At 34.4% G+C, this 59,598-nt stretch overlaps 6 protein-coding genes and 2 long non-coding RNA genes across 9 annotated transcripts; 4 read left to right on the top strand and 4 right to left on the bottom strand.

Annotated features, from left to right (window-relative positions):
* Positions 1-6,742: 6,742 nt before the first annotated feature.
* On the top strand, positions 6,743-10,510 carry LOC122590002 (amino acid transporter AVT1I-like). Its single transcript, XM_043762338.1, has 3 exons — positions 6,743-6,901; positions 8,784-9,391; positions 9,811-10,510. Exons 1-3 carry the CDS (start codon positions 6,745-6,747, stop codon positions 10,336-10,338), a joined length of 1,293 nt encoding a protein of 430 aa, XP_043618273.1. The 5' UTR covers positions 6,743-6,744; the 3' UTR covers positions 10,339-10,510.
* Positions 10,511-21,152: 10,642 nt separating this feature from the next.
* LOC122590111 (amino acid transporter AVT1I-like) lies at positions 21,153-23,967 on the top strand. The gene is made up of 3 exons (XM_043762446.1): positions 21,153-21,422; positions 22,414-23,021; positions 23,284-23,967. Exons 1-3 carry the CDS (start codon positions 21,263-21,265, stop codon positions 23,803-23,805), a joined length of 1,290 nt encoding a protein of 429 aa, XP_043618381.1. The 5' UTR covers positions 21,153-21,262; the 3' UTR covers positions 23,806-23,967.
* Positions 23,968-29,317: 5,350 nt separating this feature from the next.
* On the bottom strand, positions 29,318-30,289 carry LOC122590298. The gene is made up of 2 exons (XR_006322453.1): positions 30,059-30,289; positions 29,318-29,667 (listed from the first exon to the last, which is right to left on the bottom strand). It is a non-coding gene; the product is annotated as an uncharacterized LOC122590298 (long non-coding RNA).
* A 1,775-nt stretch (positions 30,290-32,064) lies between these two features.
* On the bottom strand, positions 32,065-33,292 carry LOC122589172. Its single transcript, XR_006322228.1, has 2 exons — positions 33,024-33,292; positions 32,065-32,314 (listed from the first exon to the last, which is right to left on the bottom strand). It is a non-coding gene; the product is annotated as an uncharacterized LOC122589172 (long non-coding RNA).
* Positions 33,293-34,052: 760 nt separating this feature from the next.
* On the top strand, positions 34,053-36,180 carry LOC122586320 (amino acid transporter AVT1I-like). The gene is made up of 3 exons (XM_043758319.1): positions 34,053-34,206; positions 34,963-35,570; positions 35,662-36,180. The coding sequence occupies exons 1-3, from the start codon at positions 34,053-34,055 to the stop codon at positions 36,178-36,180; spliced, it is 1,281 nt and encodes a 426-aa protein (XP_043614254.1).
* Positions 36,181-38,248: 2,068 nt separating this feature from the next.
* LOC122589766 (amino acid transporter AVT1I-like) lies at positions 38,249-40,339 on the top strand. The gene is made up of 3 exons (XM_043762089.1): positions 38,249-38,408; positions 38,920-39,527; positions 39,725-40,339. The coding sequence occupies exons 1-3, from the start codon at positions 38,249-38,251 to the stop codon at positions 40,250-40,252; spliced, it is 1,296 nt and encodes a 431-aa protein (XP_043618024.1). The 3' UTR covers positions 40,253-40,339.
* A 614-nt stretch (positions 40,340-40,953) lies between these two features.
* On the bottom strand, positions 40,954-42,144 carry LOC122587562 (pentatricopeptide repeat-containing protein At2g36730). Its single transcript, XM_043759743.1, has one exon. It carries the CDS (start codon positions 42,142-42,144, stop codon positions 40,954-40,956), a length of 1,191 nt encoding a protein of 396 aa, XP_043615678.1.
* Positions 42,145-43,196: 1,052 nt separating this feature from the next.
* Positions 43,197-53,496, bottom strand: LOC122586868 (probable manganese-transporting ATPase PDR2). Of its 2 annotated transcripts, none has more exons than XM_043758880.1 (22): positions 53,338-53,496; positions 52,887-53,166; positions 52,701-52,790; positions 52,333-52,523; positions 51,032-51,104; positions 50,738-50,910; positions 50,461-50,632; positions 50,206-50,310; positions 50,010-50,120; positions 49,848-49,934; positions 49,571-49,753; positions 49,443-49,493; positions 49,235-49,360; positions 48,784-48,863; positions 47,256-47,364; positions 47,054-47,182; positions 46,882-46,947; positions 46,684-46,755; positions 45,252-45,400; positions 45,055-45,166; positions 44,848-44,964; positions 43,197-44,406 (listed from the first exon to the last, which is right to left on the bottom strand). In XM_043758880.1, exons 2-22 carry the CDS (start codon positions 53,133-53,135, stop codon positions 43,372-43,374), a joined length of 3,480 nt encoding a protein of 1,159 aa, XP_043614815.1. In that variant the 5' UTR covers positions 53,136-53,166; positions 53,338-53,496; the 3' UTR covers positions 43,197-43,371. The 2 variants fall into 2 exon arrangements, with proteins under 2 accessions (XP_043614815.1, XP_043614816.1); XM_043758881.1 differs by having other exon boundaries at positions 52,887-53,161.
* Positions 53,497-59,598: the final 6,102 nt, after the last annotated feature.

The following is a 59,598-nucleotide window of genomic DNA, read 5'->3' as shown; positions in this document are numbered from 1 at the left end:
CATCATATACCCCGCATCACTATTTAGATTCTGACATTACAGATCCGATTTTTAGTTTTTTCTTTCGTTTTTTTTGGCATGGTTATCAATAGTCATCATGCTTATTAAAACTTGACACGTCGCATCGGCTATAAAGTGACACATCGCACGTTTCCTATAGTTTGGGTTTTGCCACATTGCATCTTGTTCGGATTTTGTCACGTCTTTTTCTTTTTTAGTTTTGTTTTTCCTTTTCGGATTTTTTTATTACGGGTTACTTCTTTTGTTTTTTTTCACACTTTCTAATTGTCATTCAACCTTATTGTGATACACCCCGTACCATTACTTGCATTTTGCTATATCGCATCCACCTGATATCTGAATTAATATATTAATATTTTTGTCATATCACATCCCGTTCAGGTTTTTACTACGGGTTACGTTTTGTTTTCTTGCATACTTTTAAACAAACATATTAATGACAAAATTATTTCTATTAAGCTGTCGAAAATCACGACATATATACTAAAATAACGAACCGTTTCAACAAAGGAATTGAGACCCCGCAACGCGGGGTCCAAAATTTTCTAGTTGGGAAGTATGCGTAACATATTGGGTTTAATTAGATGAAACCTTAAAAGTTAAAGTATATCAAATAGTTGTACACTTATCATAAAAATTTAAAGGTAAACTTTTGATATAAAAAGTGCACATTTTCAATGCATATTAAGTACAACCCTAAAGACTAACATTTAGCCTTTTTCCAAATCTATACTCCATTAATAAGCAAACTACCCCACCCCCTTTTAACACCTCTACCTTTAAAATGTCTTTTATGCCCTCCTAATTTACACTACCCTATTTTTTCTCCATCACGCTCATTACACACACATACGTTCATCCGATTTTCTCTCCCTCCCCTCTTCTCTGATTTTCTCCCCCCATAAACACCATCCACCACCGCCCCAAATACCACCATCTACTGCCGCCGGCTTATTTTTTTTTTTCTTTTTCATCGCCGCCGCCCCACAAACCACCATCAAACCACCGGCATTTTTTTCTTATTCTCCGCTGCATCGCGCGGGTATAACGCTAGTGTATATATATATAGTTTGTTTTGATTTAAACTTGCTGGAGGCAATTTTAACCAGTGATTTGCTAGACCTCCAACCTCATCCTCATGGGAAATAACTTGAGATGAGAAACCCAAAACCCGAACCTCAGATTTTGAGAAAAATTCACCTCCAGAACTCACATAGTGAATTTAGAAGATACATCTGGCCGATTTAATTTTTTAGAAGTTGGATATATATATATATATATATGGTGACAATCAAACGAGAACGATATTAAAATGAGAACAAATGAGAACACTTAAAAACTACATTTTGATGCATTAAAAGTCCATAAAATTGACATAGTCCATAATATATATATATATATATTCAGAAATATGATGATGACGTACATATAGATTCCACTTATTTTATCGATTAATATTAAAAATGTTATCAATCATGTATATTTTTAGGCATGTTAGTAAATCTAGAAAGTAAAGTAACTCCAATGCCTACGGTGTATGGGGGAGGTTTTTCGGGTTGTACTAAAGGTAGAAAAGGACCTCCAGCCTTGCTGGGCATGGGGATCGAACCCATGATCTCTGTCTGCAAAGACAAGAGCTCCAACCACTGATTCAACCCAACTAGTCCCGCATGTTAGTAAGTCTGTTTATCATTATTTTTAAAAAAGTTTATAATAATTTAAGCAGTCAAAATTGTAAAGTTTAAATATTATGGATAAATGTGAACAAAATAAACGAACATTAGTGAGTGAACATTTATGGTCATAATGAATTAGAGGGTGTTTGAGATTGCGTTATAAAGTGATTATCTAATTATTACGTTTGTAAAACGCAAATAATCTAAATAAGTGTTTGTATGGAAAAGTGATTTTTGGCTATCAAAACGCAGTTTTGGAGAAACATGTGCCTACATGCTTTTTCAAAACGCAACACATAATCTATTTTGAAAACACAGATTTTGTTTTGTAATCGCAATACCAAACACCCCTTTAATGTGAATCCTATATCTACGGTCGTTCATTTAGTTAAATAGTTAAATGGGTTAAACCCCAGTGGCCAGGGGTGTTTCACTAAACCTGTTATGCGGGGCCCCGGGGAAGTTTACTCCAAGGTCTCGAGTTCGAGCCTTGGTAAGTTCTCCTCGACGGCATTTTCCAATAAAGGAGGTGGTATGGTGAAAAAGGCTATTTAAGATCTGCTTAGTGCGGGACCTTTTCGTTGTGCGATTAGCACACAACATATGCGTCTGAGATAAAATTCACTTGTCAAATAAAAAATAAATAAAAAAATACTTAAATGTATGGATTTTTTTTGTTGATGTTCATTCAATGCACTTCTCACCAAATGTTTTTGTTAAGGTTTGTTAGGCTGTGGAGAGTGGAGTGACTCTACCCTTGGTTCGCCGGGTGGATCACCCACTACATTACCCCAACTAGGTGAATTGGTAAAAAAATTTGTTTGGCCAAACTTATATATATCACCTGATATATTCTTTGACCATATTTATCAACTTTCTCTCTTTCTCTCTCTTACCTTTTCACTTCCCAACCAATCATTTAATATCATTTGTTGAAATTCTCCTTCCCCAACTAGATAGCTCCACTCCACATTTTTATAAGGCTACCCAATGTGTGGCTTGGCGCCACATGGCGCGAGTCTCCTCTACTTAGGATAGTTCCACTCCTCTTAGACTTAGTTTGTTTACTTAAAACAATCTTGAAACTCACCAACCCATTTGACATCAAAGCGTGCAATCTGCTAGTCAATTTGACAGGTTAACCCTTTAACCAATTCACTAACCTGACAACCTTGTTCTAATCAGGTTGGTAGGTTGTGGGTTAGTCTTGAATTTTTTTAACCGGGTCTATGTAAAAGGGGCGTACTATTGACACCAAGGAATTTGGCTATTGACACCATACCTCAAAAGGGGCGAAATTCGCCCCTTCTGACTTGAAAATTCGCCCCTTCTGCTAGTGACGGTCAACCTTTATTCAACGTCATTAATTAATTTTGACTTTACCTTGGGCAGAAGGGGCGAAATATCTTGGGCAGAAGGGGCGAAATTCGCCTCTTTTGTGTATATATTTAAATTCCTAATCCATACATACTAGAGGTGCGCAAAAACCGATCCGAAAAACCAAAAACAGAAATAAAGATAAAACCGAACCAAGAAACCGAAAACCAAATAAAGGATTGGTTTGGTTTTGGTCTTCTAGAAACCGAAAGGATCGGTTCGGGTTTCGGTTTCATATATAAAACCGAAACGAACGGAAATCATATATGACTTAACTTATTATATATCTGTGTTCTAGTGTTAATATTTAGTACATGGTCTTATGGTTCATTCAAACATTAAAGAAGAAGATGTGGAAGTATCAATATACTCACTGATGATATACCCACACGGAGCTTTAGCTCCGTACCCGAAGGAGAATACGAAGTCATCTTTGTACAGGTAAAAACACTTATACCCATAATGGAGCTCGATCTCCGCTTAACATGACTACCCCGAAAAAGGTAACGAATACCCAGCTCCGAGGAGATATACAAGAAAGATCGGATAAAGATCTTTCCCATGATAATCTTATTAAACATATATCGAAGCTCCGATATACTCGGACACAATTTGGTAACAAGATTACCACAAATCTCCTCAAGAAGGAAACAAGATATTCACAAAGGAGGAAAAGATTTACCCTAATTCTCTTACCATCTTCTCCAAGTTATTTACCCTCTATATAAATAGAGGACGAAGCCCACGGCAAAAATATAATCAACAATACATTCGATATACAAAACCCTACAAATCATTCATAGTTTATTGACCTTTGTATAAACCCTAAACAAAACCCACAAACCCTAAGTCGAACATAACGACTTAGGACCAATAAATCATAGGCGTAAAGCGGTCTCCAACCCTCTGACCGTAAGGGAATCGCCGATAAACACCAACAACCACACTCACACATCCGGTTGGACCATAGTGCGATTATTTGATCAAACACTCATTATGTTTGAAAACGAGAACATGATTATAATAATCTTATTCATGCAATCTTCTTTCACTGTTGTTAATATCTTTGAAAGTATATTCTGGTTCTTTAGATTAACGTAGCCATTATGGTTCTTTTATCATCAATACTCTTATTTATACTATCTGCGATTTCAAAACCAAAAACTGAATCCACAGATTGGTTTGGTTTTGGTCTTCTAGAAACCAAATGGATCGGTTCGGCTTCAATTTCATATATAAAAACCAATGGTAAAAACTGAACCGGCTTAAGTAATACTATGTCCTTACGTGTTCTTCTTCAGCCGGAGATAAACGTCTAGCAAACGCATGACCATACATATCATCCGTGTCATAATTATGTGTATGATATATCACATTTACTCTCCAATCATATGCCTTTGAATAATGACCATGCAACTTGAAAGGACAATTACAATAAAACTTTTTTTGATGCTCGTCCTCCTCTTACGGTATACTCTACCACCATCACACATGAATAATACCATAGAAATATCATCGGCTGCTTCTTTGTTTGATCTACCCTTGACTAGGAAATAAAACCACATTTTATATAGTTATGAGTTATGACACTATTACACAAATGTAAATAGGACACCCTAAATAAAATCCGTTATTCTTATTGACTGGAACATATTAAGGCCACCTAAATAAAGCACCCTAAATAGAACCCGTTTTTCTTATTAACCGGGACATATTAAAGGCACCCAAACAATAACCCTAAATAAAACCTTCTTTTTTCAACACCGGTCATATTAAAACCACTTTTAGGAATCCTAATGAAACCCCAAGTTAAATAGAATTTGATTTTTGGTGTAAGACCATGGCCAACGTCCCGCCCTATTTCTCCTTAAATTTTTTAAACATTGGTCTTTCCCCCCCTCAAATTAGATTTTCTCAAAATCAAAATCATACCCTTAAAAAAAATCAAAATCATACATACTAGCTATCTCTATCCTCCTTAACTCATTTTAATCCCATTGAATTAAAATGTCTCGTTGAGCATTCTCTTATAATCATGTATGTCTTTTTTATCTTTTTCAAATTAGCCTCCACTTACTATTAGGGCTGATATTGTCAGATAAAAGGGGCGAATCTGTGAATGTCTTTCGTCCGTTCTGCCTTTGCATTGTCGGATAAAAGTGACATACAGGTAATAGGGGTATGAGAAAAATTGTTGAAATTGTGTGAACTTTCGTTTTCCCGACTAACCATATGTCTTCGGATCTTTGAGCCTGTAGGGTCATAAACAATTGAACATATATAATATTTAACCATAAAGCTACAGAATGATATTTGATCATTTACGCATTTAATTAAATAGTTTTAATTAATTTATACGTTTATAAATTAACGCGAGTTAATTGAGGATAAACAGATAAAACGACAACCGTTATTTATAGTAGTCGATTAAAGTTAGTTTTAATTAATTGATAAATAACTTATTAATTAAATGAGTTTAATTAATTAATTGAGTTAACAGGTTGGATAATTAATAAATGTCCATATTTAATTAATAATTAATTAATTAAATAAGGAAAGTCCGGTCCGACCCACATATCCCCATGGGGAGGTTCTAGATCAATCCTAGGAGGGGAAGGATGAAATTTGCAAGGGAGTTTTAGGGTTTTTGGTTTCATAATTTGATTAGAAGACTTCCCTATAAATACCTTAAGAAATCCCTAATTAATTCATTTATTCATGAATCCCTAACACACACATAAAGGTGAAAATCTTATTTCTCCCTTTTGTGTGTGTCAAACAAAACATTCCAAAATAAGCAAAACCCCAAAATTGTTTTAGCTATAAAGGTTCGAATTCCACTAGGTGGAATTGTAAGGGTTTCGTTTGTTGCGGTCGTAAGCTTCAAGGTGTCTAGGAGATCTTTCGTTAAGACATTGTTCGTGTATGCACTTACGGAGGGTTCTACACTTGGAATCTCATTTCCGAAATCTTCCACATCATGAGGGATCTTGTCTACCGCAACGAGGTCAGTTTTGTATTTATTAAGTTACTTATATTGCATTGCATGGTGATCTTGGTCCGATATGTTAGAACTATTAAATGTCTCTTAAAATATTACCACACGTTTTTAATAGTTGCTAACACTTTATTAACACGCTTCCGCTTAGCAATTTGATTCGTATTTTAAAATTTGTTTTAAAACTGGGTCGTTACCCGACCCGTTTTATGTTAGCCGGTTAATGAAATCCCAACAAAAGTGTGGGGTCAGATGGGGCAAATTTCGCCCCTTTTGCTTATAAATTCGCCCCTTCTGCTCAAAATTTTGCCCATTCTGCTTTGACATATCGGGTTGAAGTGACATAAAGTTGACAACATTATAATAAAAAATATCAGGTCAGATAGGGCAAAATTCGCCCCTTTTGCTCTTAAAATTCGCCCCTTTTGAGGGATGTCAATAAAAAAAAAAAAAGGTGTCAATAAGAAGCCCATGTAAAATATTTCCAACATCTAAACTCGAACATGAAAGTAATTAATGGTTTTCTTAAAATGGTGGGAAGTTGTGAAGTTTGGAGTTTTATAGCACTAAAGTCAAGACTTGACAAATTTGAACACAAAAGCACTCAAACACACTTCCAAGTCAACATTATCAACCCCCTCTCTCTCTTTTTTTGTGAGAGCAAATTTTATCATGGCCAAAAAGCAGGAAAATTACTCTGTTACAGTACCATTACTGATTAGCTATGGAGATGTTGGAAAAAAGGCTGTAAAGGAGGAGGAGCAATACACAAACATAGGCACTGCTTCTTTCATCAGTACTTGTTTCAATTGTCTCAATGCTCTCTCAGGTTTTTCTTCTTTCAACTCCCTTGTTTTTATTACGTATAGACATATAGTCATATACATATTCGATATGATATAATATAATCTTTGCTGAAGCTCACCAGTAAACTAATCAAATTATTGCTTACTGCATTTATGGTTGGTCATAATACGAAATCAATCTCTAGAAATAAAATAAAACACGATTATAATAACATGATGATGTAAAAAGAAAATGAAAATGCATTCTCCTTTTCCGAATGGATTATTGCGTTTTGGTACACTAATTTACAATACACCGTTAAGCCTATAGTATGGTTTTTTAGGTTTGCTACATTTCAAGATAGTTACTTATGGTTGGATACAAGTGTAGCTAAAAAAACAAATCACCATCTTTTTTTTTGATGAATTGTAACATAACTGTTGTTAATACAAATTCAAGAGGTACTGCCCTCTTTTTCTTTCTTTTTTTTTTTTCTTTTTTAAAAAAAAAATGTAGATCATATCATCAGTGCTCTATCTTTACTAGATAGCTTGAACAAATATTGTATTCATTTTCACTATCTATCTTACTTGCATTTAAGTTTAACTTTGCATCTTTTTCAACAAAGAAAGAGTTTAGCTCTTTGGATCTCAAAACTCTCACCAAACAACTTGCCTAGTCAAAGTCAAATTAAAGCTTAATTGCCTCTTTTTCTGCAAGCTTGGATATAATTCTTAATTGTGCTTTAACTAAGGCATCTTGAAATCTGCAATCGATTCCGGTCATTGCACTCGTCAAAAAAATCTTTTCATTTATTACTAAATATAGTAAGATTTGCTGTTCCAAAAAAAAAAATAAAAAATACTCGTAGTACGAGCAGTAACATTTAGTATAATCTGAAATAATATATACTCCCTTATAAAAGAAAACTGACTCATCTCATTAAACTTTTAAGAACCTGATATGTTTAATTTAGCCTCCATATTAATACATCTCTATATTAATTATATACACTATGACTAAAATACTCTTACAAAAGTTTCACACTTTATTAAAATTGTCTTTGTTTGTCAAATATATATATATATATATATATTTTGTTATTGTCAAAAACTATCATACAAATAAAAATTCTGATTAAATATATGATTTGAAATTAACATTGTCACAACACCTCGAACATTGTCTATTTTTGCTGCTGCAACGCGCGGATACCCATCTACTATATTCATACACTGTTATATTAGTATTTCTTGCCATACTCTACCTTTAAATTCTTCTTTTATTTTTTATATTAATATAAGTTTTACTGATAACACGGAGATTATTAGTGAGCTAAAAGTAAGTAATGGTAATACCCACATGGTAACATATACAATTTATGTGTTATAAAAGTGTTTGACCCTCACAAACTCCATGGGCACATGGTTATTATTAAATTCGGACCCAATTCCCAAGGGTTTGATATATGATCGAGCTAATTAATTGTATCTCATCATGTGAAAAGTGAGAAAAAATCTTAGAAGTGTATGTCATGCGAGTCATGGATCAAGGTTTTATGTCATGCGTATGGACTATGTACCAAATTCCCAAAGGTTTTATGTCATGGGAAAAATTAGTTGTGATTTTAGAAATATAAAAAACTTTTAAAAAAAGGTTAATGATACTTCATTTACATTTTTACCTTTGGCCTTTGAGTATGGTTACTTACCTCTTACACTTTACTATTCTTTTCCTGTTTGGCCGGAGAATTTATGAAAGTAGTCTCTTTACCTTTGGGTAAAGACAAGACTGTCCTCATTTTACCTCCTCATACCCGTTTTGGCAGGGATTGGGTATTGTTGTTGTTGTTGTTGTATTTAGTGAATTGTTTACATACATGTAAAGAAATATAATATTATCGCTTTGGTGATTTTTAATCTTAGGAGTTGGAATACTTTCAATTCCATACGCATTGGCGTCAGGAGGATGGTTAAGCTTGATACTACTTTTTGTAATTGCTGGCTCAACCTTCTACACAGGATTGCTAATCAAAAGATGTATGCATCTTGATTCAACAATAAGAAGTTACACTGACTTGGGCGATCGTGCATTTGGGAAAACAGGGAGGATGATAGTATCTGTTGCTATGAATGTCGAACTCTACTTAGTTGCGGCCGGCTTCATGATCCTAGAAGGTGATAACTTGAGTAACTTATTCCCAAACATGGACTTTGATATTTATGGCACTCATATTGGTGCAAAAAGTGGATTTGTGGTTCTATTTGCTATCATTGTACTTCCAACTAGTTGGTTAAACAGCATGAGTCTTCTTTCCTACATATCAGCTAGTGGTGTTCTAGCGTCCGTGGTCATCCTATGCTCGATTTTTTGGGCTGGTGCATTTGATGGTATTGGGTTTCAAGTAACTGGTAAAGCCGTAAACTGGAATGGTATCCCATCAGCCATAAGCTTATATGCATTCTGCTACTGTGCTCATCCAGTTTTCCCTACCCTGTATACTTCCATGAGAAACAAACGGCAATTCTCAAAGGTATAGATAAGACATTTGTCCAAATTTTGGCTTATACACGGTCCGTGTCAATGATCATCAATATAAATAACGCACAATGACTTTAGTCTTTTAACATTTTGAAGAAAAATATACTGACTAAGGCTAGAAGGACTAGTTATGATAATGCAATGAGGCTTGGTTTCGTAACGAGGCCAAGGGCTCTGAACGGCTAGTATATCATTTGTCTCTATTAGTACTAAATCTATTTTGCCAATGGGGTTGGTGGCCCATTGGTAATGTTTTTGACATCCCATATTTGTGGGGTGGATAAATGGGGGTTTTCGAAAGTCTTGGGTTTCATTCAAGGCTTTGTGTAATTTAAAAGTATGAAACTATGAATAGGATAGTATGCCTTTCAGGAAAAAGTACTAAATCTATTTTGATTTTCTACATTGCAGGTCATGATAGTCTGTTTTGCCTTCTGTACATTTACTTACACATTGATGGCGGTTATTGGCTACCTTATGTTTGGTTCTGATGTACAGTCACAAATTACCTTAAACCTTCCTACCAACAATATAAGCTCAAAAGTGGCCATATGGACCACCCTTGTTACTCCAATAGCCAAATATGCGCTAATGCTCACACCAGTTGTCAACACCATTGAAGCTTGGTTTTTGCCTTCTTGCAACCACAGGTCTCGTAGTTTCTTAATAAGGACTATCTTGATGATAAGCACGGTCATCATAGCCCTGTCTGTCCCCTTTTTTGGTTATCTAATGTCACTCGTGGGAGCACTCTTAAGCGTCACAACTTCGTTAACAATACCATGCTTGTGCTACTTGAAAATTTCAGGGACTTATGGGAGAGTTGGAGTTGAGATGGTGATTGTTTGGTTGGTTGTGTTAATTGGCCTAATTGTGGCTGCCGTGGGTACTTACGTATCATTCATGGATATTATAATCAACCTAGGAGCAACAAGTTAACTTTCGAGCTATCTTTTAGCGAGTGTTAATTGCAAATAGTCAAGTTCCCAAGTATAACAATATGTAACAGATCACAGTTCTGCAATGAAGTACAAATCCATTAGGTAATCACTCGCTAACTTTTAGCTTAGCCCGTGTGTTATTGTTTTGCATTTTGTTTTTAAGTCATACAAGAGAACTGCATCTATCACTGGGAGTGATCACTTACTCTTCTTTTTAATTGTTTCTTTTCGATGCTTAAAAATGTTGATATGGTCGATTAGACTGTTGGAACTTGGAAGACTTGATGTCAAAAACAAAGTCGTATATATTTTAGTGGGTCACACATATTATTTTAGTGTTATTGGGTCATTAGTATAAGGCTATTCGGTTTGGGCCATAGGTTGACAAACTCTTTTTATATAAATAAAGCCTTGTGTTGGAGGGCCTTTTCTATCACTTAGGTAGAAAATGAAAACAACCATTTTCTTTTATGCCTATATCTCAACCTTCCTCGTACACCATCAAGGTATTGGGGCTCCAAACCTGCGAAAGGCGTTACTAAAGCAGTTTTTTTCTTTCTTTTAAAGCCTTGTGTTGTATATGAAAAGTTGCCACTGATTCATTATTTATCAGTTATACCGGATTACCGATTCAAAAGTAAACCGACATAACTACCCCTTCTAGGCAACGATTCGTTCTATATATATGTCAAAGTCTGTTTCAAACAAAACCATCAATTGTATCAAAATTCTCTGTTCAATATAATATATCATCAGTATTGTTATTATCCCTCTATTTTTCTGTTTCATTATCCATACAAAACCTGTGATGAAATTGACTAAGAAACCATTCAAGGTTGGAATGATCAGAAATCGTTTTAATCCTGACTTAAACAGACATCAAAGACACATTTCATTTCACAGAATTAACTGATTTTCATGCCTATAGGAAAGTTTGCACATAATGAAGAATAATCTTATATGGGAAAGTGCCAAGTGTTCCGCAAAATATATCTTTAGTAATCCACACTAGACTTCATGTAGTCGATCGACTTGGTCCGTGGGTGCTAATACCATTGATAACAGAGGCTGAGCTAGTAAAGGCTAATGGCCAGAAGATGCTCAGCCCGTTGCAACTTGCAACTAACACTACTTTTTATACTGTATAAGTTTTTATACCAAAAGTTAAATTAAATTTATTTTCTCCCATCCTCCCTACCAATCAAGCTATTGGACCCCATAATGTCCAATCATGGCTTCACCACTTATATATATATTATACGCTTCATTATAAAATGCAGTTTTAGGGGATGTATTCGCGGGAGAATTTCCATAGAGCGTGAATTTAGAATTAGTAGTCATTAGTCATTTATGTTATATAGATCAAGATTTCGTACTATGTTGTGGTTTATTGTAAGAAAGAGAAGAGGGTGACATAAATATCAACCTAAAACTAATTTTTTAGATGGAAAAATCATGCATTTCTATATGATTATTATAGATAAAGTTGTCTTCAAAGTTTATGAATCAATTATACGTAGGTGTGAGCAAAACCAAACCATAAACCACAAAAACCATAAAAAATCGAAAAAACCAAACCACAAAACCGCCCCATAATGAAAAACCGATCTTATGGTTCTTGTATTTAGAAAAACCAAATTAATGGTTTGGATTTTGGATGTATATAAAAACCCAAATCAAAAAAACCAAACCGAACCGCATTATTTATTCTCAATAATATTAACTTAAATTTTAATATTAGTTAATTAAGCTATAGCTTTATTTGTAGATGTTAATGATCTAATGGGTCAACCCATTCACTTTCGTATTATTCAAAATACTGTATAGTCTATCTAGCCTTTCATATTACTACGTATATACACTGTATACCCTAGTCGTATATGAATTTCCAACAACAAAAAACGAGGATTGAAACGGAAGAGAAGCTTAATCAAGAAACCAACTGTTTTCAAGTTAAACTTTGAGTATTTTGGTATTAAGCATTTGAATTTTGTTATGGATCATTGAAGTAGACTTATTTTGGCATTAATATTTGCATGAAATCATGTAGTTGAATACCTTGTCTATTAGATTGGTTTGTTAAATAAATGATTGTTTTGTAGTTGAATTTTTTGTTTTTTAGTTCTTGGTTAATTGAGTGTTTAAAAAAAAACCCCGCCCATTTGAAACCAAAAACCAATCCGAAAAATAAAAAAACCAAACCGTTATAAATCAATTACAAATGGTTTAAAATTTTAATAACCCAACATGATGGTTTGGTGTTTGGTTTTAGCTAAAACCGCACCATACTTACCCCTAGTTATACGCTTTCAAATATAACAAAAATAATAATACATCAAGATAAGTTTAATATAAGAAATGCAAGAAGTTATTTTCTCAACTCGAAACTTTGAGAAACAAAGTTCATGTTGGGTACTTTTGGCCCGTCAACCCAAATAACCCAATTAATATTGGCCCATTTGACTTAAAATTAACTCATTTTACCTAACATCCACCAACTCACTTGACCCTTAAACAACCCACTTTAACTTACTTGATTCAAAACCAACTCAGTTGAAAACACATTAACATTAAAGTCACTTAACCCATAGCCAACCTATTTGACCTGTCAATCCACCAACTCATGTATTAATCGGGTCAACCCGATTCAGGTCTAGTTGGAAATTATTTGACCTAAAACTTTTGGCGGGTCAGTTATCTTCAACCAGCCAACCTTACTTCGGTCAGCCTGATCGATTGACAAAATATGTTTTTTTAAACATTTTAATTTTAGAGCCGCTCATCCCCAATAGTCGATACTTCCATTTTTGGATGGATGTCACCGCAAAGATAATAGAAAAAACTCCGTACGAGAAGACAACTAATTAGGTGTAAAACCTTTAATCTCATAAACTCGAACCTATGTTTCTCCAAACCAAGTTTTCACTGAGGGACTTGGGATATCACTGGGCTAAAACTTCTAGTATAGCAAGTTTACAATATTGTCCAACTATCTTACTATTGTATATTTATATTATTTCTATATTTCTATTCATCTTTAAAAATTTCACAAAATAAATAAAAATCACCCTTACCTTTTTACCGCATATAGTACTTAAGTTTATGAATTCTTTTGCTAAATTTTACTTGCACTATGATTTAATTATTTACTAGATTTTATACACGTGTCCAAAACTGGACACAGGATTTACGATATTATCAATATTAGATCTTCACACATTTTATTAATAAAAGCTTATAATTTTGAAGATATACGGTTCTAATTGTTAAACTTTGCAAGTTGTTATACAATAATCATAGGTTTGTCACTGTCATTATTAGCTGAGACATATTGATGAAATTGTTTGTCGTGGTCATTCCACAAGGCACATGCTACAATAATTTCCCTATTATAGAACTTTTTGAAACCAGTTGTACTCATAATGTGATATGATATTGTTATTAAAGGTAATTAAGAATTAAAATATAAATATTCTTGTGATCCTCTACTTGACATTAAAGTATATATATTTGATCATGATGCGGATCATAACACGAATAGGTTCATTTTCAATCACCTGTTATATGATAATTTAGATAATAGTTAGGATTTTAATTTATAATTAATCTAAACGATGACATAAGCGAGAGTCAATTTGATAAAATTGAGCGATTAGATTGATTAATAAGTCATTAGTTCAACTGTCTTATATTATAAATTAAGATTAATCTGAAATACAAAATTTTAATCATATTAGGTAGGTGCAACTAAAAATAAACAATAATTATAAAACATATGAGTAAGTCTTTTGTGTGTATTTCTTTTTAAATCTTCGAGATAAATTTAAGTTGAACTTTAATTTAGTCGTCATCATTTTCAATAAAAAAAAAGTAAACACATGTTAATTTTTCTACATATACGATAAGATTCAGCGCCTGCATTGCCGGCTGCAATAATCGTGGACGCGCGATAAAAGCAGAAAAAGAAAAAAAAAGCACAGTCATCCCACAGTCTTTGAGCGTTGCCTCAAAAAAGATAACCACATGTAAAATTTACAACTCATGGTAATTAAGGCATTTATGTGATCAAAGCAAGGTTGCGGAACTCGAGAATCGGGATCGGATCGGAGAGGGGGGAGTCATGAATTTTTGAAAAATCGGATCGGAATCGGATCGGTGAATAGTGAGTTTTTTTTATGTATAAATAATAGTTTTTCAAATTATATGTAAAATACATCTTAATTATGACATTAACATATTAAGTTTTTATGTTAAGTTCATGTAAATAAATGTTAGGAGGACTCTTATTGAACTAAAAATAAAGGAAGTTAAAAGATCAAAAGAGGGGTTAATGTTGTACAAAACAAAAGAGAAAGGTTTTAAAGTAAACATGTTATCCATTTGACAAATGAAAAGGCGGATTTGGGTGTACCACAAATTAGATACAACCGTCGCTCAGTATCTTCTTTCTTTCTTTCTTTCTTTTTCTTCTTATTCTTCATTTTTGAAAAGTCCGAGACCACTTCTTTTGTGGATTTCACTACTGAAATTACCATCTTTTAGGCCGGAAACATCATATTCATTGACTAATCGGCCGGATTTTACAAGATTTAGTTAGATTTTGACCGTTTCAACCGGAAGTTGGCCGTTGACCACCGTTGACCGTTGCTGGCTGATTTTTGAGGCCGATCCGGCTAGAATAGACTCGTTCAGGTGCCGATCCATGATCCGATTCCTTGGAATCGGTTGGATCGACCGAGTTTTACAACCATGATCAAAAGTAAAGTGATTAAAACTTTCGTAACAAAAGTTTAAAAAATGAAATTTTAAAAACTAAATAAAACAAAACTTTCGTGCGAAAAGTAAAAGAAATAAAGTTATGCAACAAAAAGTAAAAAGGTTAAAAGTTTGTGGCAGGAATGAAAAAAGCTTGACAAAAATTAAAAAAAAGAAAAGTTATATAGTGAAAAGTAAGATAACAAAACTTTCGTGGCAAAATTAGAAAAATAAATATATAAAAAGTAAAATGAAATTTTGTAACACCCCACAGTGCACTGTGGACAAATGGGGTATTACGAAATATTTGTGAAAGTCAACACTAAAAAGTGTGAAGAACTAAATGTCCACACTTTTTAGTGTGGAGAAATTTCTACACACTTTTAGTCCTACACATTTTTACACACATAAAAATGTGACAAAATTTTTAATTTGTTCACACTAACTAAAAGTGTGGACAAATGCAACATTATTTGTAGTGTTTGTTACATGTTTCAACAATATTAATATAGAAAAGTTTCATATTTATTTGACCTTTGTATCTTTTATCTTGGATAACAAGAGGAAAACACAAGTTGTTTAGTTGTTTTGGGATATGAAATGGTTCAAAAACTGAGGTCGCATATATTTCACAGAATTTGATGGAATCTGATGGAATTTGAATTGAATTTCATTCCTTAGTGCGTTTGGTTGTTTAAAGAAGGAGGAATCTCATTCCGTAGGAATGTAAACATTCCACCCATTCCATGGGGATGGAGAAAGGAATTTCATTGCTTCCGTTACTTAAATTCTCAAAAAATCAAAAACATTCCGTCAAATTCCATTCCTTCATATTCCAATTCATTCGAAAGATTTCATTCATTCAAAGTACATTCTGTAAACCAAACGCGCCCACTTTTATAAAAATTGCTGATGTATATGATGTCGAGTTCATCGATTGGGGTTTAGTACATGAAACTCGTAGACGAAACGTAAGTACGTAACCCAGGATGCTTGCTTGGTGGGACCTATAACTGAGGTCTCTATTCACTAAATAAATGTTTTTTTTCCAAAAGTATAACACTCGTTTGGTCTTTTTTAAAGTTGTCCTTTTTAATAGAGATAGTACATTACCTAAAGAGCATCCTTTTATGAATGCTCGATTTAGCATATGTTTTATCTTTAATGGACGCAATGTCTACATCATACCTCCCCGTACCCCGGCTTTTGCCGGGATTGGGTCGTTGTCGTTGTCGGACGCAATAGGTAAATTAATAAAAGTCAGATAGAAAATAAATGTGTTGTAAGTTTCGTAGAATGTATTTAATTAATAAAAACTCCCAAATCATTCTAACATAACAATTATAAGATTATTACGAATATCGTACCCGCATAATGCGGCGATAGTAGTGGGGGAGGCGGTCTGTTTTATTAGGGATTTTGGGTTATGTAAAGAAAAAAAAACAAAAAAGTCCAAAGGCAAATAAGGTATTTCAAAGACAAAAATATGTAATATGGGGAGGGGGAATGCTTTATTCGGGAGTAGAGATTAAGATAATATGATATCTGTAAACATACTCAGTCAACTAATTATTTTAAAAAAAGGTGTTTTGGGTCAACTCAACCCAATCCATTTCAACCCGCACTAAACTAATTGTTTTGATCTATTGCCCAACCTGCACCCACTCGACCGGTGGTGGTGGTGGTTGTGGTTGAAGTGACGAGTAGCATAAATTATTTATGTAAAAATGGTAGCGTATATATTTTAAGAGTTAAGAGATACATTATATAAATATGTGAGAGGGGTATATTGTTCATTTCGCATATCTGAAAAGTATAACTTTTCAGCATAAAGATTATAACTTTTATACTGAATATAGATTTTTAGGTTTTCAAATATTATCAACGATTGAATTATACAAACTATTTAATTAGCAAGTACACTACCTAGGTTGTTGATTTAGTGTTTATTTGAGAGAGAACCTTTTTGGTAATTGGTGGTAAATAGTAAGGGCATATATATAAACATATATAAGGTATCTAGGATTGTGTTTTAAAGTAACTATTTTATTATTACGTTTGTAAAATACATATAATTTAAAAAAGTGTTGAGATGAAAGAACGATTATATGTCATAAATACAGTTTTGTATACATGTTTTTTTAATATGTAGTTTTAAAAATAAAAAATATATTTTCAAAACTCAAAACTTGTTTTGTAAATGGATAACCAAACACCCCTTAAATATATTTAAAAAAGGACTTATTTTTTATTAATTTCCATGTGATCCACATTGTACACATGTTACATATATTGTGGGGTATGACTTGATATAGTGACTACGTGTACCATAACATTAGCCAGTATTTTAAATTGCATGTTACATCCTTTGTGGGGTTATGTACAAAGAAAATGCTAATTGGTTATTGTATTATATGGTTTATCTAATGTATAGTCAAATCATTAAAAGAATACAAAATTTAGTATAATTCATTACCTCCAAGACACTGAAATGATTCAAAAATCTGGTAAAATACCATTTATTTATCCCTTTTCTATCCTATTTGATGTTATATTATTCATCACATTAAAGTATTAAACTTAAAAGGTAGTGGTTCCTTAAAGTTATTCAAACTTGATGGGTAAAATTAAAGATTTTGACTATTTGGTTAAAACTAATTATTAAGATTCAATAATCATTTTTAAGTCGTCAAATATATAATATACCCGTATAATGTCATCAAGTACTTAGAGTACTCGTTTATATGTCATCAGTCATCATGTCCGTCACGTCCATCATATCATTGTCCTCAACACATCAAATTTTGACCATCATTGTCCACAACCTCATCAAAACACCATGTGCATACACTTCATACGATAGTAATATTTAGAAATCATAGATGCTTATATATAGGGTCACCCGGAACATTCTCACCACATCTATAACCTTTCAAAGGCATCCATGCATGCACAACTATCCTAAAGTACACTAAAACAATCACATGCAATAACTATATCATGATGAAAAAATCATACGTCAAACAAATCAATCAACCCATCATTCAATCAATAAATGTAATCATGCATATATATACACTTTTCAGCCCGACCCTCATACGAGGAAGGGAACTACGAAAACTTACCTTTCAACTAATTTCCAAGTAATCACGACCTATCATATTATGTATTTTCATATCAATATACGTCAACATATTCTCATTGAATCTCGTATGGTCTCCTAAATTGAGTCCTAGACTTTGTACACTTATTATGACTCGAGTAGGACACTTTAGGAATTGTGGTTGAACCCAAAAGAACACTTAACTCGACCCAAGGATGTTAAGAAGGAAGATAGAAAGGAAAACAAGAAAACGGTCTATGGGAACCACCGTCCCACACGCCACTCCCTTGGCATGTCACACGCCCATCAACTCTGGCTTGGCGTCTCACACACTAGGGTTGGACATTGCAGATGCCGGGCCAACCCTAGCTTGGCGTCTCAGACGGTGATATCCACCGTCCATTACGGTGGCTCCCAAACTTGGTTTCTAGCGTCTCATCTAGCGTTTCTTAGCGTAAGACAGGAGGTGACCCAAACGAATAAGTAAGTATGGCTTAGATAGCACCGTCTCAGACGCTGGGTTGGGCGTCTGAGACGCTGGATCTGCACCAGCAACGATTTGCTCACCCAAATGAATTCAAACACGACCCATTTCCCACAAAACTCCATTTTGACATCCAAATTCGACCAAGGTTTAGAACTCATTTTTAAGCATGAAAAACCATAACTGGACATGAATAAACATAACCCATATTAGAAATCCATTCCATAACATCAATTTCACTTCAAAAATCGTTTTGACCCAATTAAACCTTAATTGAAACCCTAATTTTGACCAAATCCGATTTTTGACCCAATTTTGACCAACAATACTTAGATTTGATTGTGAAATATACTTAACAACATGAAATGATGAATTTGAGTTGAATTTGACTTACCAAAACTCCCACAATTTGATGAAATCCAAATTTGTGTTAGATGGAGAAATTCTTTGTACCTTGAAGCTCTAATTTTTGATATGTTGGAAGAAGGATGATATTAATGATGATTTTAACACAATCTTGCTTGGACGAGATGGGCACCCGCGCAATGCGGCGGCGGTGGCGGCCACGGGTGGTGATGGTGGTGGTGGTGGTAACGATGTGGTTATTAATCTAAAAATAATTGATGCAAATGATAATGTAGTTATTTTATGGTTAAAAGATGTATCTTTTGTAAATAATTTTATTAAGAGTATTATAGAGATATTAGGTGGAAATATTTAAGTTAATGAATAAAGGAGATAGATAGTTTGAATAAATGTGGTTGGTAAATATTTTAGGAATATATTGGGTAGATTTAGTGTGTGAGTTAAAAATATGTTGAAAATTAAAGGTATTTTAAGTATTTTAATGGTAGAGAGTTGAAAAGACGGGAAAATAGTTTGTCATATAATAGAATATAGATTAACATTAAATGAGTCTAGAATTTAGAGAGAGAGTGACAGAAGTGAATGTGTCCTTACATTTAGTGTAGAGAGAGAAGGAAGAGAGATAATGAAATGGATGAATGGTTGAGAAAAAGAGAGAAGTGATAAGGTTAGGTCATGGGTATAACCCATGAAGGATCCATTTCAATTTTCCCACTTCATTTAAATGTCATCTCGAATCATATAATCGAATAATACGATCTTATGTCCTCAACTAGCATATAAGATATAATTGAACACATTGCACACAAATGGACCACAAATTGAACTCGAACTTTATATTACTATCTAAGCAATTAGTCAAATTGTACACATAGTCAACCAGTCAAAAGTCATAAATATTACAGTATGTTATAATTCTCAGTTATGTCTAATTTTTTTCAATTAATCGAAACATTATTTTCTAAACTATTACACCATCTATGAAAGTGCCACAACTACTATTAAAAATTATTGAATATCATCGACATAATTTGTTAATCCAGTTGCTTTGCAAAGATACTATATATGCTAGGGAAGAAGTCATGACTTCCAAATCTTCAATTCTTTTGAATCTCATCAATAGAAATCTGTCAAGTTATTCCAATCCTCCAACTCTCCAAATCATCATTTGTATTGATGGCCATGAGATCCAATTAACCCAATATTTTTTGTCCAATCATACAAATTCTTTATATGCTTTTCTCCCTCACATTTCTCTTTCTTTCTTCAATTTCACCACCAGGCTTTCAAATTCAACCCTCTCACAGCCCTTCGTAGGTATCGTTTTACCCATCGGATTAGGCCAAGCCGATGGGAAACCGATGCCTACCCATCCATCCCCCTTTACTATATATCTTTAAAGAAAAAAAAGATAACATATGAAGAGAGAAAAAAGAAAAAAAGGCTCTTGTATATCATTTTCCAAAATAACTAAATAAGTCATGCTAATAAATGTTTTTTTCTTGTAACTTGAAATATGTCAACCGATTTTTTTTTTCTATAGTTTGTCAATAGATTAATACACAACTTATTTCATAATTACGTACATTATAACTTTCACTTTTGTCATCTTTTATTTTAATTTACCCTTATAAAAATTTCGTATATAATCTAGTTTGTTAAAAGTAATTTTAATAATTCTAAAACAATATATATAGTTGAAAAGCTATCGTCAAAATGAATCTAACGAGCCTAAAAATGTATCTTTTAGTTGTTATTTTTTGTTAAAAATTACTTATTAGTAAGTTTTTACATCAAGATAAGAAAACACTGTGGAAGAGGAATATGAGGTGGAAAACAAAAGTCACTGAATGACTTGGATATCCTTTAGTTGGTATGATTTTGGTTGGTGGGATACATGAGGGTAAAAAACGGCTTGAACTTTTGGTCTATGGGAATAAAAACTGTTCAATTATTGGTAGTATGAATTTAGACTTAATTTAGAGAGATTAGTGCATAATCTACTATTGAAAAACCGTGCATCACGTGTTACAATAATATATAAGCACAATAAAAACACCCGGCCCATTGACAATTCATCTCTGCTTTATGAGTTTGAAAGTAACAACTAACAAGTGTTATCTATATCTATATATATGGTGCAATGTTGCCATTACCATCAAACAAGTGTAACTTGTAAAGAGAGGTTTGCATAAATTTTCTCAAACAGTTAAAATGGAGGCCAAAAATCAGGAAGATTATTGTGTTACAATACCACTATTATTTGGCAAAGGAGATGTGGGGGGAACAAATAAGGTGGAGAAGGAGCTATACAGCAACATGGGCACTACTTCTTTCATCAGTACTTGTTTCAATTGTCTCAATGCTCTCTCAGGTCCCCCTCTTTACTTAAATCGTTATATCGATCTCTTCGGCTGAAAGATGTTGTACTTTATTTGTGTTTCAAATAATGCTGAATCTTGCATGTAGTTCTTATTCAACATATTCATCGTGAGGCCGGCCTAACTCTATCCAACAAATGTTGTTGATCGTTATCGATTCTAATTAATGAGCTATGTCGATTAATTAAGGACGACTAAGATACCTTAAGTTAATTACTCAACTACTAATTGCCGCATAGTTTGACTATACGAAAGTTAATTACTCAACTATATTGATATGGAGCCAAAGATTTGATAGCTTAAATACTAAAATACCAATATTCACTACACACTATACTTAAAAACTCTTTTCAACTTCCATCGATAGATAATTGACTTGGGTACATAGAACCACAAAAAGTTGGAAAAGTAAACAAGGAAATAATTTAAATACATTTGTTGTAAAGAAAGGGGTATAAAATGAAATATTTGAGAACAGTTTTTGTGGTTCATATTTGAGACCAGGTGGGAAACAATCTAAGGTTTTTATCGGAGGAAAACCCATACTTGCATAGTACAGTACAAAACTTAATAATTTTTGGACATACACTATGCAATTTCTGTTTATCTGGGCTAAAGAAAGGTATTGGGGTGGAATTGAGCATAGCTCAAGTGGTATCTACAATCACAAAACACATGGGCCCGCTAGAGGGACTTTTGCAGATAAGAAGGCCATCAGTCAAACTCTGCCTCTACCATTTGTTACTTTGTCAATTGAGTTGTCTAGAGCTAGTCCTTGTGTAGTGGACAATGGCTAGTTCTAAAAAACTCATGGGTTGAGGGGTCCCTGCCAATCTACACTTTTTGAGGAAAAAAACGGTATCGAGTATAGATCCACTCTACTGTCATGCGCTCGAAAATTAAATTAAACAAATAAAAAGAAGCTAGATTTGCATTCTTTTAACAACAAAATCTCTTATTTGCTTTCTTTGATGGGATTTTCAGGAGTAGGAATACTTTCAATTTCATATGCATTGGCATCAGGAGGGTGGTTGAGCTTGATACTACTCTTTGTGATTGCTAGCTCAACCTTCTACACGGGATTGTTAATCCAAAGATGTATGGAGATCGATCCAATGATAACTAGTTATCCCGATATTGGGGAACGTGCTTTTGGCAAAACGGGAAGAACTATAGTATCAACCACTATGAATGTAGAGCTCTACTTAGTCGCAACAGGTTTCCTGATCCTAGAAGGCGATAATATGTGCAACTTATTCCCAGATATGGACTTTGATATATATGGCACTCGTATTGGAACAAAAAGTGTATTTGTTGTCCTTGTTGCGATCATTATATTCCCCACAAACTGGTTTAACAGCATGAAACTCCTTTCATATGTGTCAGCCAGTGGAGTTTTAGCATCCATGATCATCCTAGGCTCGATCTTTTGGGCTGGTGCGGTTGACGGTGTTGGGTTTCAACAAAAGGGTCAGCTCATAAACTGGAATGGGCTTCCGTCGGCTATAAGCTTATATGCATTCTGCTATTGTGCTCATCCTGTTTTCCCTACCCTGTATACCTCCATGAGAAACCAACATCAGTTTCCAAAGGTATTGATAATTAATATACCATTTTTTTAACGGTCAATCGAGTAGCAACATCAGGGAAGACCTCACCTTACAAGGTTGAGGCCCTTCCAGTTCCACTCCTTCCCATAGATTCCAAGAGATGGGCAGACATTTTAGAGAAAAAAAAAAACCACAGACTTGTCACTCTTAAGGAGTTGAACCCAAGACCTATGGGAAAAAATCATCTACAATGAACTTATATTGTGGAACAAATTCTTATTTCCTCTGTTATTCTACCCTGCAGGTCTTGCTCCTATCTTTTGTCTTATGTACGGCTACTTACTCAATTATGGCGATTACTGGCTACCTTATGTTTGGTCAAGAGTTAGAGTCACAGATCACACTAAACCTTTCAACAACCAATATAAGCTCAAAACTGGCCATATGCACCGCTCTCGTTACTCCAATAGCTAAATATGCACTAATGTTAACACCAATAGTTAATAGCATCGAAGCAAAGTTTCAATCTTCTTACAACAAACGGATGCATAGCTTTTTAATTAGAACGATATTGATGATAAGCACCGTAGTTGTAGCCCTGTCCCTCCCATTTTTCGGGTATCTAATGTCCCTCGTGGGAGCGCTTCTAAGTGCTACAACTTCAATAACGATACCGTGCTTGTGTTACTTGAAGATCTGCGGCGGTTGCAGCAAGAAGAGAATTGGGCTTGAGATGATGATTGTGGGGTTCATTGCGTTAATTGGCCTAATTGTTGCAGTTGTGGGTACCTATGTATCATTGGTAGATATAATAACCAACTTATGAGGAGGAACAAGTAGTTGACTTCAAATCAAAGCTATGTTAGCATATGTCAATTTTGGATAGAAATATAAACTTATGTAGCTAAGTAATTAAGTGTAGGAATATAAACATATTAAACATGTAATAATCACGAATAAATGCAGCGGAAAAGTAGATCTCGTATAACATATTATTAAATAACATAGATAATAATGATAGACTTGATTACTTTACACTGTTGTGGATTGAATTTAGACATGATTCAAGAACACGGATAGATTGAAACCAATATTCAAAAGCATGAATATTTTTAAGGTTAGTCCACACTACACTTCAATTTTCGGATGCTAGTCCTTTCATGTATCAAGTGCTAAAAGAAAAACTAAAAACTATTTTAATCTTTCTTTCTTCTTCACGGCTTCACATGGAAGAAAAGCGGATATCTTTTCATTTACTTCTACAGCACTTAACAGCAGAGAGGAATGTTCCTTTTTCTAATGAGTTCGACCAATATGGCAATATTCGAAAAGAGAATATCTCTTTGCTTTTTGACCGCCTCATCACAATGGAGCAAAAGGCTTGTTTGTTTGGGATTTGTTTCTAACGGCATCTCATGTACAAACCAAACAAAAAACCTTAATTAATATATATAGTTAATACTTATGTTAAACCAATATATAATTAACTAACTACATAAAAGGCTTTTAGGGACTTGGGTTAATTATTTAGTGGACTTAAATTGATTATTTATTTCATGAGTCCAATAAATATTTAACATGACAAGTCCAATAAATTTAAGTCTAACTTCTTTTTAATTCTTGATACTTATATAATATACTAGCACTAATACTAATACGATGTACGGAATTACTACACGATTGATTATAAGGATTGACTAGCTATAAATATTGTACGATTTTATTTATTTATTTAAAACGGCGTGTTAGTTGAGTGTATTGAGTGTATTGAAAATGATAATATTAGCTTGGAACTTGTACTATGAAATTACTTGCACATCCACCCACTGACCCACACTTAATGTTTTTATCTTTTTTGCGTCAAAAATGTATACCGTAACCAAATCCTCTCAAATGAACATGAAGACCCATGTATATTATGCGAGTAGTTTCCTGGAAAGTTTTGCTTTCAAACAACTGTGCATGTATTGCACCTTAATAACAATTTGCTTATATACAAATTATTTAGTGAATACATAATCATGTATATATGTTCTGGCTTATTTGAATTTGAAATCATATGATGGTTAAATCATGAATATAGTAATATACTCACGCAACATTCGGTTATTGCAAAATGTGTAGAGGTGAGGTCATGGCAGTCAATATTGTTAGATGTTTAATTAATAGACAAGCCTGTGGTAAGCTCACTTTGTTCGGTATTGTATTAGGTAGTCATTCTAAGCTCAATATCATTACTTACTTCAATTGAAGATCGCATTATAACCCGATTATAGGATATTTTATTTATAAAATGTCGTTACAGGGCTAGGATGTTGGTCTCCCATTCGGAGAAAATAGTTTATACCATATTCAATACCATGTTGTCAAAATATGTTGTAACAAAAAAAATAAGCGAAGTGTTTGGCCAGCCTAAACTCTTCCACTAAACAGTTTAAACTTGTAAAGAAATTACATGTTTTGATCTGTTATCTCAGCTTTATAATAATATTTGACTTGAATAAGTCATTCATAACACTTTTGAATCTTTCGGATAAAAAAGTCTTTCTGTTACACTCGGTTTCAACCTGTGCAAAACGTTATCCATTTTGACCGTTACCCAACCCACTCATTTATCCACCTCTTACCATTGGGTCAATATAAGTAAGTGATCTATTTTATTATATATAACTATTCACTTGAAGTTATAACATCTTTTTTATTGCATGTCATTTATGATAAATTATTTAGAAATAAACTAGACCGGTGCAACGCACAGTTTCACCTAGTTAATAATAAACCTGAATAAACATTAAAATACTACTAAAAACCACTCCTCTTCACAAATTCCATGTTACGTTCTATCGCTCGCTTTTGGAACGCTTACAAAGAAACTTTTAGGACATAACTTACAGCTTATCTGTATATATTAAGAAAGTTATCTTTTTTAAAATAAGAGGTTATTAATAAAATCACCTACCTTTGAAAAAAAAAACAAAGTAATTTGAACATTTTAAAGTAATAACAACAAACCAACCATATATAGAGAATCATATTTCTTATATTAGATACTAAATTATATTTAATGAATATATTATATTATGAAATAGCCAAGTGGGCATTCGATTCATTAGATATCAAGATATGTGAATGCATCGGCCAACAAACCACGTACGGATTCTTGATATATATATGTTCGGTGTAGATCTGGGATGGGATTAAAATCGGTGCAGAATGCCACATATGCAAACGGGGTCGGGGTTATTATCCCATACCGTATAGTAGATTTATCAAATAGCACTCAAGTCAGATTTATTGTGAATTCTGCTCAAGCGGTGAAACATCCCCTCATCACGTACATCAAACTTGCAATGCAAAGAAAAAACACAACGTCAATCATAATTTTCAGCGTAATTGTCATACTGCACCTACAATTCCAAATCACCAGTAACACCGGCCAGCTCGATCCATATTCTCTTGTAACCAAACAAAAAGGATAAAAAAATCTTCAAAGTTTCAAGATCTTATTAAACCACCATAAACGATGGGTAGAGGATGTGCATGCAAGAGATGGGTTGAAGACGAAATCTGAGTTTTAAACATTAATCCACTCCGCTTCAATCAACAAATTCCTGTGAACATATACGAGAGACAGGATAACTGAGTACACATTTGATAAAACCATAAAATTCAATCAACCCCATGGAAACCAATTTAATGCATCAATTTTAAATACCTTGATAAAAAAATTTGCTATCTATCAAAGGGAAAACTCACACTCCAGAAACTACACCTACATCCTTGTCCCAGCTGGGTCTCGATAGTCAATACCTCCACGACTTGAGTTCATGTAAACTAATAAAAATAGAAATGTTTAGTTTTGATAAAATAAGTCCATTGATTTTTGGTAACAATATTTGGTTCATCAGTAATGCCCCCTTCACCTGAAGTGATATTAGGGGTTTAAACTGCCAATGATGTCTAACCTAGTTGGTGAGAGTGACTCTCGGTTTTATCCAAGGTCTTGAGTTCGACAAACTTTTGGGTTTTTCCCTCCGAATACTCATCGTCAATATCTCGCTATCTAAGGTATGTACAAGGTTTCACCATTATACGGTGAAGTTTTCCTGATGTCGTATACCGATTGAATGTTCAGAAAAAAAGAGGTGTTTAAACCTCATCGATAGCATAAATAATGTCCTGACAGCCTCAAAGATGATAACTCATCAGATAATCCAGTGGTTCAAGCTTTAAACAATGAAATTGATGCTACATTAGAGGTTGGTGTACTCATGTTCGGAATTGATGCTCAAAAGGCAGAGCCCATTATGAGAGAAGTTGTTATTGGAGATGGGATCACATACTTGTCTCAATGAATTTGCTATCCCTAAATGTAAGGGGTATGGGAGACGATGCAAAGGTCTCCTGGGTTTGAAGACTCGATCAGAATCTCTCATAAGGTAAATATTCTATGTTTACAAGAATCACAGTTGGCAGACCATACAAAAATCAATTTTTTGGGGGAATAATAACTATGAAAAGGACTGGGTGAATGCTAATGGTAGATCAGGGGGTTTAAAACTGGAGTTGTAAAAGAGCAAAACTTTCTATGGGTTGCTAGTTACTCTAAGGATGATGCTATATATAAATATGAATATAGTTAACATTTATGCCCCACAAGATTTAAGGGCAAAAAGGAGTACGTCTATGGTCTAGACTTGGTGAAATTGTTGCTGGTCAGGAGGCCGGCGTTATGGATACTGGCTGGAGATTTTAATACCCGCTGATCGTGTCAATTCTGATTTCAATAATGCGGGGGCAAATGCTTTTAATATTTTTTATAAATGATGCAAACTTGCTGGAGTATAGCATGGGGGGTTACAAATTCACATACGTGTCTCCTTGCCTTCAAAAATTTTATGTCTAAGTGGCAAGAGGCGTCTTTTTTGGCACTTGACAGAGACCTATCAGACCACCATCCCATTCTTCTCTCTTCTAATATGGTTGATTTTGGCCCGATTCCTTTCTCCTCGCTGAAAAGGCCAGATCTTGCTGGTGTTGTTCATGAAGCGGTTACCTCCTTTGGTGTAGGCAGAGGACCAGCAGATGTTATGTTACGTGACAAGTTTAAAGTAGTTAAAGTTGCTATAAAAGAATGGCTAAAACTTGAAAGGCAAAAAGAGGAAGAACTAATTATTCATTGTAAATCGACTTTGGAGGAGCTTGACAAAAAAGCTGAAAATCTAGGTGGACTCTCAAGTGATGACATAATCTTACATCGGCAAACTAAAGTTAAATTGGGGGATATTTTCGATTCTCGTAGAAGAGACCTGAAACCAAAGGCTAGGATCCGGTGGAGTTGTGAAGGCGATGATTATTTCCATGGCTTATTTAACAAACATGTTTTAGCTAATAGAGTAAATGGTTTGACCATTAATGGTACTTGGTGCTCGGTTCCTCCTATCTTGAACAAGGAGGCAGTACAATGTTATAATGAAAGATTTACTGATCCGCTCTCTTCCAGGCCTTCTTTTGTGATACCAGCGGTTATAAGGCTCTCGGGCTAGCCTTGTGTGCAGGTTTACAGCGGTTTGGGATTGTGGTGGTGAAAGAAGTCCCGGACCCAATGGGTTCTCTTTTGCGCGCATTCCTGAGAAAATTTTGAGACTTATTTCAAAATGACTTCAAAAATGTGGCGGATTACTTTTTTAGATTTGGAAAAATCTCTAATGGTTATGCATCCTCCTTTATTGCGTTGATTCCAAAGGTTGGCGCTCCACAAACGTTTCATGTTTTTTGGCCAATATCCCTCCTTGGTATCACATACAAGGTAATATAATTGCTAAAATATTAGCAAATCGACTTAAAAGAGTGATTTCCTCAGTTCTCTCGGATAATCAATCAGCTTTCATATCGGGTCGGCAAAATCTGGACGGGCCTTTAGTTGTAGTTGAAACGATAACTTGGCTCAAATCAGTGAAAAAATCAGCTTTCTTACTTAAGTTGGATATTGAAAAGGCGTTAATTTGATTGTGTTAATTGGGGTTTCTTAATGGAAACCATGAAACAGATGGGATTTCCACAGAGGTGGTGCACTTGGATAAATGCTTGTTTAGCCTCCTCACAAGCGTCTATTCTCATCAATGGTCACCAACATCAGAATTTAAGTTTTCACGAAGGTTAAAGCAAGGAGATCCATTATCCCCTCTCTTGTTCATACTAGCCGTGGAGCCTTTGACTTGTTTCTTAATTGAGGTTGTCTCCAAAAATCTGATTTAGGGGATTGAGTTGCCAAATGAGGGCCCTAAAATTAGCCACCTAATGTATGCCAACGATTTACTACTCATGGGAACCTGGTGTAATTTGAATCTGTTGAATATCGTTCGAATCATGAGATGTTTCAACATCATTTATGGGTTAAAAATGAATGTAAATAAATCAACTATCATCGGCTTTGGTGTTCAAAATGAAACAATAACTTAGGTGGCTGAGCAATTTCACTTCAAGCTGGGTCTTTTCCTTTAGATTATCTTGGCTTTCCACTCGATGTTAGTATGAAACGTTTCTGTCAATGAACCAGTGATGGATGTTTTCAATAAACGTCTGTCTTCTTGGAAATCAAAATTTTTATCAATTGGCGGAAGAGTTACTTTCATTTAATCTTTTTTCTCTAGTATTCCATCATAATATTTCTCACTGTTTCGGGAACCTGAAAAAGTAATTGATCAGTTGGAAAGGCTATGGAGAAGGTTTTTTATGGGTTGAAACTAATGCCGTGTTCTCGAGTTTTTTATTGAAGAGAAAGGAAAAGAATATGAAGGATTTTTAAAATATTTGTGTTCTTGAGTTTCATTAAAGAGAAGAAGAGAAAAGAAAGGAAAGGAGTTGGAAGGAGAGTTCAATACATTTTGGTTACAATTTTTTCCTTCCACTTTTGGGATGATTTGGAAGGAAAGAAAATCTACCCCTTCTCTTCCATTCACCTCTCTTCTTTTCTTTCCCCTTCCTTTAAAAAAGAACTCGAGAACAAAGCGTAAAGGACACAAAAAATTAGTTGGTTGCGTGGAATGAAGTGCTTAAACCAAAGGACAAGGGCGGACTTGGTATTGGTTCTTTAAAGGTTGCAAACTCGGCATTGCTTGCACGTTAGCAGTTTCGCTTCAGTAAAGAACCTGAAAGACTGGGGGAAGGGTGGCTGCGATTCATGGTGAATCAAGTAACATACTGACATCCCAATAAAACTTTCACTTGGAGGTCTCTGGAAAATGTTCATAATGTAAGGTTAGATTTTGATAAATTTGGGATGGATATTGATGGCATATTAGAACCTGATCCATATATAGTGGTAGAATTGAAGAAAAAAATAGATAGCATAAATAATTCTAATGTTGTTATCGATGTTTGTTGGAATAATATATTGGGTCCCAAAAAAGGTGAATATAATGAACTGGCGGGCTAGGCGAGATCGTTTACCAACGTTGTTACAACTTGTTAAACATGGTGTTACCCGACCACGTTGTTATGTCCTTTTTGCCACATATCTGATGAATCCAGTGATCATTTGTTCATGGGTTGCTTATTAGCTACGGATGTCTGGAACAAGGTCGGTAGATGGTGTAGAATAAACCCAATTTACGCCTTCGAGACGCGTGATCGACATATCTTACATAACACGGTGCCCGGTGACAAAAATTGGAAAAAAGTCATAAATGCAATCATTCAAGTTTTTACATGGTGCTTATGGAAGAAACACAATGAAGTGGTACACGAAAGTACTATTCTATGGATCTCTAATAGGGCTAACATGGTGACGAGTGATTGGGTTAATTGGTGTAATTTTAATAATTTGTTATAACTTTGAACTTTGGTTATGTAATTTCCTAGCACCTTGCTAGCATGTGAAATAAAAATTTATCTTTGTGGTTCAACAAATAAAAAAAATATATAAAAAAAAAAAGAAAAAACTGAACAAACAACTATACTTATTTTTCAGATTCACTATACCATTCTATTGTAAAATCTTCATATATACCATAACGTAATAGATATAACCATCTATTTCTTATTTATCTTAATTCTAACTTAACACTTCTAAATCGTGTCCTGTCACTTTGTCCAGCTAATTAGGGATGGCAACAGGCATGGTACGGTTAATCCCGGACCGAGACCCAATTAAAAATCCCCATCCAAACCCGGACCTAGACCCGACAGGTCCCTGTTAACATACTAACCATCGGGTAACGGATTCCTCACGGGTAAACGAGGATCATTTATTATTATTATTATTTTGTAAATGATAAAATTAAAAAGAAAGTATCCAAACTTGAACTTAATAACCATGTAAACACTAAACAACGACCAGCTACAATCCAATAACTTGATAGCCAAACAACATACACAAATTTGCTAGCAATAAAACTGTATTAGAATATATGATTTGAAGCACTACCGTATAAGGATAACAGTATCATCCATGGGATCTACAGTCATAAAGGAATTGCACTCGTCATCATTTATCTTAACATTAAAAGCAATTTTATGGGTTTTAAAAAACCAAAGCGTCTTCGCCTTGTGTAACATGTAGACTACCCCCAAATTTGATACTATCATAACCTCTTCGGCCTCCATAATTTCCAAAGACCGTACACTAACAGATAAATCCTAACTTCTAACTGTTATATCAAATAAATATATCAAATGAATATATCACAATCTTTTTTTATAAAGACATATCATAGTAAACTCTAACAATTATGTCGTTTAAAGAGTTTACTAAAATTTGGATCGTTGGTATGAAAAAAAGAAGATAAATAAGTGATCTTATTTATTCTCATAAGAAGATACCTGACCAATAAAGAATCAGAGAATAAACAACAGTTTTTTTCCTTATACATGAATAACTAATCAAAAAACAGTTTTATAATGCACATTCACACACCCTCTACATTAAAAGAGATAAAAAAAAAAGTTATAATCACCTTGTCATTGTTCGCGTAGGCCTTGAAACGGCCTTTAGCCTGTTTAGTGAGTAGCATCACTTCATGGGTATAGAAAATCAGCAAACGTGAGAATGAAGATGGATAAATATGAAATACTAAGAATGAAGTGGTGAAAAGTAACTTTAACTGATATTATCTATTAATAAGTCATTAATAAATCAAATCGTATCACTTTTCAAGTGCCGTAAATATTTAAATGTCGAACGACATAACAAAAATAGAAATATGCCGTTAACCTTATCAAGTTGCGGATTAGCTCTTGCAGGTATTATAGTCTAACAAGTTTGACAAAGCATGTATAGCAGCTTCTTGTTCCATATGGCTGGTACTTCTCAACCCCATAAGTCCAGGGGAACTCTATAATAAAAGTTAGTGAATTTATGATATAAAATGGTAAATTTATGAATCAAAGATTCAAAACTTAAACCGCCAATGAAGTAATCAAATTATAAATCACACATGTGACACTTCATATATTGAATCGCTCTTTTCATATAAAAATTCTAACAACCAAAAAAGTTAAAATTACCTTACACAAGTTAATGAAGTTGTCCTTTATACCTTTAAAGGATCAAATTAGAAAAGATTAAATAATTTAAAAAAATGAGCAACTAAAAATATTAAGTGAGGTTGTGAATGGCAAAGCAGGAAGCAGGTCAAACCAAGTTTGGTCAGCTTCGGTTGACTAGCAACATTTCAATATAAGAAACTAACGTCATAAAGACTATCCTATTCCATTAATTTTGATAAAATTTTAATATCACAAAAACTAAAGAATTCATAAGCTCTAAAAAGACAATTTTGAAGTATTCAACCACACTTGAGTCGTTAGGATTGGTCAAAATGTCCATGTCCAACACAATGTGAAAACCTCACTTTGGACTGATATTGGCATAAATAGGGTTGACTCAAATTCATAACATCAATCCATAACCAAATCACACTCAAATTCATCCAAAACCCTAGTTTGACTCCAAGAACACATTTTGACCCAAGAATACCTAGATTTAGCCAAGAAACAAGATTAAAAACATAAAAAGATGATTTTGAGCTACAAATTACTTACCAAAACTTACACCAAGTGATAAATCCGAGTTTTGAGCTAAAGGGGGAGTTTCTTGCACTTTGATAACCCAAATCTTTGTTGATAATGATAATCTACTAACTATTTCACTAATAACAATGTTTGGATACAAGAATTCTAGAGAGAGCGCGCTATGTGTGTGTGTGTTTAAGTTCTTGTAAGGAAATTTGAAATAGAGAGAGAAAGAGATAAGAAAAGTGAATGGGTGGAGGGGAAAGGGAGGGAGGGATAGGGTTGGGTAAGTTGGGTAGATCATGGGTCACGGGTCGGTTCCACGGGTATCCCGTTTTACATTTCTAGTCTATTTAAATATCGACTATCATTGTATGATCAAATAAAACGATCAGTTGACCTCAACAAACACAGTGCACACAAATGAACCCTAAAATGACCTCAACCTATATTACTAACTAAAATTGTTAGTTAGACGGTACAAAATAGTCAACGGGTCAAAAGTCATGGATGTTACAAATTTAAATCCATAAACCCAACGACCTAGAATAAATCACCCTGATACAAACTAAATAGCAGTGGTTAACGTCAAATATGTTTAGAATATGACTCGAATCTAAAACTTCTTGTACATAAACAATTTTGCTCGAGTAGACCATTTAGTAGTGATTTAACCATTCTGTATACCTTTGTTGGTATGATTTTGGTTAGTGGAATTGGGGTCAAGTTCGGCTTAAACTTTTGGTTATGGAATAAAATATTAAATTAAAAACTTAAAAAGTGGTATGACTTAGAGGGAAAAGTGCATTAAGAAAAAGTCTAAGCAAAAATGTTCATGCATGCATCACGTGTTACAATAGTTTATAGGCACAATAAAAACAGTATCCATTGACTTCATTTCTGCTTTATGCGTTTGGGAGTAACAAGAGTTGTATATATAAATGGTGTAACGTTGCAGTAATTAGCATAAAAACAAGTGTAGTAATAATTTGTAAAGAGAGCTAATTTGCCTTTTAAGATTTTCTCAACGATAGTTCTAAGTTAGCATCAAAAGAGTTAATGGAGGCCAAAAAGCAGGTAGATTGTTGTGTTACAATACCACTATTGTTTAGCAAAGGAGATGTGGAAACAAAGGTAGAGGAGAAGCAATACAACAACATGGGCACTACTTCTTTCATTAGTACTTGTTTCAATTGTCTCAATTCTCTCTCAGGTTTTTCTTCTTACTTAATCACTACATATATCTCTTTGGTTATATATATGTACATCACTTAACACGTTCATAGGCGGAGCTTTGAAGGGGACAATGGGGCCTGGCCATCCAAAACTTTGAAATGTTAGTGTAAATTTTACATGTAAAAACTTTCAAGTATCACCAATGTTAAACATTCATCATGTCAGCCTAACTCTATCCAACAAATGTCGTTGTTGATCATTACTGATTCTAACTAATGAGCTATATACTTTTACCATTTGTATCCAAATATTTAATAAGCGTGTGAAATATTTATTTGGAAACTAATTTTTTTTTGAAAACTAGAAAACTGACCAAAACACACTGTGATCTAAATTTAACACAATGTGTTTTTATTGTGTAACCTAAAATACGTTGTGTTAAGTTTTAAATCACGGTGTGTTTTTGATAGCGTTGTAAATCGAAAATTGTTCAAACACACTGTGATATGAACTTAACACAATGTGTTTTCGAAAAACATATTAAAAATACATTGTGTTAAATTCAGATCACAGTGTGTTTTGACAGTTTTCTAGTTTTCACGAAAATTTTAGTTTTCAAATGATAAAAACCCTTGATAGCGTATATACTAATCACTACATACTTTTACCTTTTGATATGAATCCAAAGGTTTAATAGCGTATATACTGACATTCACTTAAACTGGTTCTACTTTCATGGATTTGCGTTTTCTTAACAACAATCTGTCATTTTTGCTTTTATGGGGCTTTTCAGGAGTGGGAATACTTTCAATTTCATATGCATTGGCATCAGGAGGGTGGTTGAGCTTGATACTACTTTTTGTAATTGCTGGCTCAACCTTCTACACGGGATTGTTGATCCAAAGATGCATGGGGATCGATCCAATGATAAAAAGTTACCCTGATATCGGGGATCGTGCTTTTGGGAAAACGGCAAGAACCATAGTATCAATCACTATGAACATAGAGCTCTACTTAGTAGCAACGGGTTTCCTGATCCTAGAAGGCGATAATCTGTGTAACTTATTCCCAGATATGGATTTTGATATATATGGCACTCCTATTGGAACAAAATTTGGATTTGTAGTCCTTGTTGCAATCATTATATTCCCCACAAACTTGTTAAACAACATGAAATTCTTTTCATACTTATCAGCCAGTGGAGTTTTAGCGTCCGTGATCATTCTAAGCTCGACTTTCTGGGCAGGTGCATTTGACGGTGTTGGGTTTCAACAAAAGGGTAAAATCATAAACTGGAATGGACTTCCGTCGGCTATAAGCTTATATACATTTTGCTATTGTGCTCATCCTGTTTTCCCTGCCCTGTATACTTCCATGAGAAACCAACATCAATTTCCACAGGTAAACGCTTTAACGTTAATTAATACGCTCCGCGCTTCTACAAAAAACATAGTCGAACAAACACTTATTTCCTCTGTTATTCACACTTCAGGTTTTGCTCGTATGCTTTGCCTTATGCACGGCTACTTACTCAATTATGGCAATTATCGGCTACCTTATGTTTGGTGTGGAGGTAGAGTCACAGATCACCTTAAACCTTCCAACAAGCGGTATAAGCTCAAAACTGGCCATATGCACGGCCCTTGTTACCCCAATCGCTAAATATGCACTAATGTTAACACCAATTGTTAACAGCATCGAAGCAAAGTTTCAATCATCTTACAACAAAAGGATGCGTAGTTTCCTAATTAGAACAATATTGATGATAAGCACGGTAGTGGTAGCCCTGTCCCTTCCATTTTTCGGGTATCTAATGTCACTCGTGGGAGCCCTCCTAGGTGCTACAACTTCAATAATGATACCATGCGTGTGCTACTTGAAGATTTCTGGTACTTGCAGCAAGAGAATTGGGCTTGAGATGATGATTGTGGGGTTCATTGTGTTAATTGGCCTAATTGTTGCAGTTGTGGGTACCTATGTGTCATTGGTAGATATAATAACCAATTTATGAGGAGGAACAAGTTGACTTCGAATCAAAGCTGTGTTAGCATATTTTGAAACCATGGATACAAGTATGAACTTATGTAGCTTACTAAGATTCCTTCATGTTTTGAGTTATCTCTACTATGTTTACAGCAATAGGCATAGATATGCATTCGCACAAGATTTAGTATCGAACCCTGGTCTTCTCCCAAGAGGTAAAATTCCATCTATGGGTTACTCTGTAACATAAGTCAACACCCAAGAGTCCAAGACGTTCAATTGCATCACTATTTATACTTTATGGAAATTATATCTATATCTATACTATATTAATAAACAAACTAACCTTTCTCCTTTTTAACTCTCTATCTTTAAAATACCCAAAATACCCTTAACTTTTAACACATTTCTAACTCCCACACTAAATTTACCCAATATATCCCTTCTATACTATATTAATAAACAAACTACCCTTTCTTCTTTTTAACTCTCTACTTTTAAAATACCCAAAATACCCTTAACTTTTAACACATTTATAACTCTCACACTAAATCTACCCAATATATCTCTAAAATAATTTACACCCATATTTATCTAAACTATCTATCTCCTTTATTAATTAATATAAATATTTTCACCTAATATCTCTACAATATTCTTAATAAAGTTATTTACAAAAGATACATCCATTAATCATAAAAAAAACTACACTATCATTTACGTCAATTACTTTTAGATTAATAACCATATCATTACCACCACCACCACTAGCATCACCCGTTGTCACCACCGCCGCCGCATTGCGCGGGTACCCATCTCGTTTTCAAATAATGATACTTATTCAAAAGGTGACCATAGTTATTATATTACGGTGGACCTGAATGAGTTTTCCCCTTAAAGTTGTGGGTGATAAGAATTTATCAATCGGTTCAAATTAAGGTTTTATTCTGTAAGAGCTCTATAATGCGGACCCGGTGATACAATTCATAATTTCAATATCATTTGATTTATTCTGTGAGAGTTTTCTAATGCGGACCCAAAGTATTACTTTTATATATATATACACATTAATTAATTAATACATTTGATCTAATTATTTAGACTAGTCTCAGATTCTGAATCGAGTCGGACTCGACAATCCTGTTCCCTATTTATACTATACAAATTGCTAAAATGGTCTTTGGGCATGCCACGTGTCATAAATAGATGGTGCTACCAATATCATTCTTCAAAAAGGCATAACTTAGGATATTCCTCGAAAGAAAAAAAAAAAAGAAGAATATAACTGATTGGTTTATAAAAGTTTTTACTACTCATACTTTGTATATATATTTTCTTTTAACTTTTTTTCTTAATATGAATGTTATATATATAGAGATCAGTTTATATTGGCATATTTATTCATGAATGAATGTATACCACAAAATGGATGCATTCAGAATGAGTTTTTGATTATTTTTTGCATCTCATCATGTTGTCTGCATGCCCATAACAATTTTCCACTAGCTTTTCCTATAAATTGGATCCATCTTCATTATCACCGATATATATAGTTTTCATTACAACAGGTAACATTCCGATTACGTTTTGGATTCGATTTACTGGTTTGATTTGATTCCGATTATAATGTTTCATTACACCGTATTTCCATATTTTTCATTTGAAACAATGGATTAATTAAACCAGCTAACCAACCCTGCTCTCTGTATAAAAAAAATGAGTTGCTGCTTAATAACTGGAAACCTGTGATTAAACCATCCCAATTTCCATTTAATTGTCAATGTACGTAATATCATGCATCAGATCATGTTTAGAAGTCTATATGAGACGTAAACAACACATAATTGTCACCAAATTAACAGATAAGCTATGTCAGCGAAGAGATTATAGCGGCTCATTAAGTTTGAGCCAGTGTGTGTATAGTTAGATACTTTTGAATATATAGCAACTAAACTATATTGGGTGTATTGTCAAGCTAGATCTTATATGAGAGTTAAGAGATCTTCACATGTAAAGTACAGAACATAACTCGAACTTTACATTAACAGCTTTTTACTATCTATATTGTTTTTATGAATAGAAAAGGGGACAGTTATATGATGAAGGCCAAAAAGCAGGAAGAGTACTGTAGTGTTAAAATACCACTATTGTTTGGAAGCGGAGATGTCGGAACAAAGACAGACAAGGAGCAAAACACCAACATTGGCACCAGTTCTTTCTTGAGTACTTGTTTCAACGGTCTCAATGCTCTTTCAGGTTTTTCTCTTTCGATCGCTTCTTTTAAAATCTATATACATATTAGGCTGGGTATTAATTAAGCTTTTCTAATTTGATCTGTTAGCTTATTTCTATGAGTGCATATGCATATGTTTGACCAAAATGTAAATCAGAGTGAAGAATGAATGTCCCAATCATGAATATATACGTATGAGCGGCAGACGGTTTTGTAAGTAGGACACACTAAAATTGAAGTCACGAGCGTTTATGAAAGTTGGAACAAGAAATAACTCAGTAGTCGGGTGTATCTAAGATTTGCTCTCCTAGTCGCTTCATTATAGGTGTAACTTGACTCGTACGATAAAACTATGTTTGAGAGTATACACATACATGTCTATATCCAAGTGGTGTGCATTCATCTTATTTGCCCTTTTACTATTATACAAAATACCGAAAGAAAGCTAGGTAGTACGTTACCTCATTTCCTGATAGATTTTTTATCATATATTGGAAAACAAAAACTAATGTTTTCCTTTTGATGGGTTGTTAGGAGTTGGAATACTCTCAATTCCATATGCATTGGCGTCAGGAGGTTGGTTTAGCTTGATAGTACTTTTCATAATCGCGAGCTCCACCTTCTACACAGGATTATTGATCCAAAGATGCATGGATGTTGATCCAACAATTAAAAGTTACCCTGATATTGGGGATCGTGCATTTGGAAAAACAGGGAGAATGATAGTATCAGTCACTGTAAACATAGAGCTCTACTTAGTAGCGACGGGTTTCCTAATCCTAGAAGGTGATAATATGAGTAACCTATTCCGACACATAAACTTTGATATCTATGGAACTCATATTGGAGCAAAAACTGGATTTGTGATACTTGTTTCTCTCGTTATACTCCCCACAAGTTGGTTTAGCAACATGAGCATTCTTTCGTATATATCAGCCAGTGGAGTTCTAGCCACAGTGATCATTCTAGGCTCAATCTTTTGGGTAGGTGCATTTGATGGCATTGGTTTCCAGGAAAAGGGTGACCTCATAAATTGGGGTGGAATCATGTCAGCTACAAGCTTATACGCATTCTGCTACTGTGCTCATCCAATTTTCCCTACTCTGTATTCTTCCATGAGAAACCAGAGTCAATTCTCAAAGGTATATACACGAAACTTGATATCGGAGTGCAGCCCGTCACCTAGTCCCCTAAGCTGCATCTTGCTTTATGCTGATGCATTCGGGGTTGGGTTGGGTTGGGTTGGGTTGGGGTGATGACGAGCCTAACATATAATGCTTGATAATCTTAATAATAATAGTCTACATTATAACTAAAAAGTTGTTGGTATGCAATGCAGGTATTGTTTGTCTGTTTTGCCTTCTGTACAGTTACTTACTCATTAATGGCAATCATCGGATACCTTATGTTTGGTTCGGAGGCAGAGTCACAGATTACCTTAAACCTTCCAACTGGAATTACCAGCTCAAAAGTGGCCATATGCACCACCCTTGTTACGCCTATAGCTAAATACGCACTAATGCTAACACCAATTGTCAACGCTATTGAAGCACGGTTTCACTCATCTTACAACAAAAAGATGCATAGCTTCCTAATAAGAACAATCTTGGTGATAAGCACTGTCGTCGTAGCCCTGTCTCTCCCTTTTTTTGGTTATCTGATGGCACTCGTGGGTGCACTCTTAAGTGCCACAACTTCGATAACAATACCATGTTTGTGCTACTTGAAGATTACAGGCACTTACAGAAGTATTAGCCTCGAGGTGGTGCTTCTTGGGTTCGTTGTGTTAATTGGCCTAATCATAACTGTTGTGGGTACTTATATATCATTAGTAGATATTATAAGTCATTTAGGAGCATCCAGTTGACTTTCGAGCTATGTTAGCCAATCGAAATTTTGCATAGAAATAACAATTCCAAGAAATCAAGAAAATTGATTGCAATTTTGGTAGATAATACACGCCTTTCCTATAATCATTAAACTTTTTCTTTTGTTCTTTCCATTTTACATCATTAGAAATGACCAGGGCATGCAGAATTAAAATACTGTACTTAATTTTGTAATTTTTTCCTGGGGTAAGCTAAAGAACCCTCACTGTATTTAGTGTAAAACTTGGTAAGTGGTAACTACAGATATCATGGATTTTCTGTAAATCATTTAACAAAGTATAATATCTTAATTTATGGTGTGCTTTTGAAGAAGATGTTACGACCAACTTTGACTCACATTGAGTGTTGTGAAGCCGAATAAGCTATTAGCCTAGCATCAATGTAATCAAGTGGTGTTTATTAAAAAAGTTTACACGGTAAAGTTGCAAGCTATAATCTAAAATGAGTTGTGTAGTCCCTTGCAGTAAGTATTAGAGGATTAGATATGAGTATCCTAAGTAAAATTTAAATATCTGACATCGAACACATTTCACATATTACTACAAGCACCGAAAGATATTTACACATCTCACATATTACTAGATACAAGCAACGGAAGATAAATTTTAGATATGTTATAGATTGTTAATCTTCATGTTTAATATACTGTACTTCTGCAGAAAACCAGTATTGAAGTATTTTATAGATTGCTAATCTTCATGTTTAAACTTAGACCATCAAGTAACAAATAAATATTCACACAAGAAGCTTGAGAATCATACCCAGATAAGAATCTAAAACTGGATCCTTTTACCTCGATGCAACTCTCACCGGCCATCTTTTTCAGCCCTCTGACCCTCATACGCTTTCTCAGCTGGGCTACATCCTCCCACTTGCATATATCAGCGTACTTATTTGCAATCATCACCAGGTTATTACTCCCTCTTGGCTCCAATTCAAGTAATTTCATTCTTACCTTTTCCCCAACCTCATCAAAATCGATAGCACTGTGAACATTACATGCACTGAGCAAAGTTCTCCATATAGTTGGATCAGGCTTGATGGGCATTTTCAAAATGAAGTCGTATGCTTCGTTTAGATGACCAGATCGTCCCAAAACATCTACCATTGCACCATAGTGTACTAACCGAGGCTTAATCCCATAAACGCATTTCATTTCATTAAAAAACCGATACCCTTCCTCCACATACCCCGCATGGCTACACGCACAAATCACCCCAAGAAACGTCACATAGTTAGGTTGAATAGCCGTTTCTTTCATTTTCTTGAAAAGTGAAAGGGCGTGTCTAGCAAGCCCGTGTTGAGCTAATCCTAAAATCATTGCACTCCAAGTCCACACATTACGATTATGCACCGTGTCAAAAACTAAACTTGCCCAATTCAAATCCCCACATTTAGCATACATATTCACAAGGGCCGTTCCTAACTCACACGTCAATTCCAATCCTTTCTCGATAATTTGACTATGAACGCATTTTCCCATCGTCAAGTTCCCAAGTTCGGCACAAACAGAGAGCATAACCATCATTGTAGTTCCGTTAGGCTCAATCTCAACGCGTCGCATTTTCATAAAATACTCTATTGATTCGGGAAGCCACGACACATGACGGAAAGCAGAAATTATAGTGTTCCACGAAACAACACTTGTATAAATCATTTCATCAAACACCTTACGTGCATCAACGATTTTTTTACAAGACCCGTAAAAATGAACCATGGTGTTCCCAACATAAATATCGGAATCGAAACCACGCTTCAAACAGTCGACTTGGATTTGTCGGCCTTCTTCGAGGGCCGATAAACTGGCACATGCTTTAAAAACGGAAATGTAAGTAAACTCAATGAGGGGGTTATGGCTTAAACTACGCATCTGTTTGAAATTTAATATTGTTTCTCTACACAAATTACCATTATTTTGTTTTGTGGTGCTGTAATGCCTGTTGTTGACATTGTTCCATAACCTTGACTTGAAATTTTCGAAATGTTCAATCATATGTATAGCACAAGTTAAGCTGCCAAAATGCTTTGAAGTGCAGACTTTGGATGAATTCATCAATGACATTTGTTTTTTTATTTTTTTCTTTAAAGTGTGAAACGGGGGTCTAAGTTGATTCGTGTTAGAGAGCTTCCTGGCTAAATGGATCTCGAATTAAAAAGTAAAACCCTATATAACCCAAAGATCTAAAGGGGAAATTCACTTAAGTCACCCTTAAATATGCTTTGAAATCTTATATAATTACCGTTTCGTTTTTCTTAAACGAATCGCTAAGGTGGATTGATCACTCGTTTGCCTTATAAATGGGGATTTGTTCGAGCCTTGGCAAAGCAGGGATTTCTTCCTCGAGGTTTAAATGGGGATTTGTTCGTCTAGACTCTACAATGCGGACCTAATTTAACATTTTTAAAAACTATTTTCTTTTTAACGACAACCATTCATTCTCTTTTGTACACATAACAGCCTATTCAGACTTGAACTCCGCCCTCTGTTAATGGGTCACCAAGATATCGCTAGACCATGAATGAACCGGATATGTGGAGTTGTAAATTACCAAGCAAGACACTCTTTTTTAGAAGTAACAGGATTGCATATGGCTGGGTTTGAAAGGTAAAGTCTTCTAAAAATGTGTAAATAAGGTACTGTATAACATAACAAGGAGAAACATGATTTGAACAATTATGAAAATTAAATAAATAAAAAACACTTGCGGACACACAGATGCCAAAATGAAATTCATAAGAATTTTCGTCTGAACTTTCATTAATTTAGCAAAATGTAGATATCTTATAGACATGGAATTTGCCAAGCTGAAGGATCAGGATAACTAATAAAAAAAAGTGAAAATAACTGTTTTTCCGTTTTCAGTAGAGCTGCAGAGGCTGACTTTATGTTAATAATATTGTCATTCGCTAAACAAAAACATATAAACGAATGATAAATTTATATAATTTATAATTCCTGATACATCAAATAGGTAACTAATCATAATAAAAAAAAAATGATGGACCAAAAGTCACCCGCATTCTCGTATCAATACACAACTGAACCTAACTTTAAGTTCAAAAAAGTATCTCTATTGTGTGTGACAAAAATAATCCCTCATTGAGATTTTTTCTGATTAGCATCAACTGATTTTGACTTTTTGATAGTAGGCATTTTACCAGGAAAAGCCCACCTCAAAAACCTTTCCCATGTGTAGCACCCCAAGAACATCAATGCGGCCCATATTAGAAGCTTGTCACGCAATGCCCGTGGCAATGGAACAAGTTTCAACCAGTCGTTCAGATCCCGGAACACATCTGATGTGATGACGGTAAAGAACACGACTGCGCCCAGAAGTGCAATCTTAAACGGTTTGTTTTCTGATATACTTTGGTTAAATGGGTGGCCCATGTAGTTAACTGCAAAGGTAGCCACTTGGATCATCATGCTGACCATGTATGATACAGTATTCACTAAATTACTCTCAAATTCGGAATCTGGCTCAATGCATTCGTCGGGCATGTGTTTCTCGGCTTCTTTCACAGATGAAACCAAAAACAGAATATGGAGAGCAAACTGGCCAAGTAGAGAAAGGAAGACATAGAAGCAGAAGACATTAGGGTGGGGACGTTCAGCAGATAATGTCGGCAGAGGGCGGGCGTGAGAGATGAAAAGGAAAAAGGCAGCAGTAAAGACACCACTAATTGTGGCTTGAACATCTCCTAGCTTAACACCATCTAAGTACATGACACTCAGGACGTAGGCAGTCGCAAGGCAATTAAGTCCAAGTATCTTAAACATCTGTAGGGTGGTCACCAGAGTACTACGACCCTGGCGGATAATGTCGGTGGTTGGGGAGACAGATGCATGCTTGGCAGTGAAAGGTGACGCCATTGATGCATCGCCAAGTTTGACTATGGGAGCTGACCGACCATCATCTCCTTCATTTAGCTCGTCCATCATCTTCTTTAGCTTCTGCCTTTGAACCTCTGCTGGTGTCAGACGGCGGTTATTGGCGGCAGGGGTGATGCTGCTGGAACTTGGTTCAGTAGCAGACTTAGGTTTCTTCGGTTTGGTGGGCTTCGCTTCGGACGAAGGCTTGTCGCCAGTACTTGGAGGTATTGCATTCAACAAAGCTACTCCTACATGCGCCTGATGATGTAGATAAACATCAACCACACAACACATAATCAGATGTAGAGGTGACAATATTGGTAATTCAAACGGGTCAGGTAATGATCATAACAGGTCAGGTCGCCTTGGCTTGACAGAAAACTTTTGTCCAAAAAAAAAGTAACTTATGTCCAATATGATTACAAAAACTATGACTTTAATGCTGATCTAATTTCATGAAAATATGATTCAAGAGGTTTCATGCATTATGATATCCTTAAGGTGACTGTTGACTGGTTTGACTCGACCCATTTAAACAGTCCACTTTTAGAGACAAGTTCTTTTCCCTCTTTACCCATTAAGCCATCATCAGTGAAATAATAAGGCGACTTTGACCCATTAAATTCGTTCATAAGGAAGTGGGTCGTAATTGCCATCTATAATCAAAAGCCACCACAATTTCCAACTTTCTAGTATCACCTGCTTCAAAGCTCCGACGTCATTAGTGCCATCACCACACATCAAAGTGATCCTTCCAGATGATTTAAAAGTGGTCATTATGAGTTCTTTTTGCTCTGGGGCTACCCTTGCAAATACCTAATATTTGAAATCGCTTTTTATTAGCATAATATCATTAGAGCTATATACCTTATATCTGTAATAAATAATGGTTATAAAGAGATGAACCTTGACATATGGAATGACTTTTTCAACAGCAGAGGTCTGAAGCAACATTTCAAAGCAATCACCTCCAATACATAGGTCATGACCATCAGCTAAAGCCTCAACCATTTCCTCACTACAAATAACAAGGATATAGTGTCTCAACCAAAATTTGTAAAAAGGATTATCTCAAAGGAAGCAGAGCTTGTGACTGACATTACCTGTAACTCACAATTTCCGTTTCATCAGGTGAAACCCACTCAAACTGTTTGTTCTTCGTCGGGACAAGAATTAACGCTGGTTGTGAGATTATATTAACTTCGCGAGCAACATGGCAAGCTGTCAATGCTTGATCACCAGTAATCATAACCTGATCACAAGAGTCTCATCTCCGTAAGAAACACAATATAAAGAGTCGGGTAATTATAAATTCATAAGTGAGTTCATTCAGAGTATGTTACATCTTTGACAGGTCCATGGGATAAAACCAGATATATTAGCTAAAAAGGAATGGATTAAAGATACCCCAAAGTGCAATTTAATCAGTACAACCTCCTACACCTATTTCTTCGTAAGAGTACACTAATATTGCATTAAAAAAGCTGTTACTAGCCATATTAGACACCCTGGTTATTTCTCAAAAGTATCAAAAATTTAGACACAACGTTTCGAGGAAATCCAACCTAGCTTAAACCATACTGACCCTGAAGTTAAAATCACTTGAAATGTAAAATTCCAATGAACTGGTTAAAAAGTTAACTCCAATAAACTCGTTAAAAAGTTAAAACTCGCCAAATACCTTTAATATATCATTTTGCTACAAACTTTAGATTTGATATTGACTTAAACTATCAAAGCATCAAACATACACTAAAAAAATTTCGGGGAAAGTTTCTTTGAGAAGTTAAATGTTTAATAATACGGGCATTCAAATCAAATATAAATTATTAAGATAGTAATTTATAATCATTAGGACTCGTATTATCTGGGTGACGAAAATAGTGAAATATAAATCAAAGGTCTACAGCCTTTTTAAATTTCAAGAAAAAAAATTTTCCTTCTCAAAAGCAATGGAAGTTGTAAGCCCTCTTTTTAACCCATGATATGCTAGTATAATACTAGGGTGATTAAATCAAAACGCCCTTTTAAACTCATCATCTCTGATGGTAATACCCCTCCACCTACAATAACCTTTCACAAAAAAGAACCCTTAGTCCCTTATTAGAGCATCCGCATTAAGGGCATCCATACCACCCACGGTTAATGGTTACCACCATACAGCACATCACTACATCACTGTTTTACATACTCCCCTTTCAAAGCTCTAATCCCCTCTAACTTTCTTTATTGTGCATTCATGTTATAGAGATATGCATATACCTAGTTAATAGATATATGATTCTCAAACATACGACCAGATTTTAAACCCCCGGGAATTCAAACCCTTGGCCACGTCATTTCCAATGGATCACCTTTTACCCTCCCATACCCCTTCTACCATGGCCGATCATTTTAGGGGAGCTATAACTCACTTATACATCAATTTTTTTCTAAAGAAGCAGCCAATGAAATTTATACATGAATTGATGATAGCTTAATAAAGCTAAAATGTTCTAAAGCTAAAATGTAAAGAACTATATAGGTGCCACTCACCAAGTCATGTGACGACTTTTTTAATTCAAGCAAGACATTAGCAGAATCTCCTCTGATGGGGCAATTGAATACCTGAAGTTTATGTAATGACAGCAATTATGTAAAAAAAAAAAAGTATATTGGTGATAAGCACAATGTGGCATTATAGAGAAGAAAGCATGTAATAATCATGTAAAAAGAGTATGTATATCTTCGTACCGCAAAGCCAGCAAAAGTGAGCCCACTTTCCACTACTTCCCGGTCCAAGTTTCTAGCTTCACTTACCTATAACAAATCAACAAAAAGAAAATAACTATGCAAACAAAAAGCACAAAAGGGAAAAGGCAGTTGACAAGAACAAAAAATAAAAATAAAATAAAATAATGCTTACCGTCATATCTGGAAGAGGTTTATAAGCTAAAGCCAGAACACGGGATCCTTGGCGTGTATACCTCTTGTATGTGCTTACATAATATGCTGGTGTATCATTCAGTCTTTCTTGTATGGTCTCTGGTGCACCCTGAAATTACAGCACGAATAACTTTGAGGGCTTCAATAAAAACAACTTGGTGGTATTTACACCTTTCACATACCTTCACAAATGCATAAAATTGTTCTTCTGTACGAACAACAACTGCCATTCTTTTCAAGTGGGATGCAAAGTGATGTCTTTGAACAATTTGAACAGTGCTACCGCCTCCCCTGAAAACAATGTGAAAAATACCCATAAATATAAGGGTTAAGTGCACGGAAATGAAATCAACTAAGGCCGAAAAGTTATTGTGTACATGAACTTACAAAAGGTTTATTGTATACATGAACCTTGCCAGAAAGGTTATCGCAAACACAATTTACCTGCTATTATGTTAGCCGGTCACCTTTTAGACTTTTCAACTTTTTTTTGCTTGCGTGGACCCACCATGTGAATTTTTTTATTAATAAAAAAAAACATATGACCTGCTTCGTTATCCTCCTCTCAACACCCATATATATATATATAGAGACACTATATATATATAGACAGATGATAATGACGATAAATGACTGCCTACCGCACCACACCCACCTGTTTTCTTCGGCATCTCCGCCACATGCACCGCCGCCACAACAACACGATTGCACCACCACAAATCACTGATGCACACACATAACCACCTGCTCTCGTTGCCGTCTCCCTGCCATCTCCGTCACTTCCGCCGCCGCCACAACAACACGGCCCATTGACCCCATCTAGGTAAGTTATATAAAGATCCACCGCCGCCGGAAACAATTAATTCCTTTTACACTCCACCTCCGGGAAAAGGATGGTCGGAAAAACCATGGTGGCCGGAAAGATGTTATTCAGATTTGTAAGGGTTTTTGATTTCATATCTACAAGTGTATTTGTGATCGTCCACTGTTATTTTCTTGCTTTTGCTTTTTCTTCTTTTTTATTTTATTTTATTTATTTATTTATATATGTGGGAGATGAGAAAAAGATTGAAATGGGAATTTTGAGGAATTGCTACACGAAAGACATGGCGTCGGTCACCGACGATGTGATTTTGATTTTGAAATGATGATGAGAAAGAAGTGCCGGCGAGATTTCATTGGCTACAGCCGGAAAGATAAATGTTTTGGCCGGAATTTTCGATTGTCGGATAGGTGAGATTCTTGCAACGTGTGATGATATGATGTATGTATGTATATATATAATCTTGATTTATATATATATAAGTGTGTATAATCAAATGTCCGGATGAGATAACTTGATGATGAAACATAGAAATCATGATTTCTGCTAGTGTTTGTGGTTGATGAATATGATGATAGATACGTGATGGATATGATGATAGACACATTTCTGGGAAGGGTTTTATACTCCAAAGCATCCAACGTGTCAAGAAAACTGGGCCACATCATCCTTTACCCGGTTTCATTATACAATAGATATTTAGCAGGGTTCATGCATACAATAAAGGTTCTGTAAATTCATGCACACAATAACTTTTCGGCCTTAGTTAATTACATTTCCGTGCACTTAACCCTAAATATAATGTAGAAGGTATACTTATAATTTTGCAAGTAACATGACAGATACTTGAATTGTAAATCATAGAAAGAAAATAATGAATGGCTTACTTCTTAGGCATGGCCTTCTCATCAGATTTATAACTCCACTCTATCCCCTTAATTGCAGCCTTCTCCAGAGGATCACCAACCTACAAGGAAAAAAATCATAATAAAATATAGACAATGCCTAGTGAGTAAAACCAAATCAATGGTGAAAAAGTAGGCAAGACCAATTAACATGTGATGGACTATAATTAAATACAAACTAGTAACTGCACGTTAAGCGATAATAGATCTTCAAGGAAGTGTTTTATCTATCAATAAACTTTCTTTCCTAGCGGCCTAACAAGACTGTTTCTTGTCAACATATAAGAACTTTAAGAAATAAACAGATTATACATGTTGGCTTTTATACATTTAGTGAGTTCTGAAACTTGAAACTGAAAGCACATAGTTGCCTCTCTACCCACGTAGACAAAACATTCATTTAACAAAGAAAACAACGGTAGCAGTTACATACCAGCTTGTTGTCCACAAAAACCAAGGCATGGCAAGAAGCAAGAATTTCCAAAGTGCGAGTTGGCACTTTGTTAGTATCTGTTTCTAAATCTATATTGTCATTCAACCCACCAACTCCGGAGAATTCCTGGGATCAAAGCACAAACTAAGCATAAACGGAGATAATTAATGAAACTTTTCACCATGAGGATTTAGCTTGACTAACATACCATGTCATCAGATGTAAGTGTTCCCGTCTTGTCAAAACAGCAAATATCAACCTGCAGAATAATAAATATGTATAAAAGTAACAAAGACATAATCCCAAATAGCACAGAGCTTAAAATGTCTTTCTAACCTTCCCAGCAAAAGGTATACGAAAAGGTTCTGTACAAAATATACCACGCCGTGCTAACGCAATCAAAGATGTGTTGACAGCTATAGACAACTCCATTGGCAGCTCAGGTGGAATCACCGAAGTTATAATTAAGGAGCAGCTCAAAAAGAGCTTGTATCTACTCCTGTTTGGGTCCTCAAGCCCCTGCATCAACATACATGGTAAGATATCAGACACACCTAAAAATACTAAATAGTAGTTTAGTCACACCAAATCAAGATGATAACCACAAATTTACCTTTTTTAATACGTAGCCAGCTGCTATAATTGCAAAAACAACTAAAAATAAAATAAAAAGTCCACTCTCCCAGCTGTTAGCCGTAACCTGAAAGATACAGCTTTATCAAAAAGAGAAGCTTCAAATAAAAACGATGGAAACGGTCAAGCGTCCAACAATTACCCTCTCTGTTGAAAACAAAATAGTCCGCATCAGTTTTCCTTGGGTTGTCTCAAATCCAGTTCGTAAAACAATTGCCAAACAGCCACCATCAGGAGTTTTCATATGAAAGGTCTAGAGCAATGGAAAAAATAGAAACATTAGTTGTGATTTGATGAGTGAAACTTGTAATAAAATTCAATGCATCATCATGCTAGACCTTATCAGGAGTATGTTGCAATATCTTTGTGCCACCAAAAAGAACATGGTTTTTATCTCGTTTTGAAGACAAACGCTCTTCCGGTCCTCTGCCCATGATGGAAACCTGTAGAACATCCATTGATTACGGTATTACACATAAACTTGACATGCAAGTGCAGTCGTCTAACGACAGATGATACATAAGATTGTACCTGCTTACAGAAAAATACTAGAAAATGACACAAAATATGTAAATATAATGAAAGAGCACAACCTTCCATTGGGGGGTAGACTCGCCAGTAAGAATAGCCTCATTGACAATAGCATTCCCTGCAAGAATTAGCATGTCCGCGGGGACAGCTTTTTCCTCTCCATCCTGGCCAGCCGCACGACCAACAGACACCACATCCCCAGGAAGAAGTTCTGTCCCTGCGACTTTCGTCCACCTGAATATAGGAAATCAAAATAAGTCAACAACTTACATACATGAATGCAATGATGAAAACAAAAAAAAATATAATATTAAATTCTCATTCAGATACAGAACTTACTTCCCGCAACGATATGCCATTAGCATCTGTGAATCTACTCTAACGCGTCTAAGCTCCGACAAAGTCTTCAAGCGACTTTTGGCCATTGTTGACTCAAACATAAATAGCATAAAAAGGGTGAATAGACTATAATACCAGTATTCATCTAGACACCAAAGTCCCACACAGAAGACCTGCAGATTAATGGACAAGTTACTTGATATAAACCATGAACACATCTTATATTTATCCAATATCTAAACTTCTTCTACATGTTGACGTAGGTAAGAAGCAACAGGTTACATCACATCACACCTGAAATACAAAGAAGGGCTCCATGCAGTGCTCTTTCATCAATTTCTGGAATGTTGGCTGTGGATACTCAAATCTACATAAATGCCAAAAGATTTAGGTTAATTGCAGCCAGCGGAGGAATCCCGTTACAGATAGAAAATAAATTTTGTAAAATACGAGAAACATATAGCAGAACAATTAACCAACAAGCGTTTACTTTTCAAGATCAGTCTAGGAGACCAGACTAGAATTTCAAGAGGTGATGAAACACGTTAAAAGTTCAGCATAAACTGCATATGAAAGGTGAACTATATATGCTTGTACTAAAAGTCATGAAATACTATTGCTGTATGTTATCCTATATATAAGGGACTTCATAGGGCATCACAATTCAAACGCCTCACGTACACAAGACCCCTGTTCTATTTAAAAAACTACTTGCTTTTAAACACTTCTCCATGACAAATTATACCTATTAACTACTTGAGACTTTCTATAAATCACTTCTACATGACAGGGTACTTAAAATATACACATGATACCGTAAGTATTCAAGAGGCATTAGGAGAGACAACAAATGTTAGGCCAGTTCGGCAACCGGGCTTATAGTAAAACTCGCGAAAAGCACTACTAAATACCTAATAACAAAATTTTTGATTTGCACTTCTTCACTAAAAGGCACCTCTGAAGAGAGTCTTTGAGCCGCCTTTCTTAGGGTCTTCCCAAAAGTAGTTTGAGGCATATTGGAGATCACCTCGACACACCGCTTACAGCGCTTTTTTTAACAAAAAGGTGTATAGGTTACACTAACAGGGATCATTCCACAAAGTATATTACACGAATGGTCCCTATGGCTTGTCAAATAATCAAAGTTTACTAGTTTCCTCCATTTTAAACACTACATCAAACGTCACCAAGGTGTATACTTTTCCACTCGGACCATCTTCACCCAAATGTCCGTTTACAAATGCGTGCATACCCTGGGAACGTCTGAGTGGAAAAGTGCATACCCTGGGGACGGCCCGAGTGGAAAAGTGCATACTTTTGAGACGTTCATTGTAATATGTAAAGATATGAACAAAACTAGTAATATCTGACAAACCACAGAGACCATCCGTGTAATTTACCCTACCATATATTTCCAACTTCCAAGTATAAACCGACCACAAGATAGATGTGACTTAAAAATCAACCTAATAATGCAATAGGGGTGAAGAACTGCAGATGACAATCTCTCATCAACTATGAATATACTAATACACTAAAACCTCACACTCACTGACTAGTTCAAAATCATATGAGAAGAACATGGAAAAACTTACACATTCCGTCCCCATTTCTCGGCGGCAACTTGAACTTTAGCTTCGGTACCATGTCCCGTACTTTTGAGATAGTATCCAAAAGTTTCCTTAGATGGGTAAGGAAGCTTACAGAAAGTTTTCTTCTCATTTGAATAAATGAAGCACTGCTTTCGGAAATCAAAATATATCTCCTCTGTCGAAGAGCCTCCCAGCTGAGCAAACCAAAAAACAATTTAATGTCAAACACAAAATATATCAAAAGTTAGCCAAAACAAAAACTCATACCCGCCGACCCTTTACATAAGTATCTCGATTCTAAGTCATCTAATCTTGCAAATTAAATTCCAACATAGGGAAACAAATAATGATATAACGTTTAAGAATACAACCTTGCGGAAATGTAATGGCACTACTTCTTTAGAGCCACAAAACTTAGCCGGTGTAATTTTACACGCATTTGCATGATTAATATCTTTAACCTGCCAAAAAAAATCACGAAACAATATACTCAGTTTCGTTCATAACGCAATGCCAACTAAATTATAACACAATTCGTTAACACCGAAAGCACTAACCTTGGAATACTGAACGAAACATTTAAAATCGACGGACCAAACGGTAAACAAAATCACCAAGATATGAAGAACCGAAAGACCACCAAGAATTATAAATGCATCAAGAAAATCCAAACTCGGCACGATGACAATCATCCATGTCGCGTAAAGTAACGCAAACGGCCACGAATCAAGCCGCCACGGCCAGTGCCGTTTCCGGAGTAAATCGACAGTATCAACTACTTTTCCGTTCACATTAAACCTAGTCATATCTCCCTAATAACTCAATTTCGAATCTAAACTGCAGTAAAACAGATTTAATTCAAATTAAGTAAATCATAAACCCTAGACTGATCAATTTTTTACTGACAGTAACAAAATATATTATTTAATTTGGTAAGTAAGTAATTATAGCATAATAATAATAATAATAAAAGTGAAAATTTGATTAAAAAAAAAAAGATAGACGGACCTGTTTTCTGTATCTATATGTCTGTATGTATATGTGTGTGTGAGAGAGAGAGTGCGACCCTCCGATAGAGGGGAGATCTGGTGGAAGGCGCGATCGGAGGGAACACCAAGAAAAGAAAAATGACGAAGAGATTGTTAGCTTTAGGCCATTAGTTGGAGGTTTTGGAAAACGGTCCCAAATATACATGTGTGGATATGTCCACGGGTCGGTATGGGCTGGGTTAACTAAATTCGGACCGTGATTTTTTTTATTATATAGATAAAAATATACTCGTATGCTTTAATTATTTACTCGTATATCATAACTTTCGATTTTTTTTAAGTTAACAACTACCTTTGAAAGTTTTTGCTATTTACGTGAAAATTAATTTATAATTGAATGGTAAATAAAATTTAAGTTAGGTAAACCAAACAAAAAAATATTCGGTCAAAAGTATAAAATAATACATAGATTTTCTTTTTAGCACTTGAAAGTTTTTGCTTTTTACATTGAAAATGGTTTTTGAAGTTTAAATTATGTAAACCAACCAAAACTATATTTAATGAATATGATAAGACAAACACATGGATTATCAGTTATAATTAAATTCGTTACTTTAGAAAACAACACTAAGTCTAATGTCATAGATAGAAAGTATGATGTTTAGAGATTTGCATGTTAAAAGTGAAAGTTTTTATAAAACATAAAAGTGGAAGATAACCAAAAACAGATTATATAACCAAAAGCTTATCCCAAACCTTTGTATATAGTCTAGCTAATATATCATGCCCTCACCTTACTCTTTCATTTCCAATTAAGCTTTCGATTAATATGTGAGTGTTTCACACCTACGCTTAGATACTCGACAGCCTTATATTACCATCTCCCTATATATAAAAAAAGTCCAACAAATAAAAAAAGTTCAAAGGACGAGATCTGGACCGTCCATCTTGATGATCTGATCAAAAACACGGAAGGACAAAACCGTCATTTACGTCCACTAATATAAATACCCAAAATTCATTCCATTCCAACCTAAAAGTCATCATCCTCCATCAACAACCCACCGCCTCCTTCTTTCACCATCTGCCGCCCTCTCCCTCTGAATCTGCCACCGCCACCGTCGTTCTCCATTATCAGTATCGATCCGGCAATCGACGAATAATCCTATCGTAGCAATTTTCACAATCCGACCACCGGCGTTTTCTTCCTCTCAATTGCAAATTGCACATGCCGCCACTATCACCGGAACCATCAGTTTTACAAATTAAAAAAATCTGTGAACCTCCGTCTTCATTACTCCATCATCACGAATCAGTAAATCATTTGTAAGTTTAACCTAATTTGATAATTTTGAGGATTTCTTAATTTATCACGAATCAGATTATTAACTTTAATTATATGCAAATTATTAATATTAAATGTGTATAGCATTTTAAGATTAGATGCAGTAAATTAGTGTAAATGTGTAATTGTTAGTTTGTATTGTCATTATGGCACAAGATGCAATAAAATTAAAGCATTTTATGTTTAATGTAAAACATAAAATAAAAGTAGATGTTTATTTTTTAGCTTGTTTAGATGTTTAAATTTTGTGTCTTCTAACTATTTGATGAAATTCCTAAATGAATGTCACTTTTTCATGAAGAATTTTGGGTTTTGATGCTTATATGTACAAGACATTGTGTTTATATTAGTCGTTTCGAACTATGGCCTATAGGCCCACATAGCTCAGTTAGTCTCCATGGAGAGGACATCGTTGAATATGGGGTGAAACCCGTATGTTGCACCGGTCTATTTTATATTCTACGTAATCCATCGTAAATGACATGCAATAAAAATAATGTAATAAAAGTGAATAATTATATATAATAAAACAAATGCACATATGGATTAAACGATAAATTATATATATATATATATATATAAGAAACAAATGATGACATGATAGAACATCAAAAATAAAAAAATCATAATAACCCATAATATAGAGAATAAAAACTACACCGTATACCATGTATGCTCTTGAATATTGAAATCCAAATAACATATACAAAAGCAGAAATAGAACTGGAATTGTTCTATTTCTTGAAAATAATAAATTTCTTAAACTGTTTACTCTTTGACTCAAAATTAGATATTGATGATGAAACATAGCGAAATAAATATATAGTTATCCTATATATTATAACAATATATAATTTATGTCAAAAATTAATTTTAAACTTGTAAATATACATGCAAACCTCTTGACATATGAAAAATTGGTTTTTTAGAACAGCAAGGGTCGGATCACGGGTATTCAGACTGGATACCGTGGACCTACCCGATCTCCTCCCTCCCGCCCGCCCCACCCGGTAAAAGCTCCACGAAAGCCAGGACAAAATCCTGACGGGCAATCACATGCCGAGAGTATCGAACCTGTAACCTCTTAGACATATAAAAAATTGTACATAAACAATTAACACATAACCAATACTGTTATTACAAAGTGATTAATCTAAGGTAGAAAGGTTTCTTATATAAGCTCGAAAAAATAGCAAGTAAACAAAATAATATAAAAAAATATATGTATATGATCTAGAGATGTCCCATGTATAATCAGGTAGAATGTATATGATAAAAACACAAACACAATTTATTGAAATTAAACGAAATAATATAAATAAATAAATATATTATTACAATATTTTTTAACTAACAGTTTTGTATCTTTTATATCAAAATCTCATCTTTAAATTATAAATTTAAAAGCACAACTAATTTATGAACATATTAGCAAGAACATTTCTATTATAAAAAATATATATTTAAATTAAGTAAAATATCTATATTTCTATACTTTATACTTATATATATATTATAAAAGCAAATTCCTCCTGTTTAAATTTTAAGTTTCAACATTTATTTTTTCAAAATGTCCCCCTATCTATTTTATATTTACCTAAAATAATTATAATACTCTTTTTCTCTCCTAAAATCTCAACCAATCATTTTTTTTCTATCCTCCATAAATCATTTATTCCTCCAGTTCATTCAAAATCTTATATCTCAAAACCCTTACATCGATAAATTATAAAAATTATATGGGTGTTCTTAAAATTTCATGCTCTTTCATTAGAAATGTTATTTGATATACTTTCGACGAATTTTTAAATCTGATGGCAAAACCTGTATGGTTAAAGCATTTGGCTATCACACTCTATGACCTATCACATTTTATGACCTTTCACCCCACCATCTCACCGCCGCAACGCGCGGGTACCTACTCTCGTATATTATTAAAGTAGATGAGAATATGTAGCTAACATGTATCTAAATTTAAGTATAGAACCTTTTACATTTTAATATTTTAAAGTATAAAAAATATAAAGGACCAATTAATATTTTTTCATTATACATTACTTAAAACTTACTTAAAAAATAATAATATAAACTTACATAAATGACGTCGTACATTCACTTTTCCTATTATATAAACACATATTCATATAAACGTTTACATAGTTTTGATGTATGTCGTCGACATTTCATAAGACTCAATGATCTTTTAATATATCAAAAGGCAATTGTTTTAATAACTTATCGATCAATTATAGTTTGATTTTTTAAAGTTCTACTTTTGTTTTTAATTTTCATTTTAATTTATACCTTTTTGTTTTCCATAATAAACTTACACTTTTAACCAATAATTCTAATTATAATAAATAAAGAATAATAATCAATATATATCCAATAGAACAATAGTTAATATATATTCCATATAGGGGGTGTTTGTTATTGTGATTCCAAAAAAGATTTTGCGTTTTCAAAATAATTTATGTGTTTTTAAAACAGCGTTTTGAAAAAGCATGTATGTACATACTTATCCAAAACTGCGTCACTTTTTCATATAAATACTTGTTTAGATTATTTGTGTTTTACAAACGTGATAATCAGATAATCATTTCAAAACGTAATGCCAAACACCCTCATGATAATAGCTAATATATATCTTAATAGTACATTCAATCATAAAAAATGTAAAAATACTTAATTTAAAATAAATAAAGTTTAATGTAAATATACTAAGATTTTAAAAATAATTGTACTGTTATTCTTTTTTTTATTTTACTAATTGTCATTAAATATATATGAAAACAATAGATGTAAGAATATAATCTTTATAGAAATCAAATATAACATTGTCATATCCTAGTTGAAATATTCAAGATATGTTTTCTTTTAAAATAAGGCATTATTTCTTATAATGTATATTAAGAATGAATACACCATGTATAACAATAAAATAATTAAAATGATAATGACCTATGATTTTTAATATTATAATTTTGTAATATTCAAATATCACTAATTATGTCACAATATACAACTTTGATTGTCATTTTATAATCTTGTAATATTCAAATATCGTTAAACATGTCAAAATAAACAACTTCGATATATATCTTTTTAAAAAATATTTCAATATAAAGTTTAAAGTTTTAATATATGGATCAATACTTTATTATTGAAAATAGTATACAAAACTCTAAACCATAATAAAATCATCTAATATTGATAATGTCATCCGTTCAACCAAACTAATTTAAACAGACAAAGAAGTAGAACTAAATGATTACTATAATATGTGTTATAGGTATGAGTTAATGGAGGCATGTTGCAAAGAAAGTTGTAAGAATAGTCAACATCAATGTAAAAAAGAAGATAAGCTGTAGTATTAAAAAGTGAATGTATATTAAAAGAAATAAATATAATCACCAACATACCAATGGTGTGTTAGCCTAAAACTATACCAATCATAAATGACATGCGGGTTCGAATCTCTGAATCCACATTTCCATTAATTTTTTCGGTATTTAATTTAAATAAATGGGATGCCTAGTGAATGTTATACACTTACACCGACACGACATGTATGCTGATGTAGGCGGACACGATGCTCATGTGGAAGCTGATGTGGCGAGCCGAACAATATCGTGATGCCACGTAGAAAAATGCTGACGTGGCGGGCTCAGAGACTACCACGTGAGCACTTTCTGATAGACTTTTATATAGATATAGATATAGATGGGCATACACTCTTTTTAAGTGGTTGCTGAGTCCGTCTAGTCTGGACATTGTCTTCTGCTTATGAACACATTTTAATTAGCTAATAATGTATCAGATTTAAAAAAAAATGTATGGTCTTGCTTATGAACATTTATGTATGGCATGGCTATGGCAACCTTAAGCTGAGTGTTGCAAGAGCTTTTTGGAGCTTCTTGTAGCTTAAAGCCATTTTGGATGTGACGTTTAGAAGAAAAACTGCAGCTAATAACAGCCCTTTTACATATCGTGTTTAGAAGCTATGCTACTCCATAAGAAGATGGATACGAATCATCATTACTCTCTCGGTTGGGTCTCAAAACCAAAAATAGATATGGTCTGTTAATAGATGAAAGAGCCAACTCCTTAAAAGAAAAAATGATGGGGTCAGAGTGGCTCGACCAAAAGACCCCAGGATCACTCTTTAGCTATCATACCTACTCGCTACCCAACTGTGTTTTGTTGGAAAGCCCATGAGATCCTCAGAATTTTGTTGGACCACGGCTCTCCCTGACCCACCGAGTCATGATAGTGTAGAGAGGATTAAAAGGGTCGTAATTCTTGGAGTAAGCATTAAAATGATCACAGGTGTAGATTCTTGAATATCAAAGAACTAAAAAGTATCATGAAAATGCCAAATACTAGAACACCTATACCTACCACAGTAGACATACCTATTATATATTTTTTATATGGAAATTCTGATACATTATTACTCTTGCTATATACATGTATTTGCGTGTGTAGGTAGTTATTGTCCCTAATTTCTGATGGTACATGTTTTTGCGTTTTAGGTTTTCAGTTGGCAATGCGAGATAACGAAATGCATCTGTTGGCTATTTTGGAAGGTAAGACCTCTCACCTTTATAGATGAGCTTTGATCAATTGTAAATGCCTCTGGCCTGATCCGTCAATAACTCCACGACCTTGGAAAGTAACCCCAGTTAGATTAGAAAAGTGAAGCCAGTTCCTAGGATTTTTTTGGTCCCATTCCTTGGGTTCATCTGGTCCTATAATTGTTCCATCAATCTGCATACAAGAAACAAAGAAATATTAGGCCCATTATGTCATATGCAGGTTGTAGCATTTGTATATCTGGGAAGTTTCAAGTTACAGCTATTTTCGTCAGTATCATCATTATATAAAAGATTGATAGCGTTGTTTTGGGTCGAAAATTTACTACATTATTTTGTC

Source organism: Erigeron canadensis, chromosome 2 (genome assembly GCF_010389155.1).
Source record: "Erigeron canadensis isolate Cc75 chromosome 2, C_canadensis_v1, whole genome shotgun sequence".
NCBI classification, from domain to species: domain Eukaryota; kingdom Viridiplantae; phylum Streptophyta; class Magnoliopsida; order Asterales; family Asteraceae; genus Erigeron; species Erigeron canadensis.
This window is presented reverse-complemented; position numbering and strand designations above follow the sequence as displayed.

What these genes read in the sequence shown, in the direction of transcription:
- LOC122589766 (XM_043762089.1), top strand. Translation starts at nt 38,249, where the DNA reads ATGATGAAGGCCAAAAAGCAGGAAGAGTACTGTAGTGTTAAAATACCA. An exon ending in CGGTCTCAATGCTCTTTCAG is followed by an intron (nt 38,409 to 38,919) that starts GTTTTTCTCTTT and finishes ATGGGTTGTTAG; the next exon opens with GAGTTGGAATACTCTCAATT. An exon ending in ACCAGAGTCAATTCTCAAAG is followed by an intron (nt 39,528 to 39,724) that starts GTATATACACGA and finishes TATGCAATGCAG; the next exon opens with GTATTGTTTGTCTGTTTTGC.
- LOC122586868 (XM_043758880.1), bottom strand. Translation starts at nt 53,135, where the DNA reads ATGACTAGGTTTAATGTGAACGGAAAAGTAGTTGATACTGTCGATTTA. An exon ending in GTATACCTTTTGCTGGGAAG is followed by an intron (nt 49,494 to 49,570) that starts GTTAGAAAGACA and finishes ATTATTCTGCAG; the next exon opens with GTTGATATTTGCTGTTTTGA. An exon ending in CACTTACATCTGATGACATG is followed by an intron (nt 49,361 to 49,442) that starts GTATGTTAGTCA and finishes CTTTGATCCCAG; the next exon opens with GAATTCTCCGGAGTTGGTGG.
- LOC122586320 (XM_043758319.1), top strand. Translation starts at nt 34,053, where the DNA reads ATGGAGGCCAAAAAGCAGGTAGATTGTTGTGTTACAATACCACTATTG. An exon ending in TTGTCTCAATTCTCTCTCAG is followed by an intron (nt 34,207 to 34,962) that starts GTTTTTCTTCTT and finishes GGGGCTTTTCAG; the next exon opens with GAGTGGGAATACTTTCAATT. An exon ending in ACCAACATCAATTTCCACAG is followed by an intron (nt 35,571 to 35,661) that starts GTAAACGCTTTA and finishes TTCACACTTCAG; the next exon opens with GTTTTGCTCGTATGCTTTGC.
- LOC122590111 (XM_043762446.1), top strand. Translation starts at nt 21,263, where the DNA reads ATGGAGGCCAAAAATCAGGAAGATTATTGTGTTACAATACCACTATTA. An exon ending in TTGTCTCAATGCTCTCTCAG is followed by an intron (nt 21,423 to 22,413) that starts GTCCCCCTCTTT and finishes TGGGATTTTCAG; the next exon opens with GAGTAGGAATACTTTCAATT. An exon ending in ACCAACATCAGTTTCCAAAG is followed by an intron (nt 23,022 to 23,283) that starts GTATTGATAATT and finishes TCTACCCTGCAG; the next exon opens with GTCTTGCTCCTATCTTTTGT.
- LOC122587562 (XM_043759743.1), bottom strand. Translation starts at nt 42,144, where the DNA reads ATGCGTAGTTTAAGCCATAACCCCCTCATTGAGTTTACTTACATTTCC.
- LOC122590002 (XM_043762338.1), top strand. Translation starts at nt 6,745, where the DNA reads ATGGCCAAAAAGCAGGAAAATTACTCTGTTACAGTACCATTACTGATT. An exon ending in TTGTCTCAATGCTCTCTCAG is followed by an intron (nt 6,902 to 8,783) that starts GTTTTTCTTCTT and finishes TTTTAATCTTAG; the next exon opens with GAGTTGGAATACTTTCAATT. An exon ending in ACAAACGGCAATTCTCAAAG is followed by an intron (nt 9,392 to 9,810) that starts GTATAGATAAGA and finishes TCTACATTGCAG; the next exon opens with GTCATGATAGTCTGTTTTGC.